Source organism: Pinus tabuliformis, chromosome Q, assembly GCF_031772625.1.
Source record: "Pinus tabuliformis cultivar Carrire ecotype Pingquan chromosome Q, CPIR1, whole genome shotgun sequence".
Lineage (NCBI taxonomy): Eukaryota > Viridiplantae > Streptophyta > Pinopsida > Pinales > Pinaceae > Pinus > Pinus tabuliformis.
This window is the reverse complement of record NC_142296.1, coordinates 1,035,557,856-1,035,629,944: the sequence shown is the minus strand read 5'-3', so window position 1 is coordinate 1,035,629,944 and position 72,089 is coordinate 1,035,557,856.

Here is a 72,089-nt window from a genome sequence, read left to right as displayed (position 1 = left end):
TGCAAACTTATCAAATGCAAAATGTACAATGCAGGTATTTCTTTTCTCTTTCTTAATGTTGATGTAATACAAAAAGAAAGCTGTTGTATAACTTTGAATTCAATTTCAAGTGAAAGCAAACAAGCTTGTCCAAAACCAAAAACACCTTAAGATTTACTTGTTTCGACACTAGAAATATATAAATTCAAACCATATGACGAAAGCAAAAGCTCAACCAGCTATGAACAGCAAACAAACTAACTCTTAAGATCAAAACGACACTTAATCACAGGTCTAGATCTAAGAGGCCACAGCAAGACTAGTTCACTTTCGTTATGGGAAACTGCAAATGATGTAAGAAATACACAAAGAACAAATACAGTTTCTTTATACAACCGAGGTGGAATAGTGGCAAAGAAAGTTGGTTTCAGATAGGCACATTGACTGATAACAGGCTGCAAAAACAAGGATGAAAACAGGGTAATAAACAGCAGGGAACCCCAGTAGCACAAGGCAAAACTGGTTCAGCGCAGGTAGTACACTGTCAGTTTGACATTCAGCGCAGGTAGCCCCTTCGGGATCTGTGCTAAAATGCAGACTGCCTTCACAGTGCCTGCACTGAAGAGATAAACTTTCATTTTTCTCAGTTTCCGGGTCACAGATTGCTAAAAAATTCACAGTTTTTGGCCAAATCAGAAGCTATCAATCAAGTACACACTAAATGATGAAAAAGAGGATGAAAAGCTATCACTAAGAGCTGTTCAGAGTCCTTGTGGATCAGCTCTTCGAATCATAAACATGCCCAGAAACTGAGCTAGAGTAGCTGCCCTCTACTTTGCATTTGAAAGATCCAAATGCAGTTCGATTCGGTACTCCCTATGTTTATGAAATGAATAGCAAAAACACAAACAACCAACAAGATACGATCCCCAGTGGAGTCGCCAATTTGTTGTTGGGAAAAGTATCCAATACGGAATGACCCTATCCCACTCTAAGGGTGATAGTACCTCAGCAACAATCGAAGTAAAGCTATCTAAGATTTCTTCTTTATGAAGGTAAAATAGGAGAGAAAGAGATCCACTAACCGATGTCTTTCGCTAATGGTTGATCCAATCTTCTCTCCTTGCTGCTTGCTCCCAGCTCCTTGCTCTTTCACTGGCCCAGCTACACCAAGATCCTGCAAAATGACAAGAGAGGGAAACTACAAGAAGCATACATTCATAATTGATTCAAGGATTAGAATAAATCAAATACACAAGTATAACAATACACCATTGAGACACATGCATATAGAAGAACCTCAAATGCTTTATTAATGGAAGAAGTAAAGTTCAGGAAGTGATACAACCATAAGAGGCCCAATCCAGCATCACCTCCCAGCAGAAAGAAATCTCCTCTTCACCTCCTTCAAGCAAATCACCCAATAGTTCTATACTCAAACCAACAGCACTTCCTTACATTCACAAGATTCCAGCCTCCATAGACCTCATGAGAGAGCTCTATATATAGGAGTTTTGGAGAAAGGATGAGTCAGCTTGAGGCTGGCATGAAGCTGACTAGTGTCCTCTCCCACTTCAGTTATTCTTCAGTTCTTGAGTCCACTTGGAGGTTCTTGCTTCCACTTGGAGATCTAGACCCTCTTACTCATCACCATTCGAATTCTCTGATCCAAGTGTCATTTTGGAAGCTTCCTGGGCATTGACACCTTGAGGAATGACTGTGCCACTTGGCCAAACTCGCCCAGCGCAGGTAGCCTTCTTTGCAGTTGACATTCAGCGCAGGTACACAGTGGAGCAGTTGACATTCAGCGCAGATGCTCAGTGGAGCAGTTGACATGATCCAGAATTAGCTTGTTTTTGAGTGTTTTCAGGTCGAGAACTGATATTTAGTGCTGTGGTTTGCTGACCTTGTTCCTCTAGGGGTAGGAACAACATGTTTAGGGACTTTGGATCCCTTAGATTATTGACATTTCATTCTTCATGCTGTAAGGCACAAAAATGTCTATAACACCCCCCCCAACCCCTAGGTGGTTTCCGCAAACCCCTTCCCCTCCCCCCACCCTCGAGTGGAAATAGTGGGGGGGGGAATCCCCCCCATCAAGGACTATGATCCAGCCATGGTTGAAACAAAAACCTTTGAACAATCAAGAAGATAATCAAGATCCACACCTAACAGATTATATGTGTGGTGTTTTGTACAATTCTATTTTTGGTTTGATTAGGAATCTTCCATATGAATGGATTTTTGAATGAGGTTTGTTGGGCTTGAGCTGAGGAAATTTGAATGGTAAAACCTTTTCCTTGAGAGCACAAGTGGTTGGAGATAAGAGAACAGTCCTCCACTTTGAAAATCCCACCAGAATGAGCCTACCTAAACCAAACTTCTTTTGAAGTGCAGATGATGGAGGTCCTACTTATTGAGCTTAGGGATGCATTGGTTAGTTTCAACCATTTTAAAATAATGTGGTGGTTATTTTCTTGCTTTAGAAGTGTTTATGAACTTGTCATGTAATTGGATGGGGATTGGTGTCCTTAGATATTTGTTGAAAAGCAAGATTCAAAGAGAAAGGGTTCCTTCCTGTCAAAATAAAAATGGTAAACAAAATAATTCCCCCATTCTGCTAACCATGCAACGAGATTCAAGTAACCTAGTAACCACCTTCGGTTAGAAAAGCGGGGGTGTTACAGACCCCCGTACTATGATTGGCATAATATACAATGTGTGGAGGTAGTCGTGCAAAGAATAGAAAAAATACCCAACAAATGTTACATTAAAATATTCATAATTATTGAATTATGTCAAATTTCTACATTCCTCAATGGTTGTGTCATAGTGCGACATCCATTAAGGGTTATGTCATATTCTGACATTCTTCAAGGGTTTCATTGGATTGTGATATTCCCGAATGATTATGTCACATTACAATATTCATATTTATTGTGTTTTGATGATTTACTACATTGCTCAATAGTTGCATCATGTTGCATTTTTTTCATTAAGGGTTACATCGCCTTGCAACATTTCATAAAGCTTATGTTTATTTGTAATGTTTTTGAATGGTCATGATGAATCATGGTAATCATCTTGGTCGACCTATATTGACTTATTATGTTACTCAATTCTTATGTTGCATTACAACACTCCTCAAGGGTTATGTCACATTTATCTTGTTCCTTAATTATTATGTTACAATATGGTGTTCATCTTGGTGGAATTATGTTGAACTACAATATTTTGAAGGGTTATGTTGCATTACAATGATCATGAAAGGATATGTTGGATTTCTATTTTACCCCAAGGGCTATGTAAAATTGTGACGTTTATCTTGGTTTATTTATGTTGGAATGTGATGTTCCCCAAGGGTTATGTTAGATGAGGCTTTCCTCAATAGTTATTCATATTACAATGTTTATTATGGTTGACTTTTTTGAATCATGATTTTTGTGGGGAAAAATGCCTATGCAGGACGATCCTATCCACCTAAGGTGTGACAGTACCTTAACAACAAACAGATACAGCTATTCTGGTTTCTTCCTTTATGAAATATGAAAGAGGGGAGATCGATAGACTTACCGTTATCTTCCATTTTTCCCTCGATCTAGATCCTCTTCTCTTTGGGTGTTCACAGCTACTTGCCTCCTCGCTTTCTCAAGAGAACAACTACTTGATTCCCACGAGATCACAAGAGAACAACTACCTGTGACAAGAGAACAACTACTTGCGACAAGAGAAGAACACAACACAAAGGCAAATATTCATATTCATAAATGATTCGGGATTAGAAGTAAATCAAATACACTAATGCAATCATACAAATACACTAGCATATAGGAGAAAACCAAGATAGCTTTATTGATTGATAACAAGGTTCAGGAAGAGATACAACCCAGAGGGCTCCAATCCAGCATCTCCTTCCCAGCAGAATGGAATTCCTTCTTCATCTCCCTTCAAAGCATTAAGCACCCAATGATTCCAGTCTCAAACCAACAGCAATTCTTTTCAATAACAAAATTCCAGCCCCTAGATCTCATGGAGGAGAGATCTATATATAGTTATTTTGGAGAGAGGATGAGTCAGCTTGAGATCTGACTAGTGTCATCTTTCTCTCTCAGTTCTGGAGTCCACTTGGAGGTTCTTGCTTCCACTTGGAGATTTGGAACCTCTTACTCATCACCAGTCGAATTCCCTGAGGCAAGTGTCATTTTGGAAGCTTCTTGGGCATTGACACATTGAGGAATGAGCCTGCCACTTGTCCAAACTCGCTCAGCGCAGGTAGCCTTTGTTGGAGTTGACATTCAACGCAGGTAGACAGTGGAGCAGTTGACATTCAGCGCAGATGCTCAGTGGAGCAGTTGACATGACCCTGAATTGACTTGTTTTTGAGTGGTTTCAGGTGGAGAACTTCTGTGAATTGCTGTGGTTGGTTTGCCTTGTTCCTCTAGGGGTAGGAACAACATGTTTAGGGACTTTGGATCCCTTATATTATGGACATTTCATGCTCCATGCTGTAAGGCACAAAAATGTCTATAACAGTTGCCCCCTAAAGTATGAGGCCGTTTATCGGGTGAAATGCTTTATCCAGGAGGGTCCGAAGTTCATCCATCTGCTGGGAGGAGACCTGTAATAAGATACAATACAATACATTATGATTCATACTGCTTTCATGATCTAGCTGAGGCGGGAATTCCCATGCTCAGCTTTATAAATTCATTTTTGTACATAGAACAGACGATCGTCTGATGGTAGACTGATAATTTTGGCGAAATTATCATCCTTTGAGTAGGATGATCATCTGCTGCAATGATGTACGTATCAAATGTCTTTATTTTTCCTGAATATATATCGCAGCCCAGATGGATGAAACTAGATCCGGGGTCTTCAAAATCGTTTGATCTTCACTCTAAGTACAAGTCGATCCATGTGAGAAGTGCGTTGAAGTCGAACATGGAAAGACATCGCTTGATTACTGGTCAATGATGTAAACCGTTAACAAGCGCGACAGGAATCACCGATAATGATAATGACCCTCAAGGTACTGCAGTACAATTCACGTGGTGTGAATAAAGGACTTGGCGTCGAACACCACGCAAAATCTTCTGGTCGAAGGTCATTGATGTATACCTGTCGCCGGAAGTGAGAAACTTGCCATTGAGGCATGCAAGCTTCAAAGTACTGAAGGGGTTGTTCCTAGATCAACTTCTTGGATAATGAGCTGATGTCGACAAGAAGCGATCCGTCAAAGGAGGGCCTTGATGAATCCCACATCAGTGACACAGAACGGAGCTAATGATTTTAATGGAGGTGAAAACGATCTGTGACATATGATTCAGGGTGGCGGTCATGAATGGATGAAGGATAATGTATGGCAGTGGATGGGACCCGGTTGACTCTTTCTGAACGACTTCTCTTGAACATATGGCGACACTGATGCGATGGATCGGTAGCATTACCCCAAATATGGATGCTATGGCGAGACCATGGTGATGTGACCGGTGAATGAGACAACCCAACCCGATTGTGGTACGGAGGAAAAGTGTCATGTTCAAGAGCGACCTGCTACCATCAAAGTTTTCTTTAATTTTCTCCCAATTTTTCCCCAGTCATTGTTGACCAGTACCTCTTTATTTTTGTCAAGCTTGAGGAGGATAACATATGCTTGTTCTATAACCTGCCCTTCGGGCAAGCCTATCGCTATGTTTTAACGAGCCTAGCGATAGTGAAACTCGTTCTCGTCTAAAGACAAGTTTGTCGCTATTTAATAATTTTAACGAGTCTAACGACAAGGATAACTCGGTTCTTTTCATTTTTAGAGAGTCTGAAAAGATACATAAAGTTAACTCCAAAATTCCTTTTTCATCATCTAATCCCTTAAGTCCGAAAAAGTATAAAACAATACAGAAGGGATGAGTTTTCGATAATTTTAACTAGCCGAATAAAACAAGCGCTCGACCTTTTTGTGCAATAATCCCTCAGGTCCAAAAAGATTAAAATCTAGAGGAGGGATAGCTCTTCCTGTCCTTTAACGAGCTGGAAGGCCAAAACTCGGCAATCTTTTCATTTTTTACGAGTCAGTTGAAAAGAGCTTAAAGAAGACTCGTCTTTTGAGGAACGAGTGATGAACAGGGATAGCAGCAGATTCCAGGTACAGGTTGGAATTTTCCAATCACGGCAGTGTCACAAGGATGGCTAGGTGAAATCACTCTTCGTAGCTGTTCCTCAAAATGGGTAAACAATCATATGGAGGTGAACGATCGGCCAAATGAAAAGTGGAGGTGGCAGGTGCAAACACGACCAAGGCTTTTATGGCTGATAAATTTACGATCACAGTGGTTATTTACCGGTTCATTTTTTCTGGATGAGCTTGAACTCTGGAGGAAACTCTTGCTCACTACTTATATTTATTTTTTAACAAGCATGAAGACCGCGTTAAAACTGCTCGGATCTTGCGTTTATTTTTTAACAAGCATGAACTTGATGCTAAAACTGCTCGTATTACCCAGTCATATGATAAGAGTGTCTCATCAAGATTCTATTTTTTATGGAGCTTCATCTCACTAAGCTTTGCTCCTGATCCTTTCTTTATGCAAGTTCGGAAACGACTAATCCTACGAGTTTAAAGGGTTAGAGGTCCTAAAAATTTTAAAAATAAATAGTTGCCCCTTGCTTGCACTCCAAAAGGTTTGCATGCCCCCAGGTATAAAGTACGATTTCAAGGTTACCCCTCAATTTGCAGATAAAACATTTGTTTTACCGGGAGAGGCCTACCTCTTTCAGGTTACCCAAAGATTGTCTCATTACTCTTTCAAACAAAACACTTCCTCGGCAATGTCTACCGAAATAGACAAGGGTGAATGACTCTGGTGCCAAACATGTAACTTTGACAAAAGAATCCTATTCTAGAAAAACCCCTCTTCCAATCACGGACAGGGTACGAACTAGTCATATTCTCCCGCGGAAACCTACTCTATACCCAAAGTTTTCCTGCCGAAGCAGGCCAAGACGCATGCCCCTGGGTTCCAGTCATATCCTCCCGGATTACTCGCGCTCATCAGGAGGACGGACTGTGGGTTGAGACACTTCTTGCATGAATAGACCATTTAGGGATGGTACATGACTATTTGCGATGCGTGATCCGGGGAACGAAAGTTGGTCTACGAGCTTGACCATTCTTCCTTCATGCGGAAAACACATTACTCTAAAGAGTGAGGAGACTATAGCTCCCATGCAATATATATAGTCTCGTCCAAGGAGTAGGTTATAATCCAAGGGTCCTTGAACGACCATCACGTTCATTTGAACGGTCTTCCCTTTCAATGTTATAGGCACATTGGGGAGGATCCCTAAAGGTCAACTGGTTCCTTTATCAAAGCCTGATAGACTTCTCATCTCAGGCAAAAGCGCTGGCGAACCAAGCGCTTTCCAAGCAATAGAGGAAAGGATACTCACAGATGCCCCCTCATCAATGATAGTGCCAGCCATTACCATTCTGTATATTTGACAAATAATTCTGAATGGTATACTGGCTGGCAACCGGGGTCTGCCTAGTTGGTTCCAGTCAAAGGACACAACTAGGTTGCTTGGTGGTGGGACCGAATATACGGCCGGATAGCGCTCTGATGAACTTCCTTCCTGCGATAAAGGAATGGTGGCATTGCCCCCTTGTTCATCCCAGTCAGTGTTGATGAAGAGAATTTGGACGGTGTCGTCTTTATTCTCCTCTGTGATGGTATCATTCGAAGATAGAGCCTCTGAAGGCAAAACCGGGTCAACTGCCGTATCAACCTTTTGACTTTCATCAGGCATGGATCCAGACGGTTCATCTTCGATGATAGGTGCTTCGGCTGACCACCTGGGCGGGTCAGCCGGGTTCTCAACTAGTGAGGGACTTGGCAGGAGTCTTTGATATCCAGGAGGAAGTTGCGCTCGTAAAATCGGGCGATCTTCCAGAACTCTTTTTGCCTCGTCTAATAAGGGACAACGGTGGATGGCGTGATCGCCTTCAGACAGTCTGCAGGGAAATTTAGCTTTCCTGCTCTGTCCTGGGGCTTCACTCCCACTAGTTGACGGTGAGCAGTCGGCATGGCTATCAGAGGTCGATGCTACCAAATTGTGCAAACGAGGGGACGAGTCCCTTAGTATCCGGGGGATACAGGGACAGTCCCTTAGTATCCGGGGGATACAGGGACAATCTCTATGGAAGTGGTCTCCCTTGCATATGACGCATGGCGATTTAGGCCTTACGAGTGCTGTGTGTGGATTTTTGTTAGATGACACTTGTTTGCCCCCAGTCGCCTTAGGCTCCTTCTTCTTCTTTTCTTTCTTCTTCTTCTCCTTCTTCTCCTTAGGAACCTGGTTTTTTGTTCGACCAGCTCCGTCAAGCGAAGAGGAAGGAGGGGAGGAAGATGAAGTGGAAGGCTGGGAGGCAACTCTTGTCTGATCTAACTGTTGACTCGACTGTTCAGGAATGGTGGTATTCTGAACGACATTGGTCGAAAAGAGCCAAACTGGTAGGCCAATTGTCAGTCCTGGAAGCGACAATGTGGCCATGTGGGGCGCACCAACATCTCCCCAAGAGGAGAAGGGACTAGGATTTCCATCAAGAGGAATTCCTTGGTTGGTGTGCTCCATCTTTTCAACCTAAAGATCAACGCAGGATTAAAGGGTGATTGTTCCGTTTAAAATAAATTGTTAACGACGCTTTAGACACAACTTGCTTTTTCACTTTTAAAGAGTCGAGAAAAAGCTAAAGATGAATCTAGTCTCCTTCGATGTTTTAACGAGCCCGAAGTGACAAATGCTCGGATGGACTTTTTCTGTTATAGAGTCTGAAAAAGGCCAAAAGAAACTGCTCTGGAGTTCTAGGCAGAGGGTGTGCCAAACTTTTCACAAAACCGCAGAATACTTTTTAGGGTACGGGCGGTCGATCTTCGTGAATGTTGTGTTCACAGCATTGCGATCAGTAGGGCGGATGACACGGCTTCCTAAGGATAAAGGATATATGCCTATAGGGGTCTCCCAATATATACGCGACGATACGTGGGAGCACAAATCCGTACTAGCGCTATCGTCCCTCAGGAGGAATCACCCACCTTCCACGAGATCGACAGTCACTAGGCTTAACGACGCTGGAACACGTCTCTAGCCTAGACCTCTATGTTGTGCGTTATGTTACAAAGCGTTGTTAAGTTCATTCAGTTTATTTTAGGTTGATCTTTTTAAAGTTTGCCTTTCAAGGTTCACCACGAGATGTATGATACAAATTCCTAAATGCAGTCTAAAGATGATAAGCAAGCTTTATAATCTTTTCAACTTTGAAAATCCTAGCTACTAAGGGAAAAGAAAAACACTATCTTTTCTCAAAGAGCAATCAGCACACTCTAATGCACTTTTCCTAAATCCAACATGCAAACTATCAAATGCAAAATGCACAATGCAGGTGTTTGTTTTCCACTTTCTTAGTATAAATGCCTACAAAGAAAGTTTTTTGCACAACTTTGAATTTGCTTTTAAAATGATCAATACAAACAAGTTCACTTTTTCCGAAATCAGAGAAGGTAGAAGAGATTACACTACTTAACGATTTTCGAAATAAAGACTTGTTTTGACACTCCAAAAGAGACAAATTCAAACCAATAAGCAAAAGTAAACCTATAATCAATCTGCAAACAGCCAATGAACTCTCTTCTAAGATCACAATCAATCCGATCTTAATCAAAGGCTACAGGATGACCACTTTACTCATGCAAAGGAAAACTGTAAATGACGCCACAAACACATAAAAACATTCACAGTCTTTTTGTACAAAAGGAGGCGGAATCTAAGCAAAGAAAAGGAGTTATCAGACTGGTACCTATGCTGGTTAAAGGCTGCAAAAAACAGAGATCAAACAGGGCAACAGACAGCAGAGAACCCCAGCTTCACAAGGCTAAACTGGTTCAGCGCAAGTCCACCACTGTGGATTTGACATTCAGCACAGGTAGCCTTCACGGGACCTGCGTTGAAATGAAAACTGCCTTCACAGTGTCTGCGCTGAAGGAGAAACTCTCGTTTCCCCTGGGTTCTGGGTCATAAAATGCTCAAAAATCAACTGTTTCAGGCCAAATCAGAAACACAAGCAAGGTATAAACAGAGGGATGCTTTGAGAGGGTACTAAAGACTATCACAAAGGATCATCAAGTCATTTGTGAGTCCAATGTTTAGATCATAGACAAGTCCAGCAACTGGATCAAAGCAGCAACTTTCTACTTTGCATCCGAGAAAGATGCAGTTCGATAGTTGTTGTCAAGTCTATGAAGTAAACAAATAACAAAAACACAAATGAAATGAATAAACAAATTCTCCCCAGCGGATTCGCCAATTTGTTGTGGGGAAAAATGCCTATGCAGGACGATCCTATCCACCTAAGGTGTGACAGTACCTTAGCAACAAACAGATACAGCTATTCTGGTTTCTTCCTTTATGAAATATGAAAGAGGGGAGATCGATAGACTTACCGTTATCTTCCGTTTGTCCCTCGATCTAGATCCTCTTCTCTTTGGGTGTTCACAGCTACTTGCCTCCTCGCTTGCTCAAGAGAACATCTACTTGATTCCCACGAGATCACAAGAGAACAGCTACCTGTGACAAGAGAACAACTACTTGCGACAAGAGAAGAACACAACACAAAGGCAAATATTCATATTCATAAATGATTCAGGATTATAAGTAAATCAAATACACAAATGCAATCATACAAATACACTAGCATATAGGAGAAAACCAAGATAGCTTTATTGATTGATAACAAGGTTCAGGAAGAGATACAACCCAGAGGGCTCCAATCTAGCATCTCCTTCCCAGCAGAATGGAATTCCTTCTTCAGCTCCCTTCAAAGCATTAAGCACCCAATGATTCCAATCTCAAACCAACAACAATTCTTTGCAATAACAAAATTCCAGCCCCTAGATCTCATGGAGGAGAGATCTATATATAGTTATTTTGGAGAGAGGATGAGTCAGCTTGAGATCTGACTAGTGTCCTCTTTCTCTCTCAGTTCTTGAGTCCACTTGGAGGTTCTTGCTTCCACTTGGAGATTTGGAACCTCTTACTCATCACCAGTCGAATTCCCTGAGGCAAGTGTCATTTTGGAAGCTTCCTGGGCATTGACACATTGAGGAATGAGCCTGCCACTTGTCCAAACTCGCTCAGCGCAGGTAGCCTTTGTTGGAGTTGACATTCAACGCAGGTAGACAGTGGAGCAGTTGACATTCAGCGCAGATGCTCAGTGGAGCAGTTGACATGACCCTGAATTGACTTGTTTTTGAGTGGTTTCAGGTGGAGAACTTCTGTGAATTGCTGTGGTTGGTTTGCCTTGTTCCTCTAGGGGTAGGAACAACATGTTTAGGGACTTTGGATCCCTTAGATTATGGAAATTTCATGCTCCATGCTGTAAGGCACAAAAATGTCTATAACAATGATTTTCTTTAGTTGGTCACAATTAATTATGGTTGATTATGTTTGACTTATCTCGATCATGGTTGAACATTTATGACTTTGGTTTATTATGGTTGAGTTCAGGTGACTATGACTAATTTTGTTTAACCATAATTTACAATGATATGGTGTATTTTGACATTATGGTTTCATTAGTTGTCCATGGTTCAATATGGTTGACTATGGTTTATCAAAACAAACTATGGTTGAGAATGGTTTTATATGGTTGAATTTAGTTAATTATCATTAACTTTGATTAATATTCTTAAATTTGGTTGATTATGTTTAACCATGGTTTAATATGGCATTCTGATGTTTATCCTGGTTGAATATTGTTGAGTTGTTACATTTCTCAATTGTTGTGTTGAATTATAAAATCCATCAAGGGCTACATCACATTCTAATGGCCAATAAGGATTATGTTGGATTATGATGTTTCCTAACGATTATAGGGGCTCATATAAAGTTGATCATCAAAAAAGTGGCAATGTGGTGCCACTGAATGCACTCACACAAGAACATGTATGCATTCCTAGAAATGCATGTGTTCCTAATGTTATAGCCTTTGTGCTTTTCAAACTACCACGCATATTTGCCAATTTGAATTTTTCACGAGCATGCATTCTTTCCCAAAAGCACACACAAATTACTAATAATGTTCACATGTGTTTAAGGGCATATGTTCACTTTCAAAAATTCACATGTGCTTCTAGGAGTAAGTTTTTTCTTTTACGAAAGTATTTTTCCTTATGTATACCTTTCATTGTGGGGATGTGAATGGAATAATTTACAGTATTTGAGCATGTTAATAAGGTTCTTAGCATGCCAAGGGAAGTAAGATTGGTCTTGCGACCATAAATTTTCCTTCTGAGTATCAAGGTCCCTAGACCAAGAACTCAAACCACCATAGTTGACATCCCAAGGGAATCCTTGTCTTTTAAGTAGGGATCTTTACATTGTTAGGATATTTTTAACATTGGTACAAGTATCAAAGCCATATACATAGTAATCGGAGGAAAGATAATGAGTGGAACCTAAATTATATTTGGAATACATGGATATGAAAAAACCTTGAACCATTATACAAGACCTCTCAATGTTGTCCCTTCCTTTGACTAAGGATATGGGTGACATTAAGGGGAATTTTTATAATAAGTACATTATTCTTTGGGCCCTAAACACCTTTCAAGGAGGAAACCTAAGAATTATAATATAAATGAATCTTATAAGAATTGAGGTTCAATAATGACTCTTTGATCCACTACACGTTAACTCTTAATCATATCCTTACTATGCAAGTGAGAATATTGATGATGTTTTGAATTTCCTAGAACTAGTTATGAGCCTCAATTTCTCATATATTGTGTTAGATTCGGTCTATTCAGCCCTCCATCAGCGATCAAAATCTCTTTTGTTGCATTTCATTTTTAGGTGTCTCATTCAGTTCAATCATTTGCATTCCATTAGGAGCATTGATTTTCTGACGGAACGGTCTTGTCACTCATCTCCCTCATGTCATGTACCTGCTGGTTTGTGTCTGATCATCAAAGTTCATCAAAGTCAATTTTACAGTCATTATGGATAGTCTTTTGGTCGGCCAAGAGTCATGTCAGTCATTAGGTCTAGGGTTTAGTGAATTCAGTCTTTAAAGTGTCCAATAATTCCAACAGGCCAGAGGGAGGTTCTAAACAAGTTTTTATATTAAAACGTTCATCGTCATATTTTTGGACTATGACTTTTCTTCAAAACTCTGTTTTGAAGCAAATTCGACATTTCGTATTTTGTAATATATTGCCATGTAAATTTCAAAATTTTCAGTTCTTGGATATTTCAGATGCAGCCCTGGTCATCCTTTGCCAAAATCCAATGCCATCATCCCTGCAAAAAATTACCAAGAGGTTCATCATTTAAGTCAAAAATCAAAGGAAACAATGAAAACAGAGTTTTTATTAGAAAGTGAAAGTGCCAAAGCAAAAACATTAGGAAAGTGGGTTTCATGAGCTAAAATTTCAAAAGCTCTTGGTTTAAAAGGAATGTCTTCATGTGATAAGCTCATTTGCAAAAGAGAAGTAAGATAGAGCAAATTTGATGGGCAAGTGAGAAATTGGGTGAATTTGGGCGAAAATCGGTCGGCGCGGCGCACTGAGTAGGAGGCGCGACACACTGGTGAGGCGTGGCGCACTGGGCGCGAATACGCAGTGTTATTTTACACAGGCGCAGCGCACTGGGGAGGCGCGGCGCATTGGGCGAGCTGTGCGGCGCATACAGCCAGAGGGTCCCAAAACTGTCAAAACTCCCTCAAATTGCCAAAATTGCTCAAACCTTCTAATGTGCAAGTAAGCTAAGCTCTTTTCCTTGCTAGTGAAGGAGTTTTTCTTAAAGTTTATGGTGGTTGTGTAAAAGAAAATCCAAACCCTAATATCTTGCAATCTCTCAAAAGCCATTGCCTAGGGTTTTGTACTGGTCATTTTGCTGCCTTCTACCACCCCTTCACTTTTCATTCCTCCATTTATTTTCTCAGCTTATCACCCATTTCCTAACTCCCATATTCAATCATACCTATCCCCAATTCCCATTTTCCCAAATCCCTAGTCCTAACTATCCCAAACCCTAATGGTTGTCCCAAGAGCTTCATGTCACCATTCAGCTGAGTCCACCATCATTCAGAGGATTGGCATCATCATGCCAAGTTCCACTAGGTCATTTTATGCCTTGTTCATGCTTCAATTGCACCTAGGTAAGGTCATTTCCCTCTCCTAGGGTTTTGAAGGCAATTTCTCTTGGATGGTCAAATCATCAGCAAAACTTGTATCCTGATGTTCATACACCTTCCCCTATCCTTAATTTACCTTATTAAACACTTCCCATCACTGAGATCCCTCAAATTCCTCATTTTTGCACAAACCCTAGTTTCTTGCTACAACTTGACAATTTCCTAGGTTGGGCCTGTGTTTTGCCCTTTTGGACCCCTTCCCCTCACTCCATCTATTAAATTCAACATTCACCTACTTTCTAACATCCCTCCCCACCTTTCAAAATTTTCTCAAGAATTTAGAGCCTCCTATCCCCTTCATTTCACTTCATTTCGACAAATCCCCTGTTCCACACATCGGGATAGGTTTCACTCAAATGATGTTTCTAAGCAATAAAAGATGAATTTGGGAAAACCGAGAGAGGTTTTTGTCCAAAATAGGCCAAGGAAGAAAAACCTCCTTCACTTTTTACACATGTGTCGTGGCTTTAGATAAATGCCAAAAAATACAGTTGCCTCGAGAGAATTGATGCACCTTTGAAGTGACCTTGGGAAAATCAAGTTTTCTCCTAGCTGGGTTGGCCAAATGACTTTTTTGATGAGTCCAATGTTAACTATACACAGATATATTTCCAATGAGATATCATGAGCTCAATTTTTAGTTTAGAAAGACCTTAAAAAGTTGACTGCAACACCACTCTGCCCTGAGGCAGCCTCATTTGGCACATTTTTACCAGCCTTGGGAGATTTGATTTTTGACAGGGCTAATGAACTCAAAATTACAAAATTCTAGTTGGGTTGGCAACTAGACTAAAATGCCTTTCCAACGAGCTATTCTTCACCCAATTTGAACACTAGGAAGGCCCTCAAAACTGGTCTGAAAAAAGGTGCTACACACAGAAATTTTAACACAGGGTTTTCCTCCCTATGCGCCGCGCCATGTGGCGCTCGCTTTTGCTAGAGGGCTCCAAATCACAAAAAATTTGCATTTCTAGATTTTTCATGAAAAATTATGGTTTCTTGTTCATGGCCAAGAAATTTGGGCAGGTTTTGAGCCCTCAAAAGGTCAAAAAACACTCAAAAAATGACCTCACTGCCCTTATTTTGACACACAGGAAGCAGTCTTGGGAGATTGAAGTTTTGGAGGGGAAAATGACATCCAAATCCAGAAATTTCACTTGGTTGGAAAGTAGACAGGCAGGGCTTTCCAATGAGCTATCCTGGGCTCAATTTGGACTTCGGAAAGTGCCTCAAAATCAGCTCCAAAGTGGCGCGACGCATAGAGAATTTGGGTGCGGCGCATAGAGAAATTTGGCCTCATTTTCACTCTTCAGCTCAGAAATTCACCCAGTTTTGACTAGTTTCACATTTTCATGTAACTCTTGATCTATTTGGATGTAATTTCATGACCATGATGTAATTTTGGCACATTTTTACTTGTTCTAGAAGATTCATTCACCAAAAGGTGAAATGTGAGTGAATGAATCAGTTTCCTAACATATAGAGGCAAGTTGTTTCATTGCCTATTTTTTAGTTCCTTGTTTAGATATGGTTGAAACAGCTCCTAGAATGATGAGATCGACCCCTAGAGGCATGGGAAGGAGTTAGGCTTGTCTATATTATGTAATTTCTCAGTCATTTTCATGGTTGGATACTTGGGATTGCTTGGCACTCTATTGTACATTTCATTTCTGCAATTTTGGCAAAGGAAAGACCAGGGTTTTGCAGCACTTGTTGGGATCCATGTGGCTCTATGTTTTGATGGTGTTTTTCTCTATGTATTTGTAAGTTCATTGATGTTTATGTGTATCATTTTCCCTTCTCTTTTCTTCTGCAATTAAACAAATGAGTGATTGAGGTAGAATTCATTGGACTGCTCTGCTCTGCCTTGAAATTTTGTTTAATTTTACATGTTTTCACCTGTTTGAGGAGGAATCTTGAGACATTATTTCCCTCCTTAGCCCCTCATCAGTTTGATCCATCCATTCATTCAATCCAAAGCATCAAAACGATTGCCTTCCTTGCCCCAATCAGAACTCTGCAAAAACTAGGCCTCATCCCCGGACCCAAATTTGCCTTTCCCTTTTTTCCAACAAAACCCCCAAAACCTCAAAACAAATCCTTGCACTTCATACCTAGCCTAAGATCAGTTGTTAAATCAATCATCTCAAGCCCCATGGATTATCTTTCGCTAAGATTGACCCAGAGAGAGCCCTCTCCTATCCTCGTAGGGCTAGCTACGAGGCTGAGCGTGGTTTGATGTTGGCCCTGGATCCTACCTTTTCAGCCTGAGGTAAATCTAGGCTCTAACATATTTTTAGAAGGAAACTTAGGTCTTGGGCCATAAATGAATATTATATGAATTAATATGTAAGAAAAATGCATGACCTCCAAGGGGAATGTTTGGTCTCCTAGTAGAGTTATCATCACCATTACAATTTTTGAGTGCAAGTTGTGAGTCAAGTATTCCTCAAAAAAGGTTGTGGGAAGAAACTTATGCTTTAGGTCTTTCAGGAATATTTCATGCGTATAGGGCTAATAAAACACCTTAATCCCACACAGGACCTACAAATTATATATTTTGTTGTTAGAAATTAATTAGCAAAGCAATGAAATACATAAAATATTGTGGAAACACAAATATAGAAACGCATAAAACAAGAGAGACACAAAAATATGTGGTTCACCCAATTTGGGCTACGTCCATGGAGAAACAGCTAGTCCTTCCTTTTATATTATCTAGCAAAATGAAGAGATACAACCTACAGGAGATTTGTTGTAATTTCCTCTTCGCTCTCACACAACCTCCTCTCTCTCTCACTCAAAATAATAATACAAAACTACAGTACAATTCCCTCATATAAACCGAGGGTTTCCTTCAGGGAAAAAAATTCAAAACCCTAAATTAACATAACTTCTATTGTCATATCATCTACCTAATGAGTGGCCCAGATTAACTATAAAAGTATAATATTTTACAAGACAATTTTTCATCTATTTTTAGCTTGGGGGGCTCATTAAAAGTAGTCGTCACCTCCCCTGAAATCTATCATATGGGTGGTGTTGCCACCTCATTTAGGAACAAGGGTCCAACGCTATTGAGACCTTTGAATCAAGAAGATAATCATTCTCCACACCCGACAATCTCCCACTTGGAGACTAATTATATAAACTCCATCGTTGCTTAACTTGTTGGACAATGACTCCACTTGGACCTAATTGTTTCTCATCTTCACCATCATACTTGAAGACCAAATGAAACTGAGCATAATCTCCCTAGTTACCACTTTTGTTAACATATCTGCAGGATTCATGCTAGTGTGTATCTTTTCCATCTTCAACTGTCCATCTTCCAAAACTAACCATGTGAAATGGTACTTGAGTTGTATATTTTTAGTCTTGGAATGAAAATTTGAGTTCTTTACGAGATGAATGGCACTCTAGCTATCACTATATAACCTTACCATCTATTGCTTCTTGCCCATTTCATCCATAAAACTTTGTAACCAAATCATTTCTTTACTACCCTTTGTAGTAGCAACATACTCTGCTTTCGTTGTTGAAAGTGAAACGATGTTTTGCAAATTTGAAACCCAACTGACAATTGTTCCACCTATAGTAAACACATATCTTGTGGTGCTCCTCCTATTATCTCTATCACCTACCATATCTACATCAACATATCCTTGTAGAGAAATGTAAGAACCACCAAAGCATAATTCTTAATTTGTGGTACCTCTCAAATACCTGAGAATCCACTTCATTATCATCCAATTATCTTTTCCTAGATTGTTCATATACCTTCTTAAAACTCCCACTGCGTGTGCAATATCAAGCCTTGTGTAAACCATTGCATACATTAATCTTCAAACTGCTTATGCATATGGAACTTTACACATATAATATGTCCCTTCCTGGGTCTTGGGACACATCTCCTTACTTAATTTGAAATGGCTAGCCAAAGGTGTACTAACTGGTTTTGTATTTTTCATATTAAATCTTTCCAACACCTTTTCTGTCTGCTCACTCTGAGACAATGTTAATTTGCAATTTTTCATGTCTCTCGTTATTCTCATACCAAGGATTTGTTTTGCAACACCCAAATCCTTCATTGCAAATTAATTTTCCAATTTTCTTGTGAGCACATTTATTTCGTGCATGTTAAACCCTGCAACAAACATGCCATCTACATACAATATTAATATAATATAGTTTCCATCATTTTTCTTTTTAAGATAAACACAATGGTCATAGTGGCATCTAGTATAACCTTTTCAAGCATAAACCTATCGATTAGATACCACTACCTTGGAGCTGGTTTTAAGCCATACAAGCTCTTCTTCAATTTTCATACTAATTTCTCCTTCCATCAATGACCTGATACCCTTGTGGTTGTTTCATATATATTTATTCCTCCAAATCCCCATGGAGAAAGGTTGTCTTTACATCTAACTACTCAAGATGAAAATATTTTTCTGCCACTAGACATAAAATAGTTCTGATTGAAGTCATTTTAGCAACAAGAGAAAAAATTTCATCAAAGTCTATACCTTTCTTTTGTGCAAACCCCTTCACCACAAGTCTAGCCTTATACCTATGTTTTCCTCCATCTTCTTCTTTCAACCTATAAACCCATTTATTCTGCAATGTTGTTTTACCTGCAAGAAACTTGACTAAGTCCCGAGTTTGGTTATGCATCAAGGAGTCCATCTCTTCTGCTCCCACTACTTCCTAGTTTCTACCTTCATTGCTTCTTCATGTCTTTATGGTTCACCAGAATCATTCAACAATACATAATATAATGAAGGAGAGTATTGTTCAGGGGGTCTACTTATCCTAGTAGATCTTCTAACACCACTTTTAGGTGTTTGAGGTGTGTGTTTTTGTTGTTTTTGTTGTGGTTTTTGTGGTTGTTATTGTTGTTGTTTTTGTTGTTGTTGTTGTTGTTTTTGTGGTTGTTGATTATTATAATTTTCAAGAACCTTTACTTTTTATGTGATCTCAAGAATAAATGTGTATTCTTTGTTTTCCTTTCCCTGTTTCTTTTCTTGCATCCAATCCTTATACAAGACATTTTCATTGAATATGACATCTCTTATCCTAATGATTTTTTGATTTTCATAGTCATATAAGCGATAACCAAAATCATTAACACCATATCTAATAAAGGTACATTTCTTTGATTTTGCCTCAAGCTTTGTTCTATTTTCTTTATTAATGTGGACAAAGGTTCCATAACCAAAAGTCTTTAAAAATGAGTAGTTTACCTTTTTACTTGTCCATGCCTCCTCAAGAATACTTCCATCCAAGAAACTTGAAGGCCCTTTGTTTATTAGATAAACAAAAGTATCTAAAACATCTTAACAAAATTGTAAGGGCAATCCTACATGCAATCTCATGAACCTTTCACTCCCCATGATTGTCCTGTTCATCCTTTATGACACACCATTTTCCTGTGGTGTTCCTGAAAATGTCTTCTCTCCGCGAATTCCATGCTTTGAATAGTATTTATCAAAATATTTGCTACATTATTCACCTCCTTTTTTTGATCTAAAACACTTCAATTTCTTTCATGTCTCATTCTCAACCAAATTTTTCCATTTCTAGAAAGTAACAAATACACCAGATTTATTCTAAATACAATAAATCCAAGTTTTCCTAGTTGCATCATCAATAAAAGTAACATAATAGTGTGAGCCACCAAGAGATGATACTTTATTAGGTCCCCATACATATGTATTCACAAGCTCTAATTTTTCACCCTTCTTTTCTTTCCCAACTCTGATAAATCTTACTCTCTTCTTCTTTCCATAAACACAATTTTCACTTCAATCCAAATCAACATGCTTCAAACCTGGCAACAAATTTCTTGAGTGAAGAATTTTCATCCAATTCTCACTCATGTGCCCAAGCCTATAATGCCACAATTTTTTATCTTCTTCTATGGAGGTTAATGCTTTAAAAAAATTAGAAATACCATTACATAAATACAATGTACCAACATTTTCTCCTTTTTCTATTACGAGGACTCATTTATTGACCTTCCAGGTTTTGTTTGTGAATGTAGTTACACAACCTTCACCACCTAATTGCCCCTTTGAAATTATATTTTTCTTTAGATCTAGAACATGCCTTGCCTCCTTCAATAGTCATTAGTTTCCATTCTGTTAATTTATAAAAACCTTACCCATTCCAATGATTTTACAGGGTTTATCATCACCCAGAAGAACCTGTCCAAAATCTCCTTGAACTTTGTCATGAAAATGTTTCCTATTAGGTGTGGCATGGAATGAGGCACCTGAATCTACCACCCAATCATCAATAATATTCTCTAATGAAATAATTAAATCATCTCACAACCTATCGCATGTCACATTCACTTCATGATTGTTCTCTTTTTGTCCATATCCTTATTTTCCCTTTTGAGATTTGTAGTCTTTCCTTAGGTGTCCTTTCTTCCTGCATTTCCAGCACACTATCCCTGATCTAGATTTGGATTTTCCTTTTCTTGACTTACTATGATTTCTTGGGCTCCTTCCTCTTTCCATTTTCCTTCCCCTAGTCTCTGCAGTCAAAACATTACCTGATATCTCACCGGAGCTTTTCCATCACATTTCCTTACTAAGGATGGAACCAACAACATCATCAAACTTTAAAATACTATATCTAGATGAAAAGTTATTAATATCCATAAATAAGTTATTCCAACTTTTTGGCAATGAGAACAGAAATAACAGATCCCTAACTTCATCATGAAAATTTTTCCCTACAGAACTTAACTAATAGTTATCTGTGTTAAATTCATTTAAATGATCAGTAACAGATCCACCTTCTGACATATTCATATTAAATAGACACTTCATAAGAAATACCTTATTTTAGGTCAAGGTTTTTTCATATAGTTTGGCCAATGTTGTCATTAAACTTTTTGTTGTCCTTTCCTTTGAAATGTTGAATGCCATTGATGCTTCCAGACATAGTTGTATTGTTCCTAGTGCCTTTATGTCTAGAAGATGCCATTATATGTTTGTCATACTTGTTGGCTTCTTTGATTTTCTGACCAATGGTAGGTATAGATATTTCTGATATAGATAATCTTCCATTTGCATCTTCCAAAACTAGTAACTTTGGCCATTAAATTTCTCGACCCTAAACCTACCATCTTCTCCCATTGCTACCACTTGAACCAAGAACCTTTCTTTCTTGCAAGTTTGTCAGCCAAATAAACCTTTAGCTCTGATACCACTTGTTAAAAATTTATTAACGAAGCAATGAAATACATAAAATATTGCAAAAACACAAATATAGAAATGCATAAAACAAGAGAGACACATATATATGTGGTTCACCCAATGTGGGATAAGTCCACAGAGAAACAGTGAGTCCTTCCTTTTATATTATCCAACAAAATGAAGGCATACAACCTACAGTAGATCCGCTCTCACACAACCTCTCCTCTCTCTCTCTCGCTTAGAATAATAATACACAACTACAATAAAATTCCCTCATATAAACTTAGGGTTTCCTTCTAGGGAAAAAAAACCATAAATTAACATAACTTCTACTGTCAGATCATCCGCCTAATGAACGGCCTAGATTGACTATGAAATTACAATATTTTACAAGGAAAATTTTCATCTATTTTTAACTTCGAGGGCATTGTCGTTGAACCCCTGCCAGGGGGGGGGGGGGGGGGGGCTCATTAAAATTAGTCGTCGCCCCCCTCTAACGACTATCATATAGGCAGTGTTCTCACCCCGTTTAGGAATTGGGGTCCAACGCGGCTAAGACCTCTTAATCAATAATATAATTAGGCTCGACACCCAAAATTTGCCTCCTTGTGGGCCATATTAACATCATTATCATTATTAGGAAGCAGGTTATGATTTGATGACTTGGGCCAAGATTAAGTAATGAAAATTTATTAGTAGGCCTAAAAAATAGCTTCCAAGGCTTAAGAGATGTCATTAAGTACTCAAACCAACACATATGATCTCTCAATGGGATATTTATCCTTTGAGTTGGAATATGGACAATATTAGAAGGTTTTTAGCACCAAGTATAGGTCATGGGGATAATATACATAGTCAAGGGATAAAATTTGAACCTTAGGACCTAAAGTAATCTTCTAGGCATCCAAATTTAAGAATAATTCTTCAAACCACTACATGTAATTTATTGAGAGTATCAACTCCCTATTATTTTGGATATGGGCATAATCAAAGGTTTTTAGCTCTAGGTATAAATATTATTTCCTTGACCATGGTTGGGGGAGGAAACTTAGTCCTCAAGCTCTAAAGGTAGCTTCATAATTTGGGGTAGGAAACCATATCCTTGGGCTCTGAAGAAAATTTGTACGCAATTGGGGCCAATAATGTCACCTAAAACAGGGGTCTTGGGGCCCTGTAAATAATCAAGGGAGGAAGCATGAACCTTAGGTCATAATAGAAGCTTATATCCATTAAAGGCCAATAAGGGTGTATTAAATAATTGCATATCTCCTCTTGAGGTTATCCTATTTCCTTAGCCTAATATTGGTGATGTCAATGGAACAAGGCAGTTTTAAGTAGTAAGTATGTGTCCTAGGACCATATAAATGATGTAAAGAAGAAGGTCATGAATTAGGTATTAAATAAATATTTGAGTCATCTAAAGCATTGGATTTTGTAGATGCCTCAAAGCTTTGAGGTATCCAGATTAGCCTTAACCATGGTTGGAGGAGAAAACTCAATCATTGAGCCCTAAATATAGCTTCTAAGGATGGAGAAACATGAATGAGGACTTTAACCATGACATAGCACCTTTCTATGGGTTCTTTGGTATTTAAATAAGTATATGGCCTCTATTGGAATGTTTTAGCGCTAAATCTATGTCAGTTCCTTGAACATGGTTGATGGAGCAAACCATAGGGCCTGACCTTAGGCCCTAAAGAAATATTTTAGTAATTTTGGGGCAATGTTACATCAAGCATGGTTCTTCGGGCCCTGTGAATCACCAAAGGAGGAAACATGAAACTTAGACACTAAAGGCAGCTTCTATCCATCCAAGGCCAAGAACAGTCCTTGAAAAACTACACATGACCTTCTTGAGTTGCCCTTGGCATGTGATTAGGGATGTCAATGTCATTAGGTGGTTTTCAGTAGTAGACATTTGTCCTATGACCCTAGTATGATTTAGGGAAGAAGGTTATGCCTTAGGTCCTAAAGAATGTTTTGATGCATATACGTTAAATTTGACCATGGTTATGGGAGGAAACTCGAGTCTTAATCCCTTAAAGTAGCTTTTGAGGATAAAGGGACATAAATTAGGACTTGAATTACCATAAAGGACATCTCTATGGGATATTTGGACTTTAGGAGGGGATATGGGCTCTATCAAAAGGTTTCATAGCACTAGATTTGGGTCATGATGCCTTGAACATGGTTGGGGGAACTCTAGACTTAGGCCCTAAATCAACCTTTTAAGTATTTGGGGACAATAATTTCACCTAAAACATATGTCCTAAGGCCCTGGCAATGATTAGGGGAGGAAACATGGATCTTATGCTATAAATAAAACTTGTATCCATCTAGGGCCAATCAAGATGCCTTGAACAACAACACATGGTCTCTTGGGGGTTTCCTTGGCCTATGATTGGGGATGTTGGTGCCACAAGGTGGTTTTCGAGATTAGATATGTGTCCTAGGGCCTTGGAATTGATCTAGGAAATAAGGATGTGTGTTATTTCATAAAGAAATATTTGACACATTTAAAGTAATCTTAGTTATTACTGAGGGACGAAACTTAGTCTTCAAGCCCTAATGGTGTTTTCTTTAGTTGAAGGGACAGGAACAAGGTTTTGAACCACCAAATAAGACCTTTCTATGGGATATTTGGCCTTTAAGAAGGGATATGAGCCCTATTGGAAAGTTCTTAGCACTATATTTTGGTCATGATGCCTTACACATGGTTAGGGGAGGAAACCCTACCTTTAGGCCATAAAGAAAGAATTTATGCATTTAGGGCTAATAATTTCATCTCAAACATGAGTCTTGGGGCCTTAGACTTAGTTAAGAGAGGAACCATGAACCTTAGGTCATACCATAACCTTTTTTCCATCTAAGGTCAAGAAGGATGCCTCGAACAACCACACATGGCCTCCTAAGGATGTCTTTGGCCTATGATCGGGTTTGTTGGTGTTATTAGGTGATTTTGAGTAGTAGGTATATTTCCTAAGACCTTGGAAATGATCTAGGGAATAAGGCCATACCTTAGATCCTAAATAAATATTTCATAGATCTTGTGCTCCATAGAAATATTTGAGACATCTAAAGAAGGCCATGATCTAGATTCCTCAACTTTCTCTAGGACCTTGTGCATGGTTTTCTTCCCTATATTGTTTTCAAGGTTTTAGGACACATACTATTGAAAAATGCAGCAAGAAAGTCTCAATTTTATTTTTCCTTCGTCAAATTGAGAAAATTCAAATTTACACATAAGCAGACAACTTGGATGTAGTTGACTTGTGTGACATGGCTTTTATCACTCAATTAGCTCAGTAAATTCAATTTGGAGGAGTTGTAGTTCAGTTAAGCAAGTGTGATTGCTAATTTGTAGCAATCAAGGTTAGTTATTTCAAGTTGTTTTCAGTTAAACTAGTTCTAACTATTGGAGGAACTAGTGGAAGGCCAGTTGTGCGGTGAGACTTCATTCTAACTAAGTGATCATTTAGTTAATGATCAATCAACCCAAACTAGCTAGTGCATGTAGAGAATTCAAGTTCCCTGGTTGTGTTTGAGATTCCAAGGCCATGTAACATCAGTTGTAGACTAGTCTTGAGTGTACAGGTGTTGCATGTAGTCAGATGATCAACCTTGGGAATTGCGCAATCGTTTTTGAAGAAATGCCTAAATGATAGGGGTCTTATTTCCTTAGGAATTGCGCAAGGAAATAGGGGCTTAAGCATAGGTAGAAATTGACTAAATCTGGATTAAGTCTTCTCAATGAGCAGAGAGAGAGATTATTCACTTGCAAGTTGAGCTCAAATTGAGCTAGCATTTGTAATACATCTATATTCATCATATTAATGCAAGCAGGAAAAGGGGGTTTTAGCAGATTTATTTCCCCTGGAAAAATATTGTGTGCATGTGTGTTATTTCTCATTACATGTTTATGATTGAAGTTCTAAATTGTGAATTGAAGTCTGCAAAGAAGTATAGTATGATTTTGTCTTGTGATTTAGATTAAAATTTCATGAGCAGTTGTAATTCTACATCATAATTTCTACATGGTATCAGAGCAGGATTCACATTAGAATAGGAATTTCAAAGTTTTTTCTCAGGAGGATCAAATTTGCAGTTCAATGTAGCAAGATCTCTTCAGAGTTGGGAAGATGACCTTCAATGAACTAAGACTAGAGTATGCCTTGGAAGGCAACTCTAATTTCATTAGATGGAAGGATTGCATGGAGGTGGTATTGGATGACAATGGATTTCTAGAATATGTCAAGACAGATATTGCAAAACCACAAGCATTTGATGCATAGAACCTAGCACAATGGAAGAAAGATGTAGCCAAGGAAAGGAGAATAACCTTGGAGAGAGTACGGGATCACATTGTCTCAAATATCCATGGGAAAGAAACTCCTTTCGTAATGTGAAAATCACTGAAATAATTCTTTGAGAATAGTAGTGACCACAGGAAGCTAGCACTCAAGGATAAACTTTGAAATATCAAGATGCAAAAGAATGACACTATCCTATGGTATCTGAGCAGATTTACACAAGTTCGTGATGAACTTGGTGGGATTGGTCTTAATGTTGCAGAAGATGACTTGGTGATCCTAGCCCTTCTAGGTATTCCCAAGAGCTAGCATAGCTACCAAGATTTGCTGAATGGGAGGGAGAAACTACCGAATTGGGAATGCTTGTGGTCTGATTTGGTACAAGAAGAGATCATGCAGAATTAGATATGGAACTTCATCCAAGGGCGAGGATGAATAAAACTTTGCATTGGGTCGAAAGGGAAAGAAAGGAAAAGGGAAGAAATCTCAAACCAAACTAGAATCCATCCAACAAGGCAAGGAGAAAGACTTGCCCAAAATTAAATGCTTCAATTGTTATGAATTTAGGCACTATGCCACGAAGTGTCGACACAAAAATTCAAGCAAGAAGACCTCAAGAGGAGAAGCAGGTGAATATTTGGCTTCACATTTCGAGCTTAACTTCACCCTTATCACATGCATGGCCAGCAGAGTGATGGGAAGCACGTAGTACTTGGACTCAAGTGCATCGTTCCACATGAAAGGGTGTAGAGATTTTTTAGTGACCTAGAGGATAAATATCTCCAAATGCACATCGATTTGTGGGATGACGGAAGGTACAGCACAATTGATATTGGTATAGTCACCTTTCAGAGGGATTTGAGATCCCCTCTCAGACTCAAGGATGTCATGTTCATTCCAGGCCTAAATAAAATGCTCATCTATGTTGCAACTTTTGAAGACCATGGTTATGGTGTGATCTTCAACAAAGGGAAAAAATTCCTTAGACACATAGCCACGAGATAGGTGAAGCAAATCAGAGTTCATGTGAAGAACCTATATAAGCTAGATGTGGAAGATTATGTTGCATTAAACAGTAAAGTGGAGAAAGTGCAGAGCCGCAATCTAGGAAACTTTGGCATAGAATACTTGTCCATTTGCATCATGACACCTTGAATATTATGCAATAAATAACCACTCGCCTTTGTAAAGGAGCACTTGATCAGCAGGATGTGTGTAAAGGATGTACCTTGGGAAAGTATTAAAAATCCACATTCCATGATTGGGATAGCAAAGCACATTCAGTCTTGGAAAGGATCCAGTCTTGTGTTTGTGGGCCTTTCTCCACAACCTCCACTGCCATACATAAATATTTTATTATTTTTATTAATGAATTCTCAAGGAAGTGCTAAATCTTCTTCATGTGGAAGAAAGACGAGACATTCTCCAAGTTCATAGAATTCAAGGCAGTAGTTGAGAAATAAATTGGCAAGAAGGTGAAGGCTCTTAGGAGCAATAATGGGGGTGAGTATGTTTTGAATGAATTCAAAAATTTATGTGCGAAAGAAGGCATTCAAAGAGATATGAAAGAACCCCATAACCCACAGTAGAATGGGGTAGCTGAGAGAAAGAACCATATCTTTGTGGGAGAAGTGAGAGTTATGTTACATGACCAAGGCCTACCTCTACATCTGTGGGTTGAGGCATGCAACAAAGCAGTCTATTTGCATAACTAGAGTCCTCATCAATTTCTTGGTATGATTACACCGAAGGAGACTTTCTCAGGGAGAAATTCAGATGTGCTGCACTTCAGGATTATTGGAGCCTATGTTTACTTCCATGACTCAAAATAATCAAGGAAGAAGCTTAAGCGAACAATAGAGTTGGGGGTATTTGTGGGTTACACAAAAACTCCTCACAACTATTATGTGTACTTACCTTCCCTCAGAATTAAAATTGTGCGAAGGGATGTAAAGTTTGATCAAGAGAAAGTGATGTGGTGCTCTCTTGAGAGGGAGCTTCAGATCCCACCAAAAGAGGAGATTTTAGATCCAAAGGAGGAGCCTCAAGAAGTTGTGGAGTATCCACAAGTAGAGTAGACTGGAGACATCCACTCAAGTAGAAACATCCAAAGAAGGCAGAAAAAGAACCAGGGAAGTTGATAGACTTGTTCAAGATGTGAGGGACAATGTGGGATCTCCTTCAAATTTGCATAGGTAGAGGAGATCACTGAGAGGTACATTGGCGACATGGCTCTAATGACTAATCTATTAGAGACTGAGCCATCCTCTTTCAAGGAAGTAGTAGAGAAACCTATATGGGTTGATGCAATGGTGGAGGAATATGAATCCATTGTAAAGAAAAGTGTTTGGGAAGTGGTCCCAAGACCAACAAATAAATCAGTTGTGGGTTCGAGATGGATCTTCAAGGTTAAGCATGTAGCATATGGAAGCATAGATAAGTATAAGGCCATATTTGTGGCCAAGGGGTACTCTCAAGTTGAGGGAATTGACTATGAGGAGACATTTTCTCCTGTAGCAAGGTACTCACACATTAGATCAATTCTTGCACTAATTGCATAGATGGGGTGGAAGATCCACCGGATGGATGTAAATACAATGTTTCTCAATGGGGTTATTGAGGAGGATGTGTACATCGAACAACCAGAAGTCTTTGAGACAATTTATCAGGAGTCTCGTGTGTGAAAACTCAAGTGAGTATTGTAAGGTCCCAAACAAGCACCATGTGCTTTGTACACTAGGATCGACAGCTATCTCACTCGTTTGGGCTTCAAAAAAAGTGAAGCATATGCAAACCTCTATCATATTCTGGTATAAGGTAAATTTCTTATTATTTTCTTATATGTTGATGATTTGATTTTACTTGGTGATGAGCAACTGATTAGATCTTGCAAGGAGGACCTTGAAAGATAATTTCAAATGAAGGATATGGGTCTCATGCACTACTTCCTTGGGTTGGAAGTATGGCAAGGCGATTGGGAACTATTTGTGTCTCTAGGAAAGTATGTAAATGAGATACTACAGATATTTTTCATGGAGAGTTGTAAACCCGTAGAGACACCTCTAGCGACCAACTGGAGACAGGAGACCACAACTTCAGGTGAAGAGGTTGATGCTACCATTTATCGACAATTAGTGGGTTCACTAATGTATCGTGTGAACAGATGACTAGATATGTGCTATGAAGTCAACCATTTGAGCCAATTTATGGTTAGGCCAACCAAATATTTTTGGAAGGTAGCTAAAAATGTTTTCGGTATGTCAGAGGCACTACCCAATTTGGACTATGGTACAAACTGACAGAGGGAGTGAAGTTGTGTGACTTCACAAATGCAGATTGGGTAGGGAGTCCATCGGACTGAAAGAGTACATCAGGTGGAATTTTTGGTGTTGGGTCCATAGTTGTTTCCAAGTACATCAGGAAGCAAATATCTGTGGCGCTCAGCTCAACAAAAGTAGAATACATGGTTGTAAGTCAAGCAACATGTGAGGTGATCTAAATGAGAAACATACTTGTGGGACTATTTGGTCAAATGATGGATCCAACTATGATCTATTGTGATAATCAAAGTTTCATCAAGCTCTCTGATAATCTTGTATTTCACAATTAATCCAACCATATAGATATCTAGTATCACCATTTATAGGATTGTGTGTAGAGGCAGATAATGTTTCTATAATACAATCCTATAAAGGAACAAGATGCTAGCATTTTGACAAAATATTTTTCAAGATGGAAGTTCAAGTTCCATAGGTGCAGCATAGGGGTGGTTTTCAATCCCTTTCTTTCTAAGAGGGAGTGTTGAAAAATGCAACAAGAAAGTATCAATTTGATTTTTCATTGGTCAAATTGATAAAATTTGAATTTCCACATCAACAACCATCTTGGATGCAATTAACTTGTGTGACATGGATTTTGTCACTCATTTAGCTTAGTAAATTTGAGTTGGAGGAGTTGGATTTTAGTTAAGCATGTATGATTTCTAGTTTTTAGAAATCAAGATCAGTTATTTCAAGTTTTTTCAGTTAAACTAGTTCTAATTGTTGGAGGAACTAGCGGAAAGTTAGTTGTGCGGTGGGACCTCAGTATAACTCAGTGATCATCCAATTAATTTATCAATCATCCAAAAGTAGCTAGTGCATGTAGAGAATTCGAGTTCCCCATATGTGGTGGATATTCCAAGGAAGTGTAACATCAGTTGTAGACTAGTCTTGAGTGTATAGGTGTTACATGCATTCAGATGATCAACCTTGGGAATTGCACAATCATTTTGGAGGAAATTCCTAAATAATAGGGGCCTAATTTCCTTAGGAATTGTGCAAGGAAATAGGGGCTCAAGAAGAGGCAAAAATTGACTAATTTTGGGTCAAAGCTTCTCAGTGAGCAGAGAGATAGGTTATTCACTTGCAGGTTGAGCTCAAATTGAGCTAACAATTGTAATACATCTCTATTCATCAGATTAATGCAAGCAGGCAAAGGGGTTTTTAGTATATTTTTTCCCCTGGAAAAATATTTTGTGCATGTGTGTTATTAATCATTGCATGCTTGTGATTGATTTTTTAAATTGTGAGTTGAATTCCACACAACATTAGAGTAGGATTGTGTCTTGTGATTTAGATTAAAATTTCATGAGCAGTTGCAATTATACACCATAATTTTTACACATACCTACTACTCAAAATGCATAGTAGCACTAGCATCCCTAATAGTAGGAAAAGGATGCCCTCAGGAGGCTATGTGTGGTTTTTTAAGTCACATTTCTTACCCTTGGATGGATAGGAGCTTTTTTTGTGGCCTAAGATTCGTGTTTCCTCTCCTCACCAGGCTTGGGACCTCAAGACCCATTTTTGAGGTGATATTATTTTCCCTTGATGCCTAAAATATTTCTCTAGGGACAAATGTTATGGTTTCCTCCCTCAAACATTTATAAGGCACCATGACTAAAATCAAATGCTAAAAAAATTCCAACAGTGCCTATATCCCCTCTTAAAGGAAAAGGATCATGTATAAATATCTTATGTGGTGTTTCAAATCATTACTCATGTCACTTCAACTTGAGAACCTACCTTTAGGGCTTTAGGTTTGAATATCCTTCCCCAGCCATCATTAAGGCAATGAGACTCAAATGTAGAGCTCAAAACCTTCTATTGTTTCCCACATCCCAACTAGTATGGAAATGATACTCTCAGGATATTACATATACTAGTTTAAGGACTTATTATTTAAGTTGCATTTCTAGAAGCTAAATTTAGTCCTTAAGGCTTGTTTTTCCTTTATTGACCATATTTTTTTCCCCGTATTTGGTGCTCAAAACCTTCTAGTGTTTTCTACCATCAATATCCCCCACTCAGAGGGTGAGGATATTCTTAAGAGGTCATGTGTAGTGGACCAATGTAATGTTCTTGAATCTTGATTCTTATAAGATTCATTTATGGTCTTTAAAGATGTTTAGGTACCAACAATTCATTTACCTAGTATCAAAAGTCCCCTAATGACACCGATATATCTATTGAAATAAAGGGGTGACCTTTAAAGGTCTTGTGTCATGGTTCAAGGTGTTTTTCATAGCCATGTGTTCCTAACATATTAATTTAGGGTCCATTCACCATGTTTCCTCCCATTACCATGTAACGGGTCTCCTTACTCATATTTAGTTCACAAAATATTTTAATGATGCATGTATTCCTACTTGGAAGACAAGGATGCCATTGGAATATCAAATGTGGTGGCTTGAGTTGTTGCTCTAGGGATCTTGATGATTAGATGCAAAATCTATGGCATAAGGCCCATGTTTCCTTCCTTTACCACGTTAAGGGCAATAATGCTTATACTTAATTCTCATATCTTGTAATTCCATTGATATTCCTTCTTGGAGATGAGGGATATATATTGGAAAAATCAATTTAGTCAAAAAGTGCAAGTACATTCCCAAAAGTGTACACACATTCTTTTTTTCTTCGCGATAATTCCCCTAGATGGGCCCACCCAAAGGGGCCTCAATCCTAGTTGGCCCAACATTTTGGAGCCTAAACCAGAAGGACCCGTGAGAATCAAACCCACACCTCGTGGCAGAGGGTCAATGACTTTCCAAGGGGTCATTTGACCAACTGGGCTACCCAACTAGGCTACTTGGTTGGGCTAGTGTACAAACATTCCTAAAGTGTGTGCACACTTATAGGAATTCACATATGCTTTTAGGAACACATGTTAATTTACAAATTTAGGCACACATTTAGGAACATGTGCACACTTTTAGGAGCACATGCATGCTTTTAGGAAGGTGAACTTTTTAAGTACGTGTACATGTTCTTTTCATTTCATTTTTTTCAAGTGAGAACTAAAACTCTAGCATACATGTTCATTGAGTTAGTTTCTTAAGGTATAGGTTTGGGATGAAAATCCTAGTGGTTTGGCCTACAAATACATTAAAACCTCTATATTTTAGAATACCTCTCAATATCTCTATTTTTATGTTATTTTTCTATTGTCTAAACAAACATGATGTTGATGAAACTACAATCACATATCGAAATGATATGCGGATTTCGAATATATAATTCAATTTATTTATTTTAATAATATTTTTTCTTAGCATATATCAGAATGTTAAAATACATAACTCTTTTATTTATACTATAACCTTTTTTATTTTCCTTAACCATTTTTTAAATAAATTATTTGGTGCACTAGTAGAGACTAAGATATACAATTTAAAAAAAGAATGATGGCATTAAGACTCTTGTAGCCATCATTAAGGAATGGATTTTTAATTTCAAGTATATAATGACTTTCATAAAATAAAAATAAAAAGGTGTAAAATTAATGTTATAAATTTTGAAAAAATAGTTGCACACAAGAAAAATGTGTTTTGTACAATACTATAAACCTTTTTAAGGAAATCTCATCATTTAAGAACTCAAAGTTAGCACTAATGGAAACATATGCATTATATTTTGCATGAAAAATAACATAACATTGTTAGGAAATATCAAATTTCAGTCATACATAATTTATATAAATAAAAATTATATATTAAAAAAATGAATTAATTTTCTTACATTTCATCTTCTTACACCATAATCGAATTCATTATGGATGTACCCTAAATTGCCCCTCCAAGTTAACATATTACTACTTATTGAATTAAGGCTTATGTGATTCATATCAAGTTTTTGAGACATGTTTTCGGCGATAATCACATCAAAATTCATTTGTCGATGTGTTTTGAACTAGCAAGTGTGGTTCATCGTCAAGACAAGATGAGAGACCATGTTTTCATTTCTACTAATGTGTCATGAGAGACCACCATTAGCTTGCACCCACTCTTGTGTTGCATTGTGGCATTCATCTTCATTGTATTATGTTAAATTTTTATTTTCCTCAATGGTTATGTCAAATTACGACATTCATTAAGTTTTGTGTTGTTATCTTGTTAGCATTCTTCAAGTGTTATGTTTTAATGATACGTTCCTAACTGGTTGTGACACCTTATAATATATATCCCAATCAAATTATAAGGAATTGTTATGTTTCTCAATGGTGATGTTGCATTCTGACATTCATGAAGGGTTATGCCACGTTTTTGATGTTCCTTAATGGTTATATCGTATTGCAACATCAACGGTTATGTTGCATTGTGAAATTCATTAAGGGTTATGTCATGTTTATGATGTTCCTTCATGGTTATGTCACATTGCAACAAATTTTGTTATGTTCCATTTAACAATTATGATTATGTTGCATTGCAATGTTAAACTATAATTTTCCTATGGAATATTATGCTTGACTATGGTTATGTCAATTTTGACATACATCTTATTTTATTTATATCGAATTTCCATGTTCATCAATGTTATGTCACATTGAAAGATTGATAATGGGTTATATTTTACTATGAAATACCCCAATGGTTATATTGGAATGTGACATTCCTCAATGGGTATGTCATATTGTGACATTCATCTTGGTTGAATTGTGTTCAGTTGCTACATATGAATGGTTTGTTGCATTGCTATGTCCATCAAGGGTTATCTTGCATTGCCATGGTCATTAGCATATTATGATAATGTTACATTATGAATTTCTATTAGTTTCCTAATGTTGAATTGTTATATTCCTCAAATTTTGTGTTGCATTATGACAATCATCGATGGCTATGTCACATTCTGATAATCATCAAGGGTTATGTTGAATTGTGATGTTCCCTGATAATTATGTTGCACTATGATGTTCAAATTTGTTGTGCTATGTCAAATTATTAAATTCCTCAAAGGTTTCATCACATTGCATTGTTCAATAAGGGTTATGTCACCTTGCAACATTCCTTAAGAGCTATGTTTCAATGAAATGTTCCTAAATGATCATGATGTATAATGATATTGATCCTGATCTTTTTTAGCTTATAAGGAATTTATATGTTCCTTGATGGTTATGTCACATTGTCACATCCATAAATGGTTGTCACATTTGTGATGTTCCTTAATGGTTATGTCACAATGAAATGTTAATGGATATGTTGCATAACAATGTTTATGGTTATGTCACATTGTGATGTTCAATCATAGTCATCCTATGGAAGACTAATGGTTACCATGGTTATGTCGCATTTTAATGTAAATCTTGGTTGATTTATATCAAATTGATATGCTCTTCAATGTTATGTCATATGTTGACATTTAGGGTTAGTATACATTATGACATACCTTAATGGTTATGCTAGATTTCAACATTTCTCAAGCGACATGTGGCCTTGTAACCTTTATATTGAATTATTTTATTGCACTACAACATCCATTGATGGTTATTTTGTAGTGTAATGCTCCTAAAGCATTAAGTTGGATTGCAATGTCTAAGTTTGTTGACTTGGGTCAAGTAGTTATGTTACATTGTCACATTGTCACATTCATCAAGGGTTATGTTGCATTTCAACCTTCATAGTGTTGACCATGGTTAACATATTCCACTATGTGACATTAGTGTAACACCCCTTGTGTATGCCCTTGTTTTTTTGTAATGACTATAATAATATAAAATGATTTTATATTGAGTCGTCTTGAAGAGTGGAATAATGAATCCATGTTTTGAGGGGAAAATGGTAAGTGATGTTGGCTTGCACCACCTAACATCTAGCTCGCAATTATGGGTACAAGAGATTCCCACATTCCCCACATCGATTACATGAAGGGGAGGGGAAGTGAATAGTCGTGTTGGAGTACGAAGAGCCTAAAGCAAAAAGAGGGACACAATAAAAGAGATTCATTCAAACAACAAAATGTTATACCAGCATCATGAGAGAGAACGTTGAAGGGAGATGAGCTCAGAGCGCATGAGCACGAATGTTAAGCACTGAAGAAAGTAGGTTGTGGCTGATGGAATTTGATTCCCTATGTTGATGTATTGAAGTTGCGGGTTATGTGTGTCCATGTTTAGAAGGATCAATGGAAGCCTCGAAGGAGATTGTTTGGGTGATAGGTGCTTTTTGAGAAGAAAATGCCTAATAAACCACTAAGTGTTTACTAAGGAGGCTAGTAAAACACTTAATGCTTTCCAAGGAGGATCATAAACCACTCAGTTCTTGCAAAGAAGGTCGATAAACCACTTAGTGATTTCCAAAAAGGTTGATAAACCACTCAGTAGGGTGGAAACTCACTGGGGTGCTTCCTAAAGGGATGATAAATGACTGAGTGCTTCACAAGAAGGTCGATAAACCACTTAGGTGATTACCAAGTAAGTTGATAAACCACCCAGGATACAAGCTACAAGTTCCTGCAATGCTTTCCTGGAAGAAACAATTAATAAACCACCTAAAAATTGATCCCATATTCCTAGGGGTGGAAAATTGTAGAAAGACTATGGTGCAACTGGACTATGCTTGAGTGGAGAGTTGAAGTCCCACCTTCAGTTTCTAGCCATCTCTAGCCATTTAGATAAGTGGCATGGCTTGTGTGTAATGAACTTATGTTAATTACCTAGATTGGTATGTTAATGGAATATGAATGACATTGTTTTAATTTAAATGGTTATTGGAATTTTTTGCATGTTCTTGATAAGAAATAGGCCTTGATGTTTTTGTGGCTAAATTATAAATAATAACTTTACGTAGATTCATTCTCATCATGGCATGCTCTAGGTTGCCTCAAATCCAATGAAAGGCTAGAAAAATTCACAAGGACCCTTAGATTTCCTCTGTTTGCATACTGCAAGCCACCGGCTTGTAGTCCGGCCAAGTAAGCCCTTTGAAATCATAACTATATAAGAACTTCTATTCTAATGAAGTCTAGTGGACGTGGATGGGAATATCCTCATTGTATTATGTGAAGCTTCACATTGCATCGTGCCTCCCTCCCTAAGTGGTGATCGTTAATTATTGTGGGACTACATGCTTTACAAAAGGCACATGATGAACTTATTCCCGTTGTCCAACATGAAAATTCACATCGCGTCCCACCTCTCAACATGTGTTGATTTTTTTAAGAAGGGACATTGTTGACAGAAGGCATGGGACAAACTTATTCCCGTTGCCCAATGTGATAGTTCATGTCACACTGCTTCTCTCGACATGTGTTAATTGTTTTGAGAAGGGGAATTGTTGACAGAAAGCATGAGACAGAGTCTCCCCTCCATCATTTGTCAAGAAATTTTTTAGGACAACAATATCCGCGTATTCTAACGAGGCGGAGGATTTTCTCGGAAAGTTATGAAAATTCCGGTCATATTTAGAGAAAATCCGGCAAGGATTTTTGTAAATCCAAGTTATAGTTGTTAAACTTCAAAATTTTAGGTGTCCTAGACATTTTTGATGGTGTTGAATCCATTTCCACCATCAAAAACACCATTCAAACACTGCCACTACAATATTTTTTGAAATTTTTTTGCCCGGATTCCGGCCACTTTTGGTTGTCTGGGCAATTCCTCTGCCTCGTTAGACGACTCCCAACATTATCTCTGTCTCGAGGAACAAAGAATGGAATTTGAAAATTAATAGTGAAATTGTGACGTATAACATAAATTATTAGTTTTGCACGAAGGGGCTTGGCCCTATGGGACCTTGACTTAGGCTAAGGTGGTGAGTGTCACGTGGATAGGCAGGGAAACATGGATAGCCACGAGGGTGAGTGGCATGGCATGACTACTGATGTGACCTACTCATGTATAATCTCACTTTGAGACTTCTATTCTTATCCTTCGGCTCATTCTTTTGCTAATACCATATATATATGCTTGTTTGGAAACCTTAAGATTCTCTTTCTGAAGCCTTTTCTTCTCATCTTTCAATTTCTCTTGTTCCTCAACTAGAGTTAAGTTATTCCTTGTGAGTAATTCATTTTGATGTATTTCTCTAAGATTTTCATCTCCTCAATAGTTCTTTCTATTCTTTTGATTTTTTCTTTTTATTTCTCGTAGAATCTTCAGTAGTATTCATTGGAATTTTTTCTTTTTTGTTTGAGGAATGTCTTTCAATATATATTCAAATTACTCTTCGGAAAAGGAACCTTCTTCTTCATCGGTGAGGGTGTATTCTTTTGGCATATTTCATTGCTCTTTTGTACCTTTGCTTGGTGATGATTGTTGTTCCTTCTTCTTGGCTTCCAAGGACTCAATATAGTTATAATTTGTCTAATGATCTTTGTCTATTTCCAAGGCTGGGGAATTTGTTGAAGATAGTTTAATCCTTGTCTTCTTGGAAACATTGACAAAAGACTTGTCCTTTTTCTCATCAGTGTGAATTTGTGTAGCCAATTGCCCTTGTGACTCTTCTATGATATGTAATGACTTCTTTCCTTGGTACTTGTTATTTGTTGAGATTTAGGTCAAGAGATCTCACCATTTCTTCTTCCTCTATTGGGGTTTTATCGTCCATTATTGGTTCTTCCTCATTAACAATATTTTCAATAAGTTTCCTTGAGAGATTATTTCCAATTTTGCCCATGCTTTCCTAATTTCCTCTCTATGACTAATTGGATGAGGTCATGGTGATATAAGCTTCTATGCTCATTTTAGGGTTTTTTCTTAATATGCTTTTCCATCTTGTTGTGAGACTACGTGGGAGGTAGTGCAGTACGTTTAGAATTTTATCCCCCTTCAAATATTATAAAATTCTCATATGATATAATTAGATGAGACTAAATCTACTCTCACATGTTACATACGTTTCAACCAACATGATTAATTCATCCCAAGGATGCTTCAACCATGTTTTAGGCATGTATTGAGGACAACTGGGTTTTATAGCTGATTTTTTTATAAATGGTATCTATGGCCTTTCCTCCAATTGTTGATTCTTGAACCATCTTTCCCCATCTCAAGGAATCTTGTAAATTGTGCCACTATATGTTCACATAAATGTATCACTAAATTTCCCATTGCGACATTTTCTCTAGCAAAAGTATAACCAATGGCTTTAGTCACTTTAGCATTGTATCCATGAAATTTTAAAATAAAATCTAACCACCATGCCTCATGTAAAATATTTATTGCATCATCATCTAGTTTGGTTATTTCAAACTAGGATGGCTCAATTTTAATTGCCATTTTTAAAACCCTATATTGCAAATCCTATAAACTCTGCAATTTTATTAATGATCTTTTCCTCAGGGAAGGAAAACAAACCAATATTTCAAAATGAAAAACAACACTTCAACCAGTGAATTGAACACAATGTTAACTAAGCAAAAACAATCCACTATTTTCAAAGTGCAATTTCTCGTTTCTGAAGAAAAAAGAAAAAAAAATTACTGAGAAAATTGTGGTTTCTCAAAATGTAATTTCCTTTGACTGAGTAAAAGAACAATTCATTGTTTTCCAAGTATGATTTTTCCTAAGAAGATGTGGTTTCTCGGAGCAAACTTTCGTTTCCTTCTGACTGAGCAAAATGTGTTTTTCAATTTTATACGAGAAATTGTTCTTTAGATTTTAGTTAACGCTATAATTATTAACATAAAATCATGTTTTTGAAAATGCTTTAACCCCTAATGGAATTCTATTTTAGCACGATTTAAACCATTAATCCAAAGCATATACTTTGCAAACTATGTGTAATCTCAAAGCTAGAATTTACTTTCAAATTTCCACTAGAAAATGTCATTGAAAGTAACACAATTTTTTTTTAGAATTCCTCTAATTTTACGTACTTATTGCCCTTTGTATCCTTTGCATGTTCTCCTTTGTATAACCTCTATATATCCTGACTTTGTTCTCCACGCAATCATGACAACGATACTTGTTTTTAGATGTCAATTTTCATGTGAATAACGGTTAGGCAGTAGCAGATAACTAACACGGATTTGACTTCAAATGGTGGTAAAGTGTAATGTGCATGGGTGCAAAAGAGTGAACTTTTAATTGTTTAAAACAGAGTTGAGGATTTTGAGCTTCAAAACATAGTTCACACATATGCTTTTACATGAAGTCTTCACCATAGGCTTTCCTTCTCTTTTGACTGCATATGGTTTGGCATGTAGTTAGATCCTCAACTAAGAATCATTTTCCATGTCCTCGACTAAGAAAAATTTGCAATGGGAATAGGTAGTGGAATATGGAGTGATGGGATAGAAATGAAAAGAAATGATAGTATAATGATGATAGGATAGATATGTATGTATGCTACATAAATGATAATAGGACAAGTAGATTATGCAAATGATTATGTATTATAAGGATATGTAGGGTAGGATATTGATAATAAGCTAGGCATGTAAAGCAAAGTTTTGCTATGTACAAACTCAACGATATGTTTTTATTGGGAACTTAAATGTAAGTCAAGGTTTTCATTTCATTGATAAGGTTAACTTAAAAATTTTGGGGTTGTTAAACCACAAAAAAATTAGACAATGCTAGTAAAAAGATATGGGCATTATCACTTAATTTCTAATATACAATTTCAATAAAATTTCAAAGCATTGCAAAACATTACTAACCCTTTAATTCCTTTTTTTTTTTGTAGACTTTGTATTGATGCTTGTGGATTGGTAATTGTCTTCTTTGTGTTGGCAAGTCCCTATCTTATTTTCCTCTAGCAATTTAAATGGTTTAACTTCCTTCAAAATGCCTCCATCCTCTTATTAAGAATGAGAACAATTTGGTTGCTTCAGAAGTTGACAACATGTTGATTGTATCTTTGTATTAAAGAAAAATTAGAGCCCCTAGAAACTATACAAAAACATAGTATTCAGTTGTAGTAGTTTATACAAATTTCATGCAATATCCCTTGAGCTTATTCACAAAATTGACAAAGTGTATCTTGAGATGTTTACTCTTCATATTTGCACTCAATATTCATCAGATAATACTAACGATTTTGAGCATAAATGGTACTACTTGGTAGATATTTTATTTAGAATTTTCATTAGCCAATTTACTTGGTTTTTCAACAAAAATTCAAGAAATTTATGTTGTGCCAAAAAACTGGATTTTCACAACTAAACATTATTTTTTTTTTCTCAATCAGTCTACTCCTATTATTTATACAAAAAAGTTATAGCAAGGCCGCTGCCTTGAAAAGTCTTGCCATGAAGTTGGCATTTTACAAAAATGTTCTTGATCTCAGTACACAGTAGACCTCCAGCAGTATTTTGACTTCACATAAAACTCGAAACAGCGCTGAACATAAACGAAAACGAAACATCCACAGCTAGACAATGCTAGACATAAACGAAACATTGACTGACAGAGACCTGAAACATGCATTAACGTCGAGACTCAAAAAGGAGTCGAGCTCCTACTTCAGAAACTGCAAAGAGCGGAGACCCGGGCGGGATCAGTCGTCCTCAGAGGTGTATGGCTCCTCAATGACCCTACACCCGAATTGAAGTGAGTCCTCAGAGTCAGAATGATGAACCGTTGAGCCTGTTGGTTCTCCTCGAGCTGGCGCGCTTGGACCTGCAGTGGCTTCAAAATTCACCATAGAAGGACCTCCCATGACCTGGCGCTGATTGTCAATCGGATTTGCCGTCCTCTGGTCTGCAAGAACTCCAGGATGGGCCGCTCCCGAACCCCGGACATCTTCACATTTTTCAATTGTGACTGAAACTATGAAGGATGAGTTAGCTAAAGAACACGGGATGCGGTAGCGGACAGTGGGGTGAGCATTATGCTCACATTCATCATTCCTGACTCGCCCTCGACCCCTGCCTCTGCCACTTCTGGTGACAGGGGGATTGCTACGACCAGATTCCAACGCGTCCGAGGAAGAGTATGAGATGGGGGTGGACCGCTGAGAGGTGGCGCGACCGCGGGAACCGCCACGCCTGCTCCCCATTCTGGGCCGTTCACGCGGCATGGTAATGTGCAGAGGCTTGTCAAAGGAGCAGATACACAGAGAGGAATGACAAAGAATCCAGTGCCCAAAGTGAAGCGGAAACAGAACCCCGAAAAAACTGTAAGTACCTGGAACCAAAGCCCAACGATTATGGAATGATCTTGAGCCAAGTAAGGGTATGACAGGCAGAAGCTCGCTAACATAATGGCTCAGGGATACACTCAACACAGCAACCCATAAGGTAGCAGTGGTCTACGACGAAGCTGCGGGAATGATAAACTTATTGAACGCCATAGCACAGATAACCAGGAGACTGTAGGAGGAAGTAAATGCCTTCATTAATATACTTGTGCGAGACCAGCTCGCCCGTCCAGAGCTGTAACCCATGGCGCGCTTGGGCTGACACCTGCCCATTCGATGTGCCTCCATCGTACGATACGACCTGTCAAACACCCGCGTCCGGGACACAACTAAACATTATTATTATTATTATTATTATTATTATTATTATTATTATTATTATTATTATTATTATTATTATTATTATTATTATTATTATTATTATTATTATCTTTTTGGAAAAGCAAATTTCTGGATGGAAGAGGGGTGGGAGTATCACTGCTAGTACCCATAACCTGCACCTCGTATTACTGAAACAATAGGGACATAAAATCCTCTTAATTAAGGGATTTGTTATAAAGTTTCAGCCTATGGCCATTTATCACAAATGAAACTCCTTCATCAATTGTATTTATCCTTATTGATCCATTATCAAATACTTTAAATTTTATTTGGAGTGAGTGGTGAATTTTCCTTTGAAATCTTTGATTCTAGAATAAAAAACCAAGGCCCATCCACTGACTTTGAATTAATTTTCTTAATGCCATTTTGATCTTTATTGTTGGATTAAAGTAGTTTGTTAAAGTGCTTCCTGTCTAATCCCGTATAACTCATTTAACTTCATGATTCTTTGCTTTTGTGCTTTTAATAGATCTAAACCTAATTCAGCTACTAGTTTGAAAGTTTGAACTTGAAATTCAATAAGAAGAAGGATTTTCTTACCATATACTAGTTCATAAGGCATAAAGCCAGTAGTATTTTTCCAGGTTTTTCTATAATCCCATAAAGTCTTTGGAAGCCTTTCTAACTAACCCTTCTGATGTAGTTGCATTGTCTTGGTCATGATCGTCTCCAAAGTTTTGTTAATTGACTCCACCTGACCATTTTCTTGTTGCTGATAAGGAGTGGAATTTCAATGCCTATATTATATTTTTCCACTATGTCTTGCACAAGTTTAGAGGTAAATTGTGCTCCCTGGTTAGTGACAATTTCTCCATTGACTCCAAATCTTACAAAAATGTCCTCAAAAATAAAATTTACTACTAATTATTATGTAGCTCTTGCTAGTGCTTTCAATTTTACCCACTTGGTAACATAAACGAAACGTACCAAAATGCATCTTTTTCCTTTTCATGCAGGGTTGACAAGACCTATGAAATCTAGAGCCCATTTTTCAAAAGGCTCTATGAGAACTTGTGGTTACAGGGGAATTTCATTAAAGGCTACAAGTTGGCTCATTCACTGATATCTATCACAACTTTGGGCATATTTATTAGTATCCTTAAAAGGGGATGGCCAATAGTACCCTTGATAAACTATCTTGTAATCAGTTCTCTTATCTGCAAAATGCCCACCACAAGGTTCACCATGACAAGCTTTTAAAATTTCTAATAATTCATCTTCTAATTACAAAGTATGGTCCTATGTAGGAAATATTTCCTTTAATCCAAGAATATTTAGCATTCTACTTAATTATTTTTTTCTTTTCTTTTGATGTGAAATTGTTGGATAGTTGGCATTGTTAGGATGGAAAGTGGCATCAAGTGCGTTGGCATTGATTTCAATTGGGCTATCATTGATGTCAAATTCATAATTTTCTTAGCATTGATGTGCATTGAGTGTTAAGCTTAGGGGGAATCTTCTCGTTTCTATAGTCTTTTGTGGAGAATCATCATAGTAGCAGGTTAAATAAAGAAGTTATAAATTGTATAGTTATGGTGGATAGGTGGCCTAGGATTTGAAGGAATTTCTGCCTCAAAATATTAGTTTATATCCTCCTGGAAATGGCATGATTAGATAGTGCTCGTAGGTATCTTTCCAATGGTATATTGAAGTCTCAAAAATGCTTCCTGGAGCGAAAGATATGGTTGGTAAAAGTATGCATATCAAAAGGGTCAAAGTTCAAAATTCCAAGTCTTAAGGTTCCACGTAGACCTTATGTTTTGCAATAAATCTCTTTGTTTAAGAAATTTAATACTTAGGCAGCTTTTGGAGTAAGGTCAGGTTGCTCAGAAAAATTCGAAGGTATGGACACCCCCAACCCCCAACCTCTGACACCTGACCTATGTGAAACTTGGTGCAAGTAGATAGGTGGCCAACATTAATTGTCTAGCAAGGGTAATAGGTGGGACCACTTGGACATGGCCATGTGGTGTCCATGACGTTAGCACAGGGTGACATGGAAGCATAGGACAAGAACACGTGGCATTTCTTTTGGAAATTTTCAGGTGGTCAAGTGGGCCATATTCAAGTAACACGTGGCACCATGTAGGAACCGATGACTTCAACATGATGCTTGAGTGACATCAGCAAAGATGATGTGGTAAGTCTTCAAATTTCATGCTAAAGTGTCAATTTGGTGATGTGTTCCCATGTATTTTTTTCAGTAAAAAACAAAAGAAAATGACCCTAAGTCGGACCTCCAAGCTAGTCAGGCCTCAAACAAGTCGGGGCTTTAGGACTAGCCATGTAATTGGACGTAAGTACAGGTGCATATAAAGTGAAGTGGGCTAACCCATAACCTCTGACCTCCCAACCTACATTGGAAGGTGTGTCCAGAAGTTTTTTTTTTTAAGGTTTTGTGTGTTAAGCGACCGACGACTTGTTGAGAAATGACAAGAAGAAATTTCAATTTGATTTGTCCTTGAATTAAATTGAGAATTAAAATCAAATTATATTCTCATAGCAACTTGTAAATAGTTAATTAAGTTTAATTAACTTAATTAGCTTAGGAATTTCAAGTTGGAAGTCTTTCTGTAGTCATGTATATGTTCTCCCTTCATTTTAGGGGTCCAATATGAGATTAAATTGAGCTTGAACTTAGATCACTCACATTGCTTAGTTAAGCTCAGTTAAATTAGTTCCAAACTGTTTGTGGAACTAATAGAGGACTAGCAGTCAGTTGGCGCACTAATGCATCCACTAGTGCTACTCCAGTTAATTGAATATTCCCTCATGAGAAACTCATGCATGTCGATTCTGAGAAAGACCCAGTTGAGACTAGAGTGTAGCGACAGTGTACTATCAGTGGTATTATTTACTAGAGTGTAAATATCATGCATGCATTAGAGATTGATTCCATGTTTGGATTGTGCAATTTTGGAAGCATGAATTCCCTTTAAATACGAGCTATTCATCACAGGAATTACGCAAGAGATTAGGAGCTTGGAGAGCTACATAATTGGCTAAGTGTTGGCCAAGAGCTAGCTTGTGAGCTAAGAGAGTTGAGCATACTTGTGCAGAATTGTTCTAGTGAGAACAAGCTTTATATCTTCACTCATATTTCTAATATATGCAATACAGATAGCGGGGTTTTGAGCAGTGGCTTTCCCTAGATACATCTTGTGTTATGTGCCATTGATTTATCTTCTTCTTGTTCATATTTTTTTCATCGATCTATTGGCTTCCGCTGGTTGAAAGTAGAAGTAGATTCTTGTCCTATGCTTTAGTACATTGCATGAGCTTGTGAATCTATAGGATTTTCTACAAGGATTTTGGGTGTATTTCAATGAAAAGCACTATGGACGCATATAAAGGTCTTAAGCATCGAGGGCTTAACTTAAAGAATTGTGGGCACATGTTTAAAAATCTTGAATGGGTCTAAAAATATTTAACACTGAGTGATATATTTAGCACTAGCTACTACATTAGGCAGAGTCCACCTGGAATTAGCAGGCTTTAATGGGTCAACCGCGTATTTGGTAAGGACCCTCTATACTTTGTTGTTATGTCATATTTGGATGTTCGCTAGAGTTGGAAACTTTGCTAAACCTATTGTTGGATTTTGTTATGAAACCAGCTCACAAAAAGATAGAAAAGATAGATCAACGACTTAGAAATAAGCCTCTTCGAGGGGGAAACCTCCTTTACATTACATAAATGAACAATTCTTTGATGATACAAATGACAAGACCTCCTTTCTATATATAGGAGTCTAAGGGGTCATAATATAATCAGATCCGACATAACAATAATAATGTAAGGGCACAACAATAACAATAGTGGGCTTCTATGGGGCACAATAATAACAATATGGGGACTACATGAGCACAACGATATAATAATGGGGTTGTACTAATAACAATAAGGGGTTACACTAGTAATATAGGGACCTAACATGCCCCTCTACTTCAAAAAGTGTTGTCCTCAACGCTTTAGTAGTTTTGGATGATTCCATATAAAATTCTCATCCTCCCCTATGGAATCTTCAACGGGTAAGTTCTTCCACTTGATGAGATACTTTGAAATTGATCGATTTCATAGCTGTCGATTTCTCGGTTCTATGACTGCTTCAGGTTCCAATATGATTTTTCTTTCCTTGTCAAGTTCTCACAATATTGTTTGAACTGGGATCTTCTGCAACTTTTGAATGAGTTCCCACCCTACTTCGTCATTATTCCATTCATCCCTTGCTTCGTTTATCAACATTGGTTGGATAATTATACCAACCTCTAGCATTTCTGCAACCATACATTCAATTTCACTCCTTTGGGAATATGGATATCTATAAGGTCTGATGTTTGGAGGAACATTTCCTAGAATCAAATGAATATTATGATCATGATCATGAATAGGTGGAAGGCCTTTGGGAGTCTCAAATACCTTGGAATGATTGTCCAAGACTTTTTGGAGATTTGGAGAAATAGATGATTTCAATGTGGGAACCTCTAGCGAACATAATTGTACAATTACACCTCTTTATTCTTTATTTAGAAGCTTTGTCATTCCGTTAGAGATTATTATCTTTCCCGGTTTCCTTATTATACCCCTTAATTCAACTTCCTTTCCTTCCGAAGAAAATTTCATGAAAAGTTCTTGAAAATTAAAAGTTATTGTACCCAAGGATTGTAGCCATTGGAATCCTAGTACAACATCAGCACCACCCATTGGAATGGAAAGCATTGGGCTCTTCAACACATATTCTCCCATGGATAGCTTGATATTATGGCACTTTCCAGATAAATTTATGGTTCCTCCACTTGCAACCATCACTTGACACTCTGGTGTTGGATATAGGAAGCAATTCAATTCCTTGGCTATATTATAATGAATAAAATTATGGGTACTACCCGAATCAATCAACACTATTACCTTTTTCTTCTTGATATGTCCTTCTATCTTGATAGTTTGAGGAGTGGTAATTCCAGCCAATGCATTACAAGATATTGTCAGATTCATTTCTTGATGCTTGATGTGATCTTTCGCTTCTTGAACCTTTTTCTTCTTGATATGTCCTTCTATCTTGAGAGTTTGAGGAGTGGTAATTCTTTCCAATGCTTTACAAGATATGGTCAGATTCATTTCTTCTTTATTTGGGATTGGTTCCTGGTGTATATCCTCTTCTTTTGGTGTTTCTTGATCCTTTTCTTCCTCCTCTTCACAATCTATGTAAATAATTTCTTGTCAACACACTTATGACCTTTAGTGTATTTGTTATCACAACTGTAACAAAACCCTTTTTCTCTTTTTTCTTCCAATTGTTGTTGTGTAAACCTTGTAGGTTGTGGAAGGCTAGGAGCAAAAACACTTCCATATTTATAGTTGTGAGTGGTAGGATTCCTTGTTTCCATAATTCCGCTTTCAATTTTTCTTGCCAACCTGAATGCCTTCTCCAATGAATCAAGTTCCTAAAGACGAACCTCATGTTGAATGTTATCCTTTAAAGTCCCTATGAAGACATAAATCCTTTGCTTCTCTATAATATCATTTACCCTTATATTCAATTTTTGGAATTCCTCAACGTGCTCTGCCATTGAACCCTTTTTTTCGAGATTTATCAATTGGCTAAAGAATGTCTTACTCTTTGTATCCTCATAATGTGCTATCATTTCTTCCGTGAAAATTGACCAATTGACAAGTGCTTTACGAGAACAAAGCCCTTTATACCATAGAAATTGATTTGGTTCTAAGTATAAAGATGCAATATGTACCTTTTGTAATAGTTGTACACCATGTAGATCAAAATATTGTTCCATATGTAGTATCCAATTTACCGAATCTTTTCCATCAAACTTCCACATATCGTTTTTCTTGATTTTAGGGCTCGCTATTGAAACAAATGTAACTCTGTAATTTTAGATCTTCAAGTTCTGAAATATCAACATGTGATAGCGCTCTGATTCTTATTTCTAACTCCGCAATTCTGATCACAATTGGATTCCCAGAGAAATAGTTATGCACAATCTCTCGTGATGACTTAATTATAGGCTAGTTTAGTAGAGTGAACTTGTATGATGTGCCACATTCCACTGTTTCGACCTTAGGTTCTGAAACTAATACCCAACAACTACAGCTTGTCTTTATTCTGTCACACTTTACGAAATGTGATTCAGGTGCTCCGAGAGAGAGTTATGATGATTTTTCCAAGGTCACATGTTTGGGATGTAATTCGAGGGCCTGCAGAAACCCTAAATGTCTTGGACCGTATCTCCGAAAATATAGCGAAGAAAAATCTGAAATTCAAGCCCGAGCTTCACCAAGATTTCGGCTCAAATGGGTTTTAATTTTAGAATCTAAAACTTTGTAGAAAACAAATTATAGCGAAAATTCCACAATGACCTGTTTGAGATGGAATTCTGGAGCTTGCAAAAAACCCTAACTTACTCAGGTCATATCTCCGAAAACATAGTGAGACAATATCTGAAATTTGGACCCGAGATTAAAAACGACTGCTTCTCAAATTGGTTGTTTTTGTATCTTCCGAAATGTCACCAAAAAAAATTATAGCGAAAATTCCACAAAGACCTATTTGGAGCAGCAAAACCCTAGAATCCAAAGCTTCGATACCAAATGTTATGAAACCAGCTCACAAAAAGATAGAAAAGATAGATCAACGACTTATAAATAAGCCTCTTCAAGGGGGAAACCTCCTTTACATTACATGAATGAACAATTCTTCTATGATACAAATGACAAGACCTCCTTTCTATATATAGGAGTCTAAGGGGTCATAATATAATCAGAGCTGACATAACAATAATAATGTAATGGCACAACAATAACAATAGTGGGCTTCTATGGGACACAATAATAACAATATGGGGACTACATGGACATGAAAATATACTAAGCGAGTTGTACTAATAACAATAAGGGGTTACACTGGTAGTATAAGGACCTGACATACTTAATGGTGTCTGCAGTGAATAAGAAAAAAATGAAGCAAGGACAGTAATCTGGATGGTGAATTAATGGAAATTTCACCACAGTAAAGGGAGCCATTCTTGATCTCAAAATTGGTATAACAAAACATCTATAGGCATGGAATTATATACTGTAGAATTAAGAAGTATGATGGCATGTTGCAAATCATTCTCCTCAATCCATGTAAACCTTAAAGAGTAGCAATGGAGTGTTAATATGATGATCATGGAATTTATTAAGCAGGATTCAATTCAATGATACTCCTTAGGTGTGCAGGTCGTGGAATGAGATTAATTCTTAGCATGGAAAAACACTTCAAGATCATTCTCTGATTTAATATAGTTGAAGTGGTTAAGTATTTGGATGTAACATTAGAATGGAGAACCTTATAGGAGTATGCACTCTGTGTTAATTTTTCATCAGTAAGTATTCTATGTTGTAACTATCACTTCAACAATTTTCAATAGCATCCAAATTTAAACTTCTTCAATTAACCAATAACAGTAGAGAAATAGTAGATAAAACAATTATACAATGTGCACAATGAAAGACAACCAAGAGACAAGAGACACAATATTTTTTCAAATACCAGGGAAGAACCCCATAAAGGGGAAAACCCTTTGCAATTCTTCTTCTATGAGATTGTCTTCAAATGTTCAGCAGAGAGAGTACAACATCCAAGATTCAAAGTCAAGCTTTGACTATCCAGTATCAAGTATCCAACCAAATCAATATGCTAAGAAACTTATCCAAAAATAGAGAAGAGAGAGAGAGAGAGTCAACAGAAGTCAACTCTTGCACAAATTTGTCCAAGTCAATAGCATTCATCTGTAACAATGTGTGCCTTAACCAATCAACAAAATAGTCCTCAAAGAGCTTAGTCAAAGGTCAATGAATTTGGACTTCTTTGTTGGTCAACCAAGAGTCAAAAAATTCCAAATATGAGCAGTCAAACTTGATCAAAACTGTGATGTATACTACAGTTAAAGTTTGCAATAGGTTTGTGGTAAAAGTGCCTAGACTTCCTCTATTTTTTTTCCCTCCAATGAGGCCTAGATAAACAAAAAAGTCCCAAGATAAATTGCAGTCAAAATCATTCAAACAGCCCCTGGTCAACGTTTCTCAACGCCTTGAAACAGATCAAAAAATCGGCCAATCTGAAAAAGACATTTGTTCCTTCACACATGTGAGAGATCCTACAATTCCTGAGTTGTATGAATCAACCAATGAAGGAGATAGAAGAATGTGTTGTGATGTTGTGATACCAAATGAGGAGGACTTGACTTATATTTATAGCCATTGGAGGGGTGCTCATTTTGCTTCTAGGTCGACCTGAACAAATGTGTAAATGGGGGTTTTCCATGAAAAATATATTTTTCCTTGTCTAAATTGAGTGCTTCAAGAATCAGATTTGGTCCTCTTGAAAAGAGGAAGTCAGTCCAATGGTTGGAATTTGTCACTGAGTTTCCAAATTAACACTCTAGCATTGTGAAGCACATAGTGAACCATGTTGAAGGACAACGAACCGTGAGTGTGAATGGTAGTAAAGATTGCATTGATCCCTATGTAACAATTGAACAAAATGCAGGACTATAGTTATGCAACTAGGATGAATTCATCATTGTTGTGTGTGTGTATGAATAGCTAAGAGAGGTGGAGTGTGTTTGTGTTGTTGAGAGAGGCCGAAAGAGTTATGTGAGTGTGCGTTGTTGAGAGAGGCAGAGAGAGCCTGTGGAACAACCAAGACCGAGAGTTGTTAGGATGATTGCATGATGGCTAAGAGTTTCTCATTGTGTAGAGAGCACGAGGGTCGATAACAGAAGGTTATGTTTGTTGTTGAAAATGGGCCAATAGCAAAGAAAAGAGATCAGCTACATATTGGACATAGTGAGGATAAGACTAAGTATATGTTGCTAAGAAGTATAGAGGGTTGATAGTTAGTACCAAGAAGAGAATAAAATCAAGAAAAGTTAGTGCTAGTTCATAGGGCCAAGGATTGAAGAACACATAGTTGAAATCAGGCCAAGTGGGTGTTATTACAAAGAGCAAAGAGTTCCTTATTGAGTGTGGTTTGGAGCCTACAAAACAGGAAGTTGGAGCTTCCATCTAGTGGATATTTTAGTAGATATTGGAGGTTAGTACCTCCTGCAAGTGGGTGCTTGCATAAATATATGAAGCTACAAGTTGTTGCTTGAAACAAATCCAAGAAGTAAGAACTTTAGTTGGTGCTTCTTGTAAGTTGATTAGTTGTTTACACAAGAAGGGAGTTGATGCTTCTTGCTAGTGGTTGCTAGGAAACAATCTACGCAATTTGGTGCTTCCTATGAGTGGTGGCTTGCAAACAAATTGATGTAATAGAGTAGGAGTTCATATTTACATCATAAAACAAATATTGGTGGTTTTTTCCTTTTGGTTTTCCACGTTAAATAATTTGTGTTATATGTTCTTGCTACTCATGCTTTTGTTGTTTATGTATATGTGATTTTATTTAATTTGTTGCACATGATATGATGGTGGTTGCACACAAAGTGATTGCCAAGTTTGAATGTGAAAGTAAGAATTGGCACTAAAAGTTAAAAGTATCCTTAATACTAATTCACCACCCCCCCCTAGTATTAACATTGTTAGATATCATTTTGGGATTCAACTGCATTAAGTTTTCCATTCACGTATGACCATTTCCATTAGAAGTAGTCATAAGTGACTAATTTCTCATGATTTTTGAATAGTTCACTTAGCACTCATTGCATCGGGTGATTCTCAGTGAGTGCTAAGTGAACTATTCAAAAAACATGAGAAATTAGTCACTTACAACTACCTCTCATGGAAATGGTCATCGTGAATGACTTACTTAATGCAGTTGAATCCCAAAATGATATCTAATAGAATGCACTGCGTAAACCCCCTAATACTTAATTAACATTGTTTCTAATCATTGGTATCAATGCGAAGATCCTTTAGGAACAACTTAACCGCTTGAAGGTAGATTAAAAGGAAACATGGCTAATGAAGTTTGGCTTACACCAGAAAGAGTCCCATTTTTTAATGGGTCAGACGGTGAGCTCTAGAATATTAGAGTGGAAGCCCATTTAATGGTCATCAATGAAGATATTTGGTTTTTTGTAGAATATGGAGAGTTCAATACAAAGTCCAAGAGGATTATCATGAAAGAGCTATCAATCTTAGATGTTGATAAAGTGAGACATTGTGTGACAACAAAGGAAATGTTGGACAAATTGCAATGTCTGTATGGAGGATACAATCACGAGGCTAAGGAGAAGGCTAAAGGAACTTGCTACTCATGCAATGAATCGAATTCCAAAGAAGTTGTTGCTGAAAATGATAAAGAGAAGAAGAGAAGGAAGAGGAAGAAGAAGGTCTCCCATAAAGAAATTTCATAAGACGAATATTTTTCTTCCAATATGCAAGCTACTACTCATCACTCTCAAGATGATGATGAAGAATCAAAAGAGAGGCCAGATTTCTCAGAGGCTACGCTATTGATTTGTGACAAATGAAAAGAAATAGGTCAATCATTATCTAGATGTCCATGTGAATATTTTGAATATAGAGATAGCAATGCATCTAGCAGTTGTGCAGATAGACCTACATTTGTATCAATATTTAATGAAGGTACCTCTGAAGAAGAGGAAGGAACACTCCATAGATAATTAGGACAGAAATCTTCTGAGTGTTCATTTGTAAAATTTAATAAGGGCATCCCTGGTAGTGATTATGAAGGAATAATCCTCATACCTATGGAGGATTCTAGAGACTCGAAGAGGAATCTAGATCTATGTGATGATTTTGCCAACATGTCTAATAGTGAAGAGAGGGATTTAGGTCAGAATATTTATTTCAAGAAAAGGCTTATCTCTACTCTTAAATAGATCAAGGAGCTTTCAAAATCAAATCTCAAGAAAAAGGAGTAGTCACAAGAATATGAGCTTGATAATGATAAGTTGAGAAAAATAATTATTGATCTAAATGCTCAACAATGACAGCTTAGCAAACTGAATGAGATGTTGACCATCAACTCAATGAAAGAAAATATGAGTGTGAGAAACTACAAGATGAAGTAATTTCATTGAGACATGATTTAGAGGAGGCTAATCATTCGTTGTCTCAATATCAAAATATTAAAAAGGGATCCAAGATCTTAGATGAAATTCTCAATAAGTAGAGACCTTCCTTTATCAAGGTTGGTTTGGGATTAAATGAATTTTTGAGTCTCAAGAAAGAAAAGGTAGAAGGAGAAACTAATTAGACTGAGGCAACTAAGAATTCCACCATCCATAAGGGTGAAGGGATTATTTGCAACAACAACAACTAGGAGAGAAATAACAACGAAATAACAAAATGAAACAACCTCCAAGACAGATAATGAACCAAAATTCATTTCAGCAACAAGGAAAGGAAAGGAGATTACCAACCCGAAGAAGTAGAAACAACAAAAAATTGAAAATGGTAGCAATTGAAATAGCCATGGAAGATACATAAAGAATCAACAGAGGTCCTTTTTCCGTCAAGACGAGATCATCAAAGGTGGAATGCTCCCAAGTATGAAATTTGGTTAAATGGTTATTTTTTTTCTTGGTATAATTATGGACATAAAGCCATTAAATGTAAATGGCATGAAAGAAAACTAAATGTGTTAGGTAGCAATGATTCAATAATAGATAAGGTTCCTAGAAATGAATATGGTTGCAGCAAGAGAGGACTTGACAAAATAACAATCCTTTGCCCCATTCTCGTATTGCATTGAATGTTACAACTATAGAAATTTTGGGCATAAGGTAGTAGATTGCAAGTATGGAAAGACAAGGTTTGTCTCACAAAATGTGCAATAAAAAAGGGCATCTCAACAATGGGTTGAATAGAAGAGGAAGAAATCATCATAGATAATATTTATCTTTGAATAAATATCATAGTATACTCAAGAGGAAGGATCCTCTTACTCCCATGGTGAATCCCTCTATAAGTATTAGTTCCAACAAGAAAATGCTTCAAACAAAATGAAAAATAGCAAAACAATCTGGATGAGGAAGGGAGAGATAGAATAAAAGCACAATCTAGCTCTGCACAGCCAAGATAAAGCCCAAATAAGGGTAAATAAGAAACCAAAAAATAATGTTCATGTCAAGACTCGTCCTTTAAAGGCTTGGAAGAAGAAGAAGGATAATCTACTTAAGGAGAGAAGTTCCTCGGGTTCTCTTCATTAAAAGAAGATATTGGCTTCAAGTGAAGCCAAAAGTGTAAGGTGCAAGCACCTGAATGAATAAGACAGAGAGGTGCATTTGAAAGTCAGAGGTAATATTGAATTCCCTTGTTGACTTAAACAATGAATCGATTTATTTCAAATGTATTGGCATTGCAAGAGGAGAATAAAATTCAATCAACATGGTTTTAGGGGGAGTACTCAACAACATTTTAGGTGTGAAAAGAACAAGATATGTAGAAAAACTTTGGAGTGATAAAAGGCCCAAATATTAAATCAGGTCCATAGGATCAGTTCCAAAACAGAAGTAAGATGGAAGATAAAAGAGATCATAAAAGAGAAAAAAGCATTGGCTCAGGGGAAGATTCTTTATTAAGAAGTAGAAAGCAACAATATTTAGCCTCAAGAATGATGATTGTTCAAGAAATGAAAGGTTTTCATCTTGTATGAAGTACTCTTATTTCATTTCAGTTGCCAGTTTGATTATTCCTAGTAACCTTCGTGATGAGCACCAGTATTGCAGCAAGAATGCTGCAACTCCTAGGCTACCAGATTTACTTTATCAACCCGGGGTTCATACAAACTTGGAGGTGATAGTGATGTATACACAAGTAAAAGTGATGGTTCTGTCTTTTGTCACTTGTTCAGCTGGCAAGAGACCACTGGGGGTTTTCAAGCCAGACTTCTATGGATTCAGAAGAAGCTTGGTTTCTTGATGAAAGAAATGGAAATCTAATCTAAGAGAGATTTTATCTATTGCAATAATGAAAAATACCGAACTTCAATGCTAAATCACACCATTTCCTAATTAACTGCTAAGAAACTATGCTTTGCAATAATGTTAAATTAACATGAACCAAATGTTATGGTCCAAGTATGGAAGTTAGAATCATAAAACATCACTATTGTGCAAGTAAAGGGACTGAAATAACTCTATTTTTTTCTTTTTGTTCTTTTCATGCCAAATCAAATATGCAAACTAATCTCTTTTGGTGATGCAACAAGTGGTTTAGGGATGTTTGAGAATGAATGGAAGGCTTAGGATATGAATGGATGGTATAGTATACTCTTGGGTGACCTTTTGGGGCTTCCTAGAGGTTTTCCCTCAATTCGGCCTCAAAACGAGCCACTACAGGAAAACCTACAGGATGTACTAGAAACCTGCAGGATTCCTTGTATTTCTACAGGATGCAACCATGAGAAAAACGATGGGTGTTGGAGGTGATGGAAAGATTAGGGAAGGTGGTTTATGGGGTGGAATGGAGTGATAAGAGGTGTAGGATCACTCAGAACCCAAAGCCAAGTTTAGGAGATGGTTGGATTCGCTCAAAATGCTTGAGGAAATTTGTATGTTAAATGATGAAATTGGTGAAGGTTTTGATGGAAACGACGAATGCCTATGGGTGAATGGAGTTGGAAGCTGGTTGTTTGCTATGAGATCTATGTCTACTTCTGAAGCGCCTACTCTACATCAAACATGTGTAGTTTCCAAGAAGTCACATAAACAAGAGGCATTCTCATAAGCTAGAAAAGCAAAATTAATGAACTAATTGTCTACCTTATGCATGAGGAAAGTAGCTGAAAGGAATGGAATAACAAATGATATCTACTACAAGAATGAAGATAGAAGAGATGGTAATGCAATCCTACTTTGTAAAACTGATCAAATTCTAGCTTAGATACAGTAAAATCTAAAGCTTATGAAAGAAATAGAAATTTGTGTTTTTGGGGCTGCATAAGGGTCCCTTCCTCAAATCATGATCCTAGAGGGTAGAAGTGAGGCCAAGACACATGCTGACAGCCTTGTGGTGCTTCTTTTATCCTTTCCAACCTACTATTGAAGTAAGGCAGAAATGGAATCAAACTAATAAACAACCAATCAAATCTACACTACTTGCAACGAAAATACCTCTAAAGACAAATTAAAAATGAAGTTATGAAACTAAGCTAAACATACAGATACAAAAGAGGATCCTTGGATGCTAGGGTTGGGCCCTAACCCAAGAGCTTCAGCCCTCTGAGTTAACTCAACACTGGCTTAAAACAAAACTCATTCTTATTCCCAAAAAATAAAATTACATCAAAATATTCCACAAGTCTGTACCTCGAAAATACTTAGAGTTTTACAACAATAATTCAAATACTAGTGAGGCTCTAGGCCTCTCTACTTATGCAACTGAAGTCCCCAACAACTTCCTTAAAATTAGGGAGGTTCAACTCCCAAACTCGAGATAAAGTAGCTCTTTGTCTCTCACTTGCTCGGCTGTCTTCTAATCCTCATGACTTGGTTGCTTGCCCTCCGAGCTGGTGTGATAAATGGAGGAATATTCGAATGGGGGAGAAGTAAATGAGGAGGATTTACCTCCTACAATCCCTCTCCCTTATCCCATTCGAGTTTCAACCTTAGTCTTTGCCAAAATTCCTTGATTTCCTCCTTCAAACGTGCATTCAATTCATATTAGTCGACCAAGCATGATATCCCACTCTAACTCATCTCATAAACAAAATATAATCAAAAACATGTAATAAGTTGTGAGAAAAGTTGGTTTGAGTAAGCTAGGAGGTAAATTAAGGCCCATATAACTACCTAATGATGAGGCTCATCATCACCCCCTTACTGAAAGTGTTTCTCATCCTCTGAGAAACTCAAACAATATCCATATCCTTCATGGCTCTAGTGGCCTCCCTGACATCCCATGCCTCTGTTGTGTTTTCCTCTTCTTATTCATAGAAACCTGCTTTCTTTTCTACCTCAACCCACTACCTCTTTTCTTCTTCTTCCTTCCTTCCTTCTAGCATTCCTAAGAGTAGTGGTGTACAGAGTTTCAAGCCAATCCAATTGACTTTGAGCCTTCACATAGATTTTTTGTACATGGGTGTCATGTTCAGTGCTTCTCTCATTCTTTGAGGAGAGTGGTACTCTCTTATCTTTAAACTATATGGCAATGTGTTCGATCTCCTGAGGCAAGCATGTATGCTATCATCCCCTAAAAACCTGAGCATGTCCTCAAAATGTGAAATTGCTTGCTCTTGGGCAGCAAGATACCTGGGTGCAAGATGAGGATCATTTGAAATTAAATTATGCATGTTGATGAGGGCCATTGGATTGGATTCCTCAACTCTGATCATAATGGGATCTGTTTGTTCTTTTGCCAATATCTTCTTCATTTCTGTAGCCCTTGTTTCCTCATGGTTCATCCATGATGCCAAAGACATCAACTGTAAATCCCCTAGCTTGGCATTAGGGTCCTATACATTCATGTCTGTTAAGACCATGTTATGCAAATAAAACTCAAACATCTTGGCCGTATCTTCCAATGTACTTTGATCACAAAGATCAATGAACTGTCTATAATACTGAGATGGCATAGTGCCTCTTTGTACTAGGGTCTTGATCTGGAACTGCAACTATTGTTCCTTGAGGTATAGGGCGTAGGATCTAGCTGGCATCCTACAGTGAATTGCTTCCAAAGAGAGACTGGTCATACATGCCAATTGGTTCTCTCTTTCTTGCAGTTGTCCTTTCAACCATGCATTTTCTGTCTCTAACTGATTTCTCATTATGGCCTCTCTGTCTCTCAATCTACTTAATTCTCTTCCCATCTCCTTGAGCTTCTCCTCCATGTGACCAATTTCTTCCACCACCTTGGATTTGGAAAACTGCATCCATCGATGAGTTCTTGATCTCTCCTTCTCAAGCTCGAAGAATAGTGGAATAACAATCTTTTGTGGAATGGCCCTGCCCCTTAAATAAATCTGTAGTAGGATTCAAGGTTAGGTTAGGGGCTAGGTTCCCTTAACTCTGGGTCATATTCTTTAGTTTCTTGTTGTAGACTTCCCTCCTTATCCAATTTTTGAGTCTCCTGTAGGTTTAGGAGAGTATCCTGTAGGACTGCTTCAGCTTCCTATAGGTCCTATTGTGTATCCTGTAGGATTTATTTTCCCTTGGATGAGGTGGATCTAGTTATAGGCCTTCTCACATAGGTGATAGGAGACTTAGGAGGAGGCATTTTCTCCTGTTGTTCAGTTTAGTCCTCAATCACAATGGGAATTTTGGTTGGTGTTTGGGGTTTCCCCTGCCTTATCCTTGCGCTTTTCCTCGTCCTGAAATATAAGGGGGTCTTCCTCTGTCTTTTGCCTCTCTGTTTGATTGGGGTGCTAAGAGAAGTGAGGGAAACTATTGCTTCTCTCCCAGTGACCTCTGGAGACACCCTAGGTGACTCCTCCTTGTCTTTTTCCTCCTCTTCTTCATTGTCCTTTTCCTCTTTGTTTTTCCTCTCCTCTTCTCCTTCTAGCTCCTCATCTTGTTTATCAGTCTCTTCTTTTTCATCTTCCTCTATTTCCTCATCATTCTCTTTCTCTTTCTCCTCTTCTTCATATTCCTCCTCATCTATCTCATCTTCATCCTGCTCTGCCTCTACTTCAGTCTCTTCCTCATCCTTTTCACTGACAGTAGGACTAACATCATATGTGAGAGCCTTGATGTCCTCCTTTGTCTACATGTCTCTGAAAATTGACCATTGGATAGGAATTCTGAGGTTTTGGAGGGCATATTCTATGATGATTCTGATTAACCCATGATGAGCTAATTGTTGGGAATTTCCCTCTTGCACCTTTATGCTTGTGTCTATCAGTGATTGTAGAAGGAAGTATGGTATGTTGAGCCTATGGTGAGGAGGTGTTTCTGCTCCAAACCTCAACTCTTCAAGAAGCCTAAAGTGATAGCCATAGACCACACTATACCTACCCTCACATGATATGTATTTGATAAGTTGGTAGATCACCTCATTCTAGGGATATTGTAGGCTTTCTCTCCTTACCCCATTCTTGTCTTAAATGGGTTCCTCACCTTGTAAAAATAATTTCCTCTTGGCAATCTGGTTGTCTCCCTTGTTTTCCTTCCTCCATGGTACTGCTAGGGGCAGTGTGGTAACTCTACTGATGAGTTTAGGGGTGAGATCTATGGAGAGGCCTCTTACCACAATAGTGGCATGGACTCTGGTAAGCGGAATGAGGGAGAGAGCAAACTCTCGGGCCGCTTCATCATCATACCCTCTTAATTTTTCGAAATACCCCATCTAATTATGCCTTTTGAATATTTCTAGCACCTGAGCGTGTTGTTGAATTCTCACAGTGTTAATGGGCTCCCTTCTATTAAACCCTCTTGTCATATTGGTTTGTGAAGTTTGAGGAAATGAGAGGGTTGATACAATTGTTAAATGCAACAATAAATAACTAAAATGACTATGTGGACAATTCCCTTACACAACTGCCAAATTCACTCAAACTAGAGGATTTCTTGTTCAATTCACTTGGAAAATGGGAAGTAATTACAGATATTACCTCTTTTAGTGTTTTTTGTGGCCAGCCCCCATATTTTCCCCTCTAAAACTCCTCTTGGCCAATCCTGTAGATTGTCATTGTGTATCCTATAGAAATCCTATGTGCAATCTTGTAGGATTTCCTGTGCAATCCTATAGGAAGTCTTGTGCAGAAAAACAATGGAGTTTTCCTCTTCGGTAGGTGGCCTGGGTATGAGAGTGACTTTTGCAAGAGTGAGCCTCGAGGAAATGCATGCATGAGTGCATGGCGATCAACAAATATTTCTTCTTATGGTCAAGTTATGTGAGATGGTGTGCTAGCAACAGAGGTACGTTTTCTATTTTTGGACCGTTGGTCCCCACTACCACCTCATCATTTCCCCCTCCTCGTAATCAACTCCTAGTTCATGCCTCCATAGACTTAACTGTTTTTGTCTTGCTCTTCTCCTTTTTTGACTTAAATGTTGCCACGTGTGGGAGGACCAATTGTTTTGTCTTCATTGACTAAACAAAGGTGGCCAAGTCAATTGGCCACATTTTGCTTATAAACCAACTTGCTCGTAACCTTTACATCTTTTGACTACATAATGCAAATGAGAGAGTGACCAAGATACTTACCTTTGGTGCTAACCCCTGTTGTAGTTGTTGAAGACCAGAGTTGTTTGTTGTGTGTTGGCTGCATGCTATTTTTTCCTTCCTTTTTTTTATTGCTCTCTGATGATTCCTTTGATGTGCAGGTACCTAGTGTTGAAGATGATGGTGTTGCTGCTGCTCTTGGATCATTATGCTAGAAGCTTGCTGCAATCATGATTTGTATTCTGTGGGATAGGCTGCTACAAGATTTCCTACAGGATGTCCTGTAGCTGCTTCTCCCTCAGAACTCTTAATCATACGCTCTGCTGGGATTTTGAGGATGGTGAGAGGGATTGATAGGAAGACTAAGAGTGTGGAGAAATGAGACATACTCAAGTGTTGCTCCCTTTTCCTCTTTGTTTCATGTTTTTTCTTTTTCTTTTTTTTTTCTTGAATACTGTGACAAATATATTTTTTTGAAACTGATTTTTTTTATGGTGACTGCAGGGGTGATGAAAGTGGACATAGGTATGGTAATGAAATGTTGATGTAGGGGTGTTATTTCTTTGACATAGCAGGTCATTTTTTTTTCCCTAGGGTCACTTCGTGTAGGATTCTCGAGCCACTATAATTCCTACAGGATCATCCTGTAGGTTTTCAGGGGATCCTGTAGGTTTACAGGGGATCCTATAGAAAACACAGTCCCCTTGTAAACTGAAGCAAATGAGTGAAAAAATGGAAGAAATTGTGGAGTGGTGAATGACAATGAGTGGAAAAATAAAAATGTGAGTGAAATAGGTCCCTTTTCTATCCTCCTTTGTCTCTGATCGTCCTCCTTGCTGACCTGAAAATAGAAATTTTCATGATTTTTCCCCTTTTTTTTTGAAAACAACTAGGCTACCTCTAAGAGGTTTTCATCCTAGTTGTTTGCCTTGGGCGCCTCAAGAGAGGTTTTCCCCCAGGGATATTTTTATTTTCCTTTTTTTTTCTTTTACACCATTGGGTCGCCCCAAGAGGTTTTCAACCCAATAGCGGGACTCGGGCACCTCATGGAGGTTTTCACCTAAGTCTTTATTTTTATTTTTTCTTAGCAATTTCATGAGGCAGGAGTTGAAACTTGCTCCACTACCATCACTATTTTATTGATACCATCAATGAACTCTTGCTTTGACGGTGGTATTTTGTAAACTTTCAAATGGTGTCCATTAATGAGTAAAGGAATGGCCTCTTCATCTATGGTTCTAATCTGCACTGAACCATTATCATGACATCTCTCTATAACATAAGTTCCTAACCATCTTGTCCTCAACTTGCCCTTAAAGTCTTTATATCTGGAATCATATAACAAGGCCCAATCACCTTCTTGAAATTGTTTATCCTTGATGTTTTTATCATGCCATATCTTCCTCTGAAGTTGGGTTACCTCCGTGTGCAAGAGGGCCTACATTCTAAACTCATCTAAGCCATTTAACTGCATCAATCTCTCTTTTTGTGCACTGCTGAGATCTAGATCTAGTTGGGCTACCATCCTTAGTGTGTTAAACTCAAATTCAATGGATAGTACGACCTTTTTCCCATAGACCAGCTCATAGGGTGTGGATCCAGTGGTGGTCTTCCAGGTGGTATTATAGGCCCAGGTGGCCTCAAGTAGTCTATATGCCCAATATTTCCTATTGATGTTAACGACCTTGGTCAAGATGCCCTCCAGCACTCTATTGGTTACCTTCACATTCCCATTAGCTTTTGGGTGATAGGGAGTGGAGGTCCTATGCTTGATCTTGTGCTAACTAAGAAAGTCTTTAAACATGTTGGAGGTAAACTGGTTTCCTTGATCAGTGACCAATTCTCTAGGTACCCAAATTTGTAAAATACATTCTCCCTTAAGAACTCAACCACCTTCTGCTCTTTTGTTGCCTTAATTGCCTTGGTTTCAACCCACTTATTCAGATAGTCAGTGCACACAATGATGTACTATTTTTGCTTGGAAGGAGGGCCAATAGGTCCAATGAAGTCCTTGCCCCACTTGTCAAATGGCTCAAAAGTCACTTGAGGCTGTAGAGGCATTTCATCCCTTGGAGTAGGCTTTCCCATCCTTTGGCATTGATCACACTGACTAGTATATCTTTTCACATCACGATGAAGAGTGGGCCAATAATAGCCTGCTTGTAACACTTTGATTTTTTGCCTCTTTGCTGCAAAGTGACCTCCACAAGGCCCATCATGACAGGTCAAAAGGATGTCAAAGACTTCTTCCTCCCTAACACACCTTCTCAAGATTTGATCCGGACCAAGTTTGAAGAGGTTTCCCCTAACCCAATTGAAGGGGGCGCTCTTCCTTATAATCTTGTTTTTCTCTTTGGAAGACAAGTTCGGTGGGAACTCTACAGATACCAAATAGTTTTCTATGTCATCAAACCATGGAGAGAGAACCAAAATGGTGAACAACTGCTCATCCGGTAACTGGTCATCAACAATTCTCTCCTCACCTGCAGGAAAATTTAATCTGGACAAAAAATTTGCAACAACATTTTCCTTACCAGGCTTATCAACAAGAGTTAGATCAAACTGTTGTAATAAAAGCAACCATCTTATAATACGAGCATTCACATTGGGTTTATTCATTAAATATTTGATTGCAGCATGGTCAATATGGACAAATGTTTGATAGCATGTAATATAATGCCTAAATTTGTTCAATGAATGCACAACAGCCAGGAGCTCCTTTTCGGTCACTGTGTAGTTCAGTTTGGCCTTTGATAGGTTCTTACTAATAAATTAAATGGCATAAGGAAATTTTTCATCTATCTGACCTAGGGTTGCTCCTATGGATTTGTGTGAGGAATCAGCATGAATGTGAAAAGGAAGGGCCCAATTTGGGCCTCGGAGAATTGGGGTAGTGGTTAACTTGTTCTTCAGGATGTCCAAGGTCTCTTGACAAATTTTTGACCATATAAACTCGAAGTCCTTGGCTAACAACCCAAATAAAGGAGAGGCCAACTTGTTGAATTCCTTTATGAACCTTCAATAGTATCCAACTAATCCTAGGAAACTTCTTACATCTCTCTGCTTTTGAGGAGGTGGGACCCTTTAGATAATAGTTATTTTGTTGGGGTCCACTTGCAGTCCTTGCTGAGATATTGAATGACCCATCACGGTCCCTTCAGTCATCAAGAATTCACATTTCTCGGGACTGAGAGATAGGTTCATCTCAATACATTTGTTTAGTACCTTACCTAAGTTGGACAAAGCCTCCTCGAAATCAGCCCCATAAGGTGTGAAATCATCCATATAGATTTCTACCGCATCATGGACCAACTCAGCAAAGATACTCAGGACTGCTCTCTAAAAGGTGGCAGGAGCATTGCATAGGCCAAAAGGAAGGACCTTATAGGAAAAAGTACCCCAAGGACAAGTGAAGTTGGTTTTATCCTAGTCTTACGGGCTAATCTGGATTTGGTTGTACCCATTGAATCCATATAGGAAAGAGAAAAACTTTTTCCTTGCCAGGCCATCTAGCACTTGGTCAATGAAAGGTAGAGGTAAATGGTCCTTCTTTGTGGATTTGTTCAATTCCCTGTAATCAACACAAATCCTCCACTTACCATTTTTCTTGGGAAATAACACCAAAGAGGAGACCCACTCAATTTTTGCAGTTCCTCTTTGACTATATATTTAAGATCTTGATTCATCCTCCTTTGGGGTTGTCGGACTGGCTTGCAACCTCCCTTGATATAGATATGGTGAGTACACATTGAGGGGTGTACTCCCTTCATTTCTTTGCAAATCCAAGCGAAGGCATCCAGATGTTCCTTTAACATGATGCACGACTTCCCCTCTTGGAGAATAGAAAGATATGGATTGATTTTCAAAGTTTTCTCAGGGCCGAATTCTATGGTTTTAACATGGAGAGGATTGGAATTGTCCAAGTACAGATCAATTGGATGGTTGTTCTGGGTTTCCTTTACTACTTCTTCTAGGGACAATGTACTGGGAGTTGGACTTTGGAGCAAGTGTTCAATAAAATTGTCTTCATCCTGTGGTCCTCCTCCCATGGTTGTTTCTAAGGTATACAGTTGGGTAATATAAACTTCATCTTCTTCCTCCTCTTCCAGCCATAAAGGTAAATCATGTTCTAGAGATGGTTGAGTAGGAGGGTATAGGACTAACTGCTTGGACATATGCCCATTCTTGATGGTCATATTCCTAGCTCTGCAGCTGATGTAAGCATCGACAATGGCCAACCAGGGCCTCCCAAGGATGAAAAGGTAAACAGTAGGCTTAGCCTTAGGCTAGAGAACTAGGAAATTTGTAGGGTACTCCCAAGAGTCAATGGAGACCATCACATTCTCCACAATCCCCTCAGGGCTCACTGTAGAGTGGTCTGCAAGTTGCAGGGCCATTGTGGTCTTTCTCAATGAACCTTGGAGGTTGAGCTTGAGCATGTTGTCCTTGGTCATCACATTAATGGCAGCCCCAAGATCGATCAAAGTGTGTGGGACAATGGGGCCATTGATTTGCACATCTGCTACAGTGCTTCCAGGGTCCAAATACTTTGGGGAGATTACCTACCCCAGCGTTAAGTCATACAATTGTCCAATGACATTAATGGTAGGGGCATCTTTTCTTCACCTCCCTGGATGCCTAAAGCACTTCTCCTTAATCAAATTATTGTAAATAAGTACATATTTTATTTCTTGGAGAAGTGGAATGTTTACACATAGATTTTTCAATTCTCCTAGAAGTTCAGTCTCTTCTGGGGTAGGCTAGGGTGGTTGGGTTAATCTCTCAGGAAAGGGTGGATTTACTTTAAGAATGCTTTCCTCTCTTTCTTCCTCAACCTCCCTAGGTGGAGGTGGAGGTTGGTTATCCGCGAGAACTCTCTCGTATCTCAAGTTAATTCCCTGGATTTCCATAGCATAAGTTGGATATGATGTCTCTCCATTGTATACTTGTTGAGCCTGTTTGTTGTTAATGTTCGGATTTGGCTGGGTAGGCATCTAGGGTTGCTTGGCTGGAGCAGAGTGTAATAGTTGCGGTTGGGCAACTAGTGAAGGAAATAAAGCTAGAACATTGTTGTACTAGGGCCTCCACCCCTGGGGTGGTGCATTCCACTGATGTTGTGGCAGAGAATATGGTTGAAATGGTTGGCTGGTTGGCTGGGAGTGATACTGAGATGAAAAGGACCAAGGAGGAGGTGTATACCAGGAAGGATGAGCAGGGGGTCCCCAAGAAGGTATGGATGTCATCTAGTTGGGGTTGTAATATGCATGGGATGACCTTTGTATGCCCTGCTAGTATGGCCTAGGCCCATGAGGTCTCCTTTGGTTTATGTAACAAAATTGCTCAGAGACCCCTTCAGCTCCTTGATATATGTGGAGTGGTTTTCTTCAAAGACTGAGCAGATTTCAATAGAATTTAATGGACATTCATTCCTAGGGTGCCTCCTGACCCAGGACAAAAAATGGCCAAGGCTCTCTCTACTTCATCATTCTTTCTCTTAATGTCATAGTGTCCATTTGTAAGGAAAGGGTTTGCAGCATCTCACTCTTGAAATCGTCCAGCATGTTTCCAATTTCACCCTTGATGGATGAGTTGGAAGAGGATGTACTCACCATAGGTTGACTACCCCTATCCTTTTTCCTAGCTACCCTAGAATGGTTTCTAAAGACAGTCTTGATGTCCTCATAGGGTAACTGGTAGATATCTCCTCCTGGTAACAAGTGTAGGGTATCCAAAAGATCTTCCCTTACTCCCCTAAGCATGACCAGCTTTAGTGACTTAGGGTCAAGTGTGCACCTGGCCCTTGTGTAACTAAGATGGAATCTCTCTTTATAATCCTCTAGGGATTCATCATTGCCTAAGGTCATCCTAAAAAATTCTTCTTTAGTATCCTTAGACCTACAGTAGTCTCGATACTTATTATTTAAGGCTTGTTGCATTTGAGCCAAAGTTGTGATGGTATCCCCAAGTAAACCCATGAACCAGCGGAGAGCTGCATCTTTGAGGGTAGATGGAAATAGTTTCAACTTCTTCTCATAATTTGGATAGTCACAGGTTCAGCATTTAACAATAAACTCAAATAGGAAAGTGTCGGGGTCTTCTATGGTCAGGCCATGGAAATGAGGAAGGGTAGAGGGGCTTATATTTTTCATCTTAGTGTCCCCATTGGTTTCCCTGATGGGGAAGGCACCCTCAACTCTCTCTCTATTCCCTCTGTAATTTTTGTTTTCAACCATTGGCTCGGTAGGAATGGGTTCTTCTTCTTCCCCTACAGGTTCTTCAAATAAGTTTGGTTGCTCACCTAAGGGTTCCTCCAGTTCACAGCCATCGAAGAAGAGGGAAGTTTGTGTGTTGGATGCAGTGGGGGAATTTGTCAAAAATTTCCTTAAGTTATCCCTATTCCTACGAGGCATGAAAGGAAATGTTTTTGGTTTGGTTTTGAAACTTTTTCAAATTTTGAAAGTGCTTTGCAAAACTAAATTTGTAGATTGAATGAAAACTACTAACTGAATGAAAAATTAATTGTTAAATTAAAAGCTAACTTGCAGAATTAAAATTGCATATTGAATGAGAACTACTGATTGAATGAAAAGATTAGCTAATTGCTTGAAATCTAACTTACAGAATGGAAAGGAAAGCAAAGAATGAAAAATGAAAAGCAAACTAAATTACTTTTGCAGAAATGAAACTAATGGCAGAATAGTAGAAACAAGAAGTAGAAGAAAGAAAGCAGTAATCACATATTACTCAAACACCTCCCCAACAAAGGCGCCAAAAAGTGATGAGCACCAGTATTGCAGCAAGAATGCTGTAATGCCTAGGCTACTAGCTTTACTTTATCAATATGGGGTTCATACAAACTTTGAGGTGACAGTGTTGTATACACAAGTAAAAGTGATGGTTCTGCCTTTGTCACTTGTTCAGCTGGTGAGACACCACTTGGGGTTTTCAAGCCAAACTTCTATGGATTCAGAAGAAGCTTTATTTCTTGATGAAAGAAAGGGAAATCTAATCTAAGAGAGAGTTGATCTATTGCAATAATGAAAAATACCGAAATTCAATCCTAAATCACATCACTTCCTAATTAACTGCTAAGAAACTATGCTTTGCAATAATGCTAAATTAACATGAACCAAATGCTACTATCTAAGTATGGAAGTTAGAATCATCAAGGATCACTATTGTGCAAGTAAAGGGACGTTTTTGTCTTTTTTTTCTTTTCATGCAAAATCAAATATGCAAACTAATCCCTTTTGGTGATGCGGCAGATGGTTTAGGGATTTTTGAGGATGGCTAGAAGGCTTAGGAGATGGTTGGATGGTGTGCGAGACCCTTGGGTGACCTTTGGGGGCTTCCTAGAGATTTTCTCTTAATGAGGCCTCAAAACAGGCCACTACAGGAAAAACTACATGATTCTCTGCATTTCTACAGGATGCAGCCTTGAGAAAAACAATGGGTGTTGGAGGAAAGTAGTTGAAAGGAATGGAATAAAGAATGATATCTACTGCAAGAATGAATATAGAAGAGATGGAAATGCAATCCTACTTTGCAAAACTGATCAAATTCTAGCTTAAATACAGTAAAATCTAAAGCTTATGAAAGAAATAGAAATCTGTGTTTTTGGGGTTGCATATGGGTCCCTTCCTCAAATAATGATCCAAAAGGGAAGAAGTGAGGCCATGACACCTACTGATAGCCTTGTGGTGCTTATTTTATCCCTTCAAACCTGCTACTAAAGTAAGGCACAATTGGAAGCAAACTAATAAACAACCAATCAAATCTACACTACTTGCAATGAAAATACCTCTAAAGACAAATTAACAATGAAGCTATGAAACTAAGTTAAAAATACAGATACAAAATAGGAGCCTTGGCTACTAGGGTTGGGCCCTCACCCAAGAGCTTCAGCCCTCTGAGTTAACTTAGTGCTGGTTCAAAACAAAACTCATTCTTATTACCAAAACAGAAAATTACATCAAAATATTCCACAAGTCTGGAGCTCGAAAATACTTAGAGTTTTACAACAAAAATTTGAATCTTAATGAGGCTCTAGGCCTCTCTACTTATGCAACTGAAGTCCCCAACGACTTCCTTAAAATTATGGAGGCTTGGCTCCCAAACTCGAGATAAAATAGCTCTTTGTCTCTCACTTGCTCGGTTGCCTTCTAATCCTCATGACTTGGCTGCTTGCACTCCGAGCTGGTGTGATAAATGGAGGAATATTTGAATGGGGGAGAAGTAAATGAGGAGGATTTACCTCCTACAATCCCTCTCCCTTGTCCCATTCGAGTTTCAACCTTAGTCTTTGCCAGAATTCCTTGATTGCCTCCTTCAAACCTACATTCAATATGTATTAGTCCACTAGGCATGATATCCCACTCTAATTCATCTCATAAACAAAATATAATAAAAAACATGTAATAAGTTGTGAGAAAAGTTGGTTTGACTAAGCTAGAAAGTGAATTAAGGCCCACATAATTACCCAATGATGAGGCTCATCACTTGGGTTCATGAACATGATTGGTAAAAGATTTACAAGTTCCTTACTTTTCAATTGGTATTCTTTGGTTCAGGTGGAGTAACCTCTTGTATAAATGGACATCTCTTTTTTAGGAGAAGTCATGAAAGCTTGCCTTATGTAATATTTTTAGTAGAATTCCCTATATGTAGCAACATGATCTCAGGGGGAGAAGAGTTTATCATTCTCAAGTAAAGTGAGTACAGACTCTGAAGTAGCAGAAGTACTAAAGAGTAAGCCTAAATGTTGACTATGGTATTTGCAGCGAGACCAATACCATTTGTAGTTTTAATCGGTATCAATATTTTTATAATTGTTACAAAAGATTAATTGGAAAAGGGAGTTTTCAGCGAGCAGCCATAAAGTGGCCATTCAAATAAGAGGTAGTAAAGATTCAAGGGGTTCATATTGTATATACCCAATTCTCTAGAAGTGGAGGAGCAACTACAAGAAGGCACAAGGACTTGTTTTGCTAATGTTTGGTTTTGCAGGTATCTTTGCCAATGATGTTTGTAGTTGGGTTTGGATGGAAAAATTTAAGTGCCTCATTAAAGATATATTAGTTCTTGAGAAGAGAAGTCTGTAAAGGAGAATGTACATTATCAACGCAACCCTCAGACATTATTTTAAAGGGGGAGAGAAACTATTTTTTAGCCCTTAACGATTGATGTCAAAGGGGTAGAGAAAGTTATTGGTGGCTCATGTAGGGAACAAAAATCTCAATGAAAAACATTCATTGTTTGACATTTTATTTGTTGGATTTAGCATGAGGAATCACCATCAATGCCAAAGGGGGAGATTGTTGGATAGTTGGCATTGATAGGATGGCGGATGGCATCAAGTGTATTGGCATTGATGTTAATTGGGTTAGAATTGATGTCTGATGCATAATGTGTTTGGAATTGATTTGCATGGAGTGTTAAGATCAGGGGGAGTCTTTTCGTTACTACAGTCTTTGGTGGAGAACCATCATAGTAGCAAATCAAATAAAGAAGATATAAATATTATAGCTATGGTGGATAGGCAACCCAGGATTTGAAGGTATTTCTATCTTAGAATATTAGTTCAAATCCTCCTAGAAATGGAATTGTTGGGTAGTGCTCGGAAAGACATTTCCAATGGTATGTTGAACTCTGAAAAAGGATTCCTGGAGCGAAAGACATGAACGATCAAAGTATGTAGATCAAAAGGGTAAAAGTTCAAAGTTCCAGGTCTCAACGTTCCACATAGACATTATGTTTTGCAAGAAATCTCTTTGTTTAAGAAATTTCAGACTTAGGAGGTTTTGGGAGTGAGAACTAGCTGTGTAGAAAAATTCGAAGGTGTGGACACCCCCAACCCCTGACCTCTGACTCCCGACCTATGTGGGACCTAGTGCAGGCAAATAGGTGGCCAACATTAATTGGCTGGTAAGGGTAACAGGTAGCCCCACTTGGAGATGGCCACGTGGCCTTGATGACATTAGCACAAGGTAACAAGGCAGCATGGGAAGAGGACATGTGGCATGTGTTTTCGAAATTTTTAGGTGGACAGGTGGGCCAAATTCAAGTGACATGTGGCACCACATAGGAACCAATGACATCAACATAACTTTTGAGTGACATTAGCAAGATGATGAGGCAAGTATTTGAAGTTCATTCCAGAGGGTTGGTTTGGTGAAATTTTCCTGTGTATTTGGTTTTCAATGAAAACCAAAAGAAACTAACTAAATCGGGCCTCCAAACTAGTTGAGTCTATGAGCTAGTCAAGCCCATGAATAGGTCGAGCCTCTAGGACTAGTTGAGTAGTAGGAGGTAAATAAAAGTGCATAGCAGGTAGAGCAGGCTAACCCATCACCTCCGACCTCCTGAACTACATTGGAAGGCACATCTAGGAGTTGTTTTTGTGAAGGTTTTATGTGTTAAGAGACCGAGGACTTTTGGGCATATTTTAATGAAAAAGTGTTATAGGTTAATATAAAGGTCTTAAGCGTCGAGGACCTAACTTAAAGAAATGTGGGCACATGTTTAAAAGTCTTGGATGAGTTGACATATCTTTAGCCCAGCATATATGGAGTTTACCATGGTGGAGTTAGCAGGATTAAACGGGTCGGATGCGTATTTGGTAGTGACCCTCTATACTTGGAAGTTAAGTCATATTCGGAGGTTCACTAGAGTTGGAGAAATATGTGAAACCCTATTGTTGGAGTTAAGGAAATTGTAGAGAATAGAAAAACAATGTAGCAAGGACCATGATCTGCATAGAGAATTAATGGAGATTTGACCATAGTAAAGGAAGCTATTCCTAATATCATAATTAGTACAGCAAAACATCTACACTTTAGAATAAAGAAGTCTAATGACGTTTTACATATCATTCTCCTCAAGCTTTGTGAACGTTCAAGAGCAGTAATTGAGTGCCAATCTGATGTTTGGAGATTTTATCCAACATAAATAAATTGAGTGGTACTCCTTGGGTGTGCAAGTGGAATGATATTTAATTCTCACCATGGAAAAACACTTCAAGACCATTCTCTATGTTTAGTCAATTTAATGTTCTTAAATTGTAAGCATAAATTATTGACCAAGGTAGGTAAACTGATGAAGCATAAGTGCACTGTATGTGCTAGAAGTTATTTATGTTGTTAAGGTGTTTATGCTATAGTTGAAGTCTAAAACTAGAATTAGTATGGAAATGGTGTTACTGTCTATATTAGAGTATTGTCCCTAAAATCTGTTAGCTGGTTATTCTAAAATTAATCTTAATTGAATCAAGTTTTTTGGATGGTTGAAGGGTGATCCTAAACTCTACTCTGTTAGACTATTTTTTATTTTATTCTGAATTTTACGTTGCAACCAAACTAGACTAAATATGAAATCATGTGAAAAGGAGATCTACTTTATCGAATTGGGAACAAATGATCCTTGAATTCAGTTTCCAGGAAAAATATTGTCACTCTTTAACTATTGCAGCTTCACTCATGCCAAAGTAAAACAAGAACTAAATTGATAAGCTATAAAACAACCAAACTGTGAAATGAGATAACTAAATTATGTTGGAAATAATACTGAGAGGGGGGGGTCAATCAGTATTATCAAATCAGATACTTTTCAATTTCATACCCAGATTCATATACGCGGCTTCAGTTCAGTATACCAGCGTATATACGCGACTGTGTTAAATGCAACTAGCGTATATGCAGTAATCTTATGATTCAGTTAGCTTATCTTCAGTAAATTCATCAGAACATTATTAACCATAATAATCGTAATCAGGTGCAGTAAAACAGAACAGATCATCACACATAAGAAGCACACATGAACACAAGATATAAGGTGGAAACCCAATGTGGGTGAAAACCACCTGCTGCAATTCGTCTCTTTCTTCCTTTAATAAGAAACTTATTTTACAATGTACTGGTGCAGTCCTTTAGCAGCACGCAGGCTTCAACCTACAGAGGGCTACAACCCTCTTAGCTCTTGTACTAGCTAATATACTAGTACGTAGGTGTTGACCTACAGAAGGCTACAACCTTCTTTTCTTCAGGGACCACGTTTCATTAATTTTCAGACTGGATCCACAAGTACAAAACAATCACTGCTGCAATACAATCATCAACTTATACTTGCATCATAAATCTCTAAATCACCCAATACTGAATCACTGAAACCCTATCATCAAAACACAGAACACAAACCAGAGCCCAGAACTCTGCAACAACCACTAGAATCAACAGCAACCTGAAACACCAAATCTCAAAATGCATACGCTACTTGACTATATCAAAACCGCGTGTGTATGCGCTTTCACCAGAGACAACCCGCGTACAGATCTAAAGATAATTACTTATACTTTCGCTGTCAGATCCAACCTTAGCCAAGCGTCACAAACAGATAACCAGCAATACTAGATCTTCCCGCTTCTTCAGACATCCATTCATTTTCTCATCCCTTTGCTTAATGATCTTCTCCTTATATAGGTTAGGCTTCTTTCAATA